This window comes from Nelumbo nucifera, chromosome 1, assembly GCF_055504915.1.
Source record: "Nelumbo nucifera cultivar China Antique chromosome 1, China Antique-T2T, whole genome shotgun sequence".
Lineage (NCBI taxonomy): Eukaryota > Viridiplantae > Streptophyta > Magnoliopsida > Proteales > Nelumbonaceae > Nelumbo > Nelumbo nucifera.
The window spans coordinates 145,857,611-145,927,152 of NC_142649.1; the positions used below are offsets into that span (position 1 = coordinate 145,857,611).

The 69,542-nt window shown below is 35.8% G+C and overlaps 3 protein-coding genes and 1 non-coding gene across 19 annotated transcripts; 2 read left to right on the forward strand and 2 right to left on the reverse strand.

Moving 5' to 3' along the window:
* Positions 1–1,056: 1,056 nt before the first annotated feature.
* On the forward strand, positions 1,057–4,100 carry LOC104588315 (glucan endo-1,3-beta-glucosidase 1-like). Of its 2 annotated transcripts, none has more exons than XM_010246195.3 (4): positions 1,057–1,385; positions 1,470–2,765; positions 3,146–3,173; positions 3,404–4,100. In XM_010246195.3, the coding sequence occupies exons 1-4, from the start codon at positions 1,301–1,303 to the stop codon at positions 3,564–3,566; spliced, it is 1,572 nt and encodes a 523-aa protein (XP_010244497.1). In that variant the 5' UTR covers positions 1,057–1,300; the 3' UTR covers positions 3,567–4,100. The 2 variants fall into 2 exon arrangements, with proteins under 2 accessions (XP_010244497.1, XP_010244498.1); XM_010246196.3 differs by having other exon boundaries at positions 1,473–2,765.
* A 6,423-nt stretch (positions 4,101–10,523) lies between these two features.
* Positions 10,524–14,745, forward strand: LOC104588314 (GDSL esterase/lipase At5g55050-like). Its single transcript, XM_010246194.3, has 5 exons — positions 10,524–11,166; positions 11,744–11,880; positions 12,762–12,998; positions 13,430–13,679; positions 14,337–14,745. Exons 1-5 carry the CDS (start codon positions 10,935–10,937, stop codon positions 14,555–14,557), a joined length of 1,077 nt encoding a protein of 358 aa, XP_010244496.1. The 5' UTR covers positions 10,524–10,934; the 3' UTR covers positions 14,558–14,745.
* On the reverse strand, positions 12,459–12,531 carry TRNAF-GAA (transfer RNA phenylalanine (anticodon GAA)). The gene has a single exon. It is a non-coding gene; the product is annotated as a tRNA-Phe (tRNA).
* Positions 14,746–31,408: 16,663 nt separating the features above from the next.
* MSH5 (MUTS-homolog 5) lies at positions 31,409–69,270 on the reverse strand. 15 transcript variants are annotated; one of them, XM_019196129.2, is made up of 34 exons: positions 69,140–69,270; positions 68,646–68,677; positions 67,299–67,393; positions 66,932–67,012; positions 66,789–66,855; positions 51,561–51,624; positions 50,899–51,053; positions 50,670–50,771; positions 50,568–50,595; positions 50,468–50,499; positions 50,320–50,377; positions 50,016–50,102; positions 49,231–49,287; positions 48,642–48,743; positions 48,505–48,549; positions 46,707–46,784; positions 45,901–45,951; positions 45,728–45,809; positions 44,684–44,757; positions 44,487–44,586; positions 43,485–43,581; positions 43,298–43,387; positions 42,723–42,787; positions 42,595–42,653; positions 41,326–41,402; positions 41,149–41,235; positions 40,784–40,841; positions 40,584–40,667; positions 40,127–40,180; positions 39,946–40,031; positions 39,193–39,224; positions 39,084–39,107; positions 31,846–31,961; positions 31,409–31,750 (listed from the first exon to the last, which is right to left on the reverse strand). In XM_019196129.2, exons 1-34 carry the CDS (start codon positions 69,173–69,175, stop codon positions 31,664–31,666), a joined length of 2,442 nt encoding a protein of 813 aa, XP_019051674.1. In that variant the 5' UTR covers positions 69,176–69,270; the 3' UTR covers positions 31,409–31,663. The 15 variants fall into 15 exon arrangements, 10 of the variants coding, with proteins under 10 accessions (XP_019051674.1, XP_019051673.1, XP_010244492.1 ...); XM_019196128.2 differs by having other exon boundaries at positions 66,789–66,858; XM_010246190.3 differs by having other exon boundaries at positions 40,606–40,667; positions 40,784–40,845; positions 66,789–66,858.
* Positions 69,271–69,542: the final 272 nt, after the last annotated feature.

Below are 69,542 nucleotides of genomic sequence, written 5' to 3' on the forward strand. Positions count from 1 at the left end.
GAGAGGGTACATGCGATTGAGCTCTCTCACTCTCTAAATCTTCAAGAATTCCTAAAAATTCATCGCTGACTTAAGCATTGGAGTACCCACCCCGAGTACAAATAACCCGGGCACTCTAACTCTCTCTTGTAGAACAATACAACTTGGTCAGCCTTAGCTCGGCCACCAACAAGGCAAGTATCCAATTCGACGTCTAAGTCATCAGACACATGAGAAACACCAGATTGCGCATCATCAATGAGCTTATGCCCTTAAACATTTTCCACTTAATTTATGTGACCATATTACTATTTTCATATGGCAAAACAAATAATTCCAAATGAAAGATCAAACTATAAGGGGTGCTATAGTAAAATGTAAATTATAGGATAAGTTTAAGTAAATCTATAAAACTATAGGGGATGTTCTATTAAATGACCAATATATTAAAACTATATGTATGTATGTATTCATTTTTTATTTTGAAACTAACATCCAAGTTTCTACTACAATTAGAGGAGATCTTACCAATCAGCGTGATTGGCAGCTTGCATATATGTATTCATTAATTTAGGGTTATAATTGTTTTTTTTTAAATAATAATTGATTAAGTGGCTCACAATTAAAATAATTGTACCGAGTTTGGGAGAGAGGACCCAAACATTAATAAGTAATTCAAAATAAATACTTATTTTTCAAACTACTTAATACTTATTCGCGCAAGACGCGCGCAACATACCTTAAAGTCAAATGCCAAGTTAAGAGACCAGCCAGTGCTTGCCATTCACCCAACCAATCTTTGCAACTTCAAAGAGCCATGCAATTGACAAAAACAAACTTGAATTTACCAAATCACCCTTAAGTAAGTGGCATGACATGTCATCATTTTTTTTTTCTTTTTGTCGGCCATGTAGGGTAATTTCGTCATTTAAAGAAGCTATCTGTGGAGAAAGAGAGTACAATAATTCACCAGTTCGCGACAGATGAGATAGTAACCAACTGCTAAAATGCGCAGTTTTTTTTTTTTCATCCCCCATCGGATCCCATTTGAATGTCGTCAATTAAAAAACCAAAAATATAATAATAATAATAATAAGAAAGCTGGAATTTCATCGTCTTCCCTTTAACTTCCCCCTTCGTGACTGTAGATCTCGTGGGTGTCCTTCTGTCTTCGGTCTTCCCTCTTTTGTGAGACCAAGAAAGTTTCTTTTCTTTTTCTTTCTTTTTTTTGACAAAAAACGAAGATTTTCGAAGATAATGCAAGGATCAGCAGCTGAACCAGATGAAAATGACGAACGAGTAAAGCTCGAGGCTCTCATTAATGGCGGATTCTAAACTAGATAACCGACCTACCACTCGCATGTCTCTACTCTTGCTTGTTTTGTTTACTGTTTTGATTGCAGTAGGTAAAACAAACTATACTCCCAACTCAGGTAAGATTCATCATCGAAGACAGCAACTTTCTCATTTCTCTTTCTGGGTTTTTGCAGCAGAAGCAGCACTGGTAGCGGAGCTCAAGGAAGATGACGACCAACCTTTTGTTGGAGTAAACATCGGCAGCGACGTCTCCAATTTCTTGTCTCCCACTGATCTGGTTTCGTTTCTTCAATTACAGAAGATCACCCACATCCGCCTCTACGACGCCAACACCGACATTCTTCGAGCTCTCGCTCGCACCAAAATCCGTGTCATCGTCGGCATTCCCAATAATCAGCTCCTTGCTATCGGCTCATCGAATGCCACCGCGGCCGCCTGGGTCGGTCGCAATGTCGCTGCATTCTACCCGGAAACCCTCATTACCGGCATCGCGGTTGGCGATGAGGTCTTGACCACCGTCCCCTCATCGGCTCCTCTTCTTCTCCCTTCAATTCAGTCGCTGTACAGTGCTCTAGTGGCCTCGAATCTCCATGCCCAGATCAAAATTTCGACGCCCCATGCCGCGTCCATCATCCTCGATCCATTTCCCCCATCCCAGGCCTTCTTCAACCAATCTCTCGTTCCATTCATCCTCCCTCTGATTCAATTCTTATCGAAAACGGGTTCTCCTCTCATGATGAACCTCTACCCTTACTATGTGTTCATGCAGAATAAAGGGGTCGTGCCTCTGGATAATTCGCTCTTCAAGCCATTAACTCCTTCCAAAGAAATGGTCGATCCCAACACCTTGCTTCACTACACCAGTGTACTTGATGCCATGATCGACGCTGCGTACTTCTCCATGAAGAATCTCAATATCACAGACGTCGTAGTTCTAGTGACGGAGTCCGGCTGGCCATCGAAAGGGGACTCGAACGAGCCTTACGCTACCATCGACAACGCGGACACGTACAATTCGAATCTGATTAAGCATGTTTTCGACCGGAGCGGAACCCCGTTCCACCCGGAATTCACTTCCAGCGTATATATCTACGAGCTATTTAACGAAGATTTGAGGTCGCCGCCCGTGTCGGAGGGGAGTTGGGGGCTATTCTACGGGAACACAACGCCGGCATACTTGCTACATGTGTCCGGAATTGGAACGTTCTTGGCAAACGACACGACGAACCAGACGTACTGCGTGGCGATGGACGGAGTGGACACGAAGACGTTGCAGGCTGCTCTCGATTGGGCATGTGGGCCGGGAGAGGCGAATTGCTCAGACATTCAGCCAGGGGAGAACTGTTACCAACCCAACAACGTAAAGAGCCATGCTTCCTATGCGTTCGATAGCTACTACCAGAAGGAAGGCAAGGTAGCTGGGTCATGTGATTTTAAGGGAATCGCCACGATCACCACCACAGACCCAAGTAAGTAGCTGCAGTGAAGTACCCTCCCTGGATCTAGTCCAGCAACAATAATTAGAAACTTTTTTCAAGAAGCAGACCAAAATTAGTTCAGTTCAGAATTCAAGGATAATTACTTGAAAATTATTTGTTAATCTGGGATTTGATTGTAAATGGGTCGTACGTATAGAACTAGGTTAGAGCTTGGACCTCAACCAGGTTTGCTAAAAGAAGCAAGAATAATACTGAATTTCTCTGCTAATATGCTTACACTCTGCTATACTTTCTTTTTGTCTTTTTGGTTGCAATTTGCAAAAGGAATCATTTTCTTCGGTTCATTGGCCATTATGGCTTGAAGTGCGGCGCGGTGGAAATTAATTATTGAGGTGTGTTTGTGTTGACAGGTCACGGGAATTGTATTTTTCCTGGAAGGTGAGACATGGCCGGGTTTCTTGTCCTCTCTGACGTCCTTCAACTTAGTACTACTGGGTTTCTTTTCCCAAGACTGGCAGAGATGCCTTTCAGAATTCAGATTTCAAAGATCAGAAGAAAGAAAGAATTTTCGTTAATCGAAACAGAAAGTAGATTAGGAAATGTTTTATGTTAGTAGTAATTGATAATCTCTGCTGATTTTAGTGTTAATGGTGGTTGATTAATTGCAGTAAGAAGAGAAGCAAGAAGACGAAGGCAGCTAGAAGCGAGGCGGACACAAGTGGAGCAGCGGCAGTGGGCACAGTCAGAGCGACTGGAAGGCCCGAGGTTTCACGTGCTTATCTTCTTGTCCTCTTGTTAGCTTCCATCACTTTTGCTATTTATGAATTATGACGCCACAGTGAGGTAAAAACCAAAGATAAAAAAAAGGGAGAGAAGAAGAAAATATCGACGAATTGTTTTTGTTAAATTGAACATCGTGTGACAAGGTATGAAGAGGAGAGGAGCGGAGACTACTCTATACCTTTCCATTGCAAGAATGATTGTTTCGTTTACGAGCACAGAATGATGAATTGATGGATTTGGTGGGTACTGAGTACTGTGGAATGTGGATCCCCTGTTCTGTTCACAGGAAAGCCGGGAAAAGTGGGGGAGCTTTTTCTTTTCTTTTCTTTGGGATTCTTTTTTTCAGTTTGTCACCAAGCAACAAGATGGAGCCATGGGAGGGAAGAAATTGAAAATTCTTTAGACCCTTTTTAGGGGGCCTTTATCTATATAAAAAAGTTGCTTTTGTTTAGAAGCTGGAGAGGCCAATTAGAGATAGAAGAGTTGTTAGATGTTAGAACTTTGATTTCTTTTTACTGGTGGGAATCATTTGATTTTGGTCTGAATAATGAACTATTCATTATCTGTCTTTTAGTTTTCTTACTTTTTCTTCTTTCTGCTTTTATTTTTTATTTTTTCTGGAATATTTTCAAATGATCCATGGAGATAGCATCTTAGATACAGTAAAGAAAAAAAGAAAGAAAGAAAAAGGAAGAAATGATATGGGCCATCCCGGCATCTCTTCCCAACTGGGGTGTAGACTCGCTCCATCGCGTTCCTTCTATTTGTTTGGGGTACTCAGTGGTCGGTCATTATTCATTCTAGTGTGAACGGTGGCCCCATTTACCAACTGGCGAGTGGCGAATTGGAATTTCATGTAAACTGTGATCCTCCATTGAAGATAAGACCTTCTCTGAGGCTCTACCATGTAATAGTAATGGTAAATACATGAACCAGTTCCGGCACACCGCACACATACGGAAATTAAATTGGAGTAATTATCAGTTGTTATTTCTGCATGTGCGGTTCAATGGTCCACCCACCCCGGTTCAAAAAAGCCAACTAATAAAAAGCTTGCATTCTTCTTATAATCTTTCTTTTTTTCTTTAAGTCAGATCGAGGTGGCAAATCGAGAAACCATACCTTGAAACAAGATGAAGGAAAATTGCATTGGTGAGTTGTACCCTAATACCAATGGTCTGATGGTCAAACTTGGTTTTGGTCTGTTTCCAGTTCCAAAACTCCCCACTGTTAGATGGCAACATTTTGCTACGGGTTGACAGTTCCTACCTTGTGAATGTTAGAAGGCACTCACAAAAGGATGAATTTCCTTTTTGGCAACTCAGTAACTGTTAGAGACATCACCTAAGAGCTTCAGCTTTTTTGGTCTAACGGTTCCTTAGATGGGTATGTGAGCAAATAAGAGAGGAAAGCTGTGAGAGGCTGGGAGTATGGGTAACGAAATCCATCCAGAATGACATGAAATTGTTTGTAAATACAACTTTCCAACTGTACCAAATAAATGTTTGTTTGTAAATACAACTTTCCAACTGTACCAACCAACTGCGTAGTATCAATCTTCCAATTTGATAGTGGTTTCAGGCTTTCAGCATTCCAAGAACAATCTCGGTTGTCCATCTAATTAGAAGGGCGCTGGAGCATCAACATCCCTTCTCTCCTTATAGATAGTGAGGAATGGCATTGTGATGAATCAGTTTATTATCTTGAGCTGATCTGGGTTAAATACAGCTATAATCCCAAAGAATGTGAACTGAGGATAATTACAAAAACAAATAAAAGGATAATAAAGATAAAATACATGATAATACATATCTACATATTGAAGTCCTCCATGAATTGTAATGTTGTGTATGGAGTCTGGCTATCATAACACCCCCCGGTCTATGGATTGAATAGGCCAACTTGGAGACAAGAGAATGAAAACGATCATGACCTAACGACTTTGTAAACACGTTAGCAATCTGATATTCGGAAGGAACATAAGATGTTACAATGAGACTAGCTTGGATCTTCTCACGAATGAGATGACAATCAATTTTAATATGCTTGGTCCTCTCGTGGAAGATTGGATTGGCAGCGATGTGAATTGCTGATTGATTGTCACAAAACATGATAGCTTTATGTGGGGATATGCCAAGATCAGTCAACAAGAATTGCAACCAGGTAAATTCGCATGCAGTAGAGGCCATGGCTCAATATTTGGCCTCAGCAGCAGATCTGGACACTATTAAAACAAAGACCAGTTTTTGTAGATCTCGTCTCACAACAGGGCAAGATTAAGAATTATATATATTTATAAACAGAGGAACTGTACACTTGTCAAAAATTAGAGATACAAAAGATGTTAGTTACAAAGATAAGAGTTAGTTCTGTCGGTTAAGAATTAGTTCTATCAGTTGTCCATAAACATTGGTATGCTGTTATCCTATGCTTGACATTTGGCCATTCTTATCTCCATTATCTGCCATATAACGACACTGATCTTTATCATCCCCCGCAAGCTGATCGGGCATGGAAGAACGGTCAGCTTGGAGTGAAGAAAAGTAAAATGAGGTGAAGACAAAGGCTTGGTGAAGATATCAGCGACTTGATCCGTGGAAGTAATAAATTGAACAATGAGAGATTTCTTTGAAACTTGTTCACATACAAAGTGGAAATCAATCTCATTGTGTTTTGTACGCGCATGAAAGACTGGATTAGCTGTAAGATAAGTTGCCCCTAAATTATCACACCATAAAATAGGAGGTTCTCTAGAGGAGACACCGATCTCAAAGAGCAAAGAACAAAGCCATAACAGTTCAGATGTAGCAAGAGCTATACTGCAACATTCACTTTCAATGTTGGATCTAGAAATGGTGCGTTGTTTCTTGGAAGACCAAGAAATCAAATTAGGGCCCATAAACACATAATAACCCCCTTGGGAACGTCTATCGTCTGGACAACCCACCCAATCTGCATTAGAATAAGCATGGAGACGAAAAGAATTAGATGGCCGAATTTGTAAACCAGTAATGCATAGTGTGTTTAAGGTAACACAATATGCGTTTGATAGTAACCCAATGAATAGTAGTGGGCTTGTGAAGAAACTGGCACACTTTGTTTACAGAGAAGGCAATATCGGGCCTAGTGATTGTTAGATATTACACTGCACCAACAGCACTGCGAAAAGTTGAAGGGTCAGCGAATGGATCACCATCAGATTGAGAAAGTCGAGTAGATGATGCCATAAGTGTAGAAATGGGCTTGGTTCCATCCATCTGCACTCGTTGTAGTAAATCCCCAATGTATTTGCGTTGAGACAAAAACAAGCCATCAGAATTTTTCAATGTCTCAATGCCAAGGAAGTAGTGAAGTGGGCCAAGATCTTTCACTACAAAGGCATGGCCCATAGCTGTAACAAGATCCATAACTTGAGAGGAGTTAGAGCCAGTTACGATGATATCATCAACTTATATCAATACGTACAAGACTTGAGAGTTGTTTGTAAGAATAAACAAAGACGTGTCGGCTTTTGAGGCTTGAAAACCAAACTCTAGCAAGAAAGAAGCCAATTTATGGAACCAAGCACGAGGGGCTTGTTTGAGTTGATACAATGACTTACGCAAGTGACAAACATGAAAAGGAAATTCCTGGCTTGAAAATCTCAAAGGTTGTTGCATAAAGATATCCTCATGTAAATCACCATGTAAAAAGGCATTTTGGATATTCAACTGACGGATGATCCAATTATGTGAGATAGTCAAGCTTAGAATAATCCAAATAGTAGTGGGTTTAATGACAAGACAGAAAGTATCAACATATCAAGTCCAGCCTGCTGAGTGTAGCCCTTGGCAACAAGCTTTGCCTTGTAATGTTGAATAGAACCATCTGGGTTTTGTTTCAAACGAAAAACCCACTTACAACCAATTAAGTTCATACCTAGTTGACGAAGAACAAGAGTCCATGTATTATTATGTGCTAATGCATCAAGTTCATCTTGCATAGTTGCGTGCCAATTGGGATCTTGAAGTGCCAAAGTGTGTGATGTGGGTTCGGTCATTTCAAGAGGATAAGAAGTAGCAAGATAAGTCTTGGGCTTGAAGATGCCACTCTTCCCTCGTGTGATCGTTGGATGATCATTATGAACCAAGGGAAATGGAAGGAGTGGAGTTGGTGAGGACGAAGAAGATGAAGATTTGTCACTAATAGCCAATGGTTCAGCAAGTGTTCGATAAGTGGATGATGTAGAAGATGTTGGGGATGGAGGTGATGCAATATTATCAATGGGCTGACGATGAACAATAGGAGGTGGACCAATGGCACACAATGAGATGTCTCAACAACGGAAGATGCCATAGTGATTGAAGAAAAATGAAAAGAAACTTCATCAAATCTAGCATGTCATGAGATGTAAATTCATCAAGTTGGTATGTGCAAACAACGACAGCCCTTTATACTGATCACAGTAACCCACAAAAATACAAGAAGATGACCTAAACTCCAAATTTTTTGCATTGTATAGTCTGAGAAGTGGAAAACGCTCACACCCAAAAACTTGAGAAACTTATAATCAGGAGGTTTCTTGAGTTAGCAAGTAAAGTTAAACCAGTTTCCACCACATGTCGGTGACGCCTCTCAACAGAACCATCCTGTTATTGAGTGTGAGGACAAGAGAGACGATGCATGATACCGTGAGTTTCCAATAAATTTTTGAATGCATAAAACTCTCCACCTCCATCAGATTGAACATGGTTTTTAAACTTGATAAACACACTCAAAGCATATGACTTCTTAACCAAAGGATAAATCCATTGATATTTTCTATATGCATCAACAAATAAAATATAATATTTAGAACCATGAGGAGAGGAGGGACACCAAAGATCAGCATAAACAAGTTCCAAAGGAGAATAATAAGAAGTAACACTAAAAGAAAAGGGAAGCTTATGAGCTTTTCCTAAAGGGCAACTCTTGCAAAATGAAAGTCGTCTATTACTAGTTATTGTTTATACAAGTAGTGAATGTTCAAATTACATTACATGCATATCATTTTTACAAGAAAAATAAAAAGCAATTAATTACTTGAAGCCATCGACTATGTTTGGGTTTCAAGTTTGATCAAACCACTTTGGTTCAAATTGGTTAGACCAACTTGAACTATCTAATTGGATTTATCTTCGAGCTACTCACATCAAGAGTGATTGAAGCATTTGGATTTGATCGGTTGGCTTGGACTGGTCCATATTGGGTTGTGCAAAGGTTTCGGGCTGAGTCAACCGACCCAAACTGGATCAAGGTGGGCAATCCATATTGGTCTGGTTTCAGGTCAGACCGAATTGGTCTATATTGGGTTGTGTAGGGTTCTGAACAAAGCTGATTGGTCCGAACCGGGTCAAGGTAACTAGTCCAAGTGGCCTGGATATGGGGTCGGGCCAGACCAGCTCGGATTTGGACCAACCCAGATCAGGATAGGTTCAAACTGGACCGATTGACCAAAATGGATCAAACCAAGGTAGTCGGGTCTGTTCATATTCAGACTAGGTTGAACTAAGCCGGACCAGTTTGGAGTTAGGTTCGGTGATTTGGATTTATGTCAATTTGGGTGAACTATGTTCATTTGAGTCAAAACTAATTTTAATTAATAATTAATAAAAAATTAATATGTTAATTATAAATTGTTTCATTCAAATGAAAAAAAAGGCTAAAGACACACTTTACCATTAGTGGTTAATCTAATAGTTATCCATAACCCAACCTGACCCAACCCATGATCAACCAATTTCCAACGCTCCAAGTAAATGGACGGACTGAGAGGGTTGAATGGGTTGAATGAAAAATTGCCACTCCCAAACACTAAGTCCCTTAGGCTGTATTTAGTTTGAAGAAAATGTAGGGAAATCTTTACAAACCTTGTATAGATTTCCCTACCTTTTCCTTCAAACCAATTGTACATCCAAATTCGAAGCGGCCGGCCGGTGTTTCCCATCTCTTATTCCGTTGGCAAATGGTGTCTCACATGAGGCCGGCTTGGTCAAATGAATCAACAATCAAGACGTGGGCGAAAGGTCAATGTGGGAGAACCAATTGTGTAAATTCAGAAACTTCGTTGATGGGAGAGGAATTGATGGAAGATTTTGGTCAAGAATTTCAGAGTCGAGGATAATAACATAAGAGACAAGAACGCATGCGAGTCATGCACACTGCACAGAAGGTGACCCCTCCGAAAGCACTGTGGATTGGATCGATCGATAAATGTGAACATATATAAACAAAAGTATTGGAGTTTTGACTAATTTTGATTCCGCCTTGTAAAGTTAAAATAAGTCGAATTTTCGCGAAGCCAATATTTGAGACTCGAGACTTGAGCGTAACTGCGTAAGTTGGGTCGTGAACTCGTGATCGGTTCCTTTGCCTCAACGCCCCACCAAGTCCTATGACACAACTCTACTTCTACATTGTACTGTGGCCTGTGGGAGGGGAGCAGTGAGTGAGTCACCACCCAAACACAGCTCAACTATTTTATTCGCGCGCGGCAAATAACCCTACAAATCCAACTTACAGTGAGCTGTCCAGATTCTTGGGCTCAAGCTTAGAATTGCATATGGTGGGTCTATTCGATTCCCACCACCAGATTTAAGTCTATTCGATTCCTATCGTGAACTTAAGATTCGACATCATTGGCATTCGGCTGTGTGCTCGTACGTGGTCCATCATATTTTACCATATGGGCCGACCCACCACCGGGACCTCTTTGCTTTCGGCAACAATAAAAAGAAGGAATGCACTGAACAAAATTATTAGAGGGTAAATTCCATATACCTTCCTAGCTTATACTATGGTCTATGGGTGGTGTTTTACTTAACCACCTTTACTTCTTTCTTGAACTTTCATAATAAACACCTCCTGTGGCAATTTCATTTAGAAAATGAACGGAAATTGTCTATCATAATAAACACCTCCGTTGGATATTTGGGGCCCCTTTTGTCCAAGGGTTTGTTGTCATGTGAGGCTGAGGACCTCCCATTGGACCCCCCACCAGACTCCGTCAACCTTGGTGGAACAAGGGAGGAGTGTCCAAATTAAGCTGTATATATTCCTCAAGAGGCTCGTTGCTTGGAAGTCTTTGACACAGGATCATTTAATTTCATTCCTGTAAAACCACATGAAGAGTGAAGGTGAATGCTTGCTTTATCGATTAGAGCCCAGACAATTCAAGTGTGAACTATAAAGAGGCTTAGGACTAAATCACTAAAAAAAGGAGGCCCAGTTCTTCTTCCACTATCCAAAGCTTTAGCTCACGCGGCTTCCAAAATAATGTCGCGTCTTTGCTTCCTATAGTCAAAAAAGCACATTCTATCATCGACATTCCTACACTCTTTAAAAACCCATCACCACGTTCGATCTGATCCTCGGTTATATACACACACACACAGAGTAATGGCCAGTTGGATCTCTCTTCTGTATCTTTTCATCTTCAGCTTCATTTACACGGAGACTCAACTTGTCCCGGCCATATTCATGTTTGGAGACTCCCTAGTGGATGTGGGCAACAACAATCACCTCAAGCTTTCACTTGCCAAGGCCGATTTCCCTCACAACGGCGTTGATTTTCCAGGAAAGAAGCCCACCGGCAGGTTCAGTAATGGGAGGAATGCAGCAGACTTTCTGGGTACGTGAAACCACATCAATACAGAGTGTGTAGACAACCTTAATTTACATAAAACATTCATTGCCATGAGGCCCATGATCTTTCTTACCATGAATTTCTATTCTTTTCTATCCATAATCAAACACATCATCCTTATCTCTTCTTTTCAGTTACTCTTTATTTCTTTCACATTACTGAAAAGCGTCTAATCATCAACTTGGATAGTTGGGTGAACTCTTCACGTTCATAGGGAATCTTACCTAACATAATAATTAAGCTAAATCTATTAAGCAAACAGAGCAGATTAGATGGCATATATATGTACGAACTGTAGGCGTGTGTCTTTTCTGAGGAAACCAGACCAGATATTTAATATTTTTGTTTTCTATCCCATTATACAGTCTTGGCGCTCTAAATTGGTAATTGTGTGAGAGCATTAAGATTACTTACTTTAGCTACCCTACCCAGGCAAACAGGAGAGCTCTGCCTCTGCGTCCTATTATTTGAGAAACTCAACTGTAGCTGTAACAATAACCATTGGTATCGCTGTATAGAGTAACAGAGGTAGAAGCTTATCATCTTGATTTTGTTTGGACAGCTGAGAAGCTGGGATTGCAGACATCGCCGCCTTATCTCTCACTGGTATCAGCCACCAATAAGAGCAATGCATTCCTGGGTGGAGCTAGCTTTGCTTCGGGAGGAGCTGGAATTTTGGATGGCACTGATACACTTTTTGTAAGCACTCTGCACTCTTGTCTTTGTGTGTATATGCGTGAGATAGAGAGTTTGGTAGGGTGATCTTCCTTTTGGTTGTGTTGGTAGTGTACTCCTTCTCACCAGCTACAACCACCGTATCTGGTCTGGTCCGCTAAAATGAAAAAAAAAAAAAAAAAAAAAGCTCATTCCATCTTCCGAGCACCTTTACTGAACTGATAGACACGTATTCACGTAACCAGGCTCAAAAATCAGCTAAAAGTGTGAATCACAGCCTTCCTTGTTTATCACGAATCACGACAGGGTTTTCAGAGATGATGCGAATTGGCAAGTGGTCTGTATTTCATCTTACCGGTTATGTTGACCGAGGGGTTAATTTCACATGGGTTTTGGGTCATGTTTATGGATGTAATACATTTGAAGTCTTGGATTCATCACACTTTGTTTTGAATCGCCAGCTGGCAAGATGTTCTGGATCCTCGTTCGACTGGGCCGAGATGATTTTTTTTGGGGTTTGAACAGTTCAGTCCACCCTTAAGGGTGAAGATTGATGTCAAATTCACGGATAAAATGTTATTTATGGGAGATGATCAAAATAATGCGGTGAGCGTGGATCGAACACGCGACCTTCAGATCTTCAGTCTGACGCTCTCCCAACTGAGCTATCCCCGCAGCACAGATTGTTTTAAGTATAAATTATGCCTTTCCCTGACATTGAATCCTGTTTGTTAAAACGGAACGTGCTCTAATCAGTTTCCTTGGTAGCATTGAATAATTTTGTTCTTTATGAACCCTTACTAGCACATGCTTGTTTGGCTACTATTTATGTCTTGTTTTTTTGAATTTCAATGAATTCTAACTGTGGTAGTAGCTTCACTTTCATTGCCAATTGCCACTTTCAGAAACAATCAATCTCGCTCAACAAACAGATCGAGTACTACTCAACGGTATACGGGGATCTGGTGCAGCAGCTAGGAACCGTTGAAGCCCAAACGTATTTTTCAAAATCGTTATACGGCATCGTGATCGGAAGCAATGACATACTGGGTTACTTCGGCTCAGGATCCACCCTCCGTGATAAATACACTCCCCAGCAGTATATAGATCTGATGATATTTACATTAAGAGGACAGTTAAAGGTAGTAAAACACACAAAGGGGCGTTTTTTTTTTAGATTTTGAGAGGGGGAAAGTTGGTCAATAGGATTTTAGTTTTCATTGATCAAGAATCCCGTATTTTTTTTTTTTAGATTTATGTGTGGATTAGGGAAAGTTTATTTATCCATTTCCTAGGTGGGTAATTAACTTTCTCACCGGGGAAAAGTTGCTAACACTTGAATTGGACATACCTATTTACATGAGAAATAAAAGAATATGGATAAATACACTTAATCGGATAAGTTTTTCTAAATACATTTACCTAAATAAATAACTTACAGAAAAATGAACGGGCCTAAGAGGATAGTCGGACCTTGCTCACTCAGTCTCACCAATCAATAATCAAATGACTCAAGTATTCCTGATTAATTCCTCGTCTTATGTTTTGTGTTTGATATTCATTTTCATTGCAGCGACTATACAGCCTGGGTGCGCGTAAGTTGGCCGTGGTTGGAGCCGGGGCCATAGGATGTTGCCCGTCGCAAAGGAACCAGAACCAAACAGGGGAATGCCATGAGCAAGCAAATTACTGGTCTCTTAAGTACAATCAAGGTTTCATATCACTGCTGCAGGAATTGAAGTCTGAACTCAAGGACATGAACTATTCATTTTTTGATACTTACACTCTTCTACTCAACTTCATCCAAAAACCAGCTGCTTATGGTACGTCAAAATGAGTTCTGGATCTACTGCTCACCTATAAGTGGGAATCCATTCCTAGATCCCAATAGCAAAGCACCTTCAACCATGTTAAGTATAGAATGCCATGTAAATAGTATTTACATGATCGAAGGTGCATTCTTATGGGATCAAACAACAGTGGATCCCGCTAATAGGTAATCAGCAATCCGAATGCCATCGATTGTTGAGCAAATCTTTTTTATTTGTCTTTATTTATTTATTATTAATGATTTTTTAGGAGAATGATTGTTCAGTCCACTTCAGAATTTTTAGTCCCATGTACAGATGGAATGAATCATGACTATGAATTGATGTCAAATTTATGAGCAGAATGCGATTTATAAAATGCTACTAATACACTACGAAAGGCTGTAATTTCAGAATTCTGCAGTGGACTGAAGTATGCTTCTCCATATTTTTTTTGGAAGGAGGGGAACTTGGATTGAATTTACATTGACACCCCACAGAGTGTTTCACAACACATCCCAACGATGTATCAAAAACATCTCCTACTGACAAAGTACAAAGATGTTCCCAATAATACACGTTGAAATATTGCATATGGGGCGCCAATGTGAACTCAGATACCGGATAATGCAGTATAAGTTTAACCTTGACTCGTTTCCCGGTGGTATACAGGATTTACCGAGGTTAAAGCGGCTTGTTGTGGGCTTGGAAACCTTAACGCCAAGGTTGCTTGCCTGCCCATTTCAAGCTATTGTCCCAACAGAAGAGATCACGTCTTCTGGGATCTCTACCATCCTACGGAGGCAGCTGCTCGCATTTTTACAGATAATATCTTTGACGGTTCAGAACCAATTGTATTCCCTATCAATGTGAGGCAGCTAGCCGTCATGTAAGGTGAAACAGAGATGCTCAGCAATTTTCTTTGTATCCCTGAAATATACAAGTATTTCCTTTATTGTAATCATCAACCTCCCAGTGCTACCTAGAGAATGATCAGTCATCCACAACAATCAATTTTGAATGGTCAAGTTCTTTAAAGATAACAAATGTTATTAATGGAGGCACTAGAGATTTGAATGCATTCCACATCGTAAGCATTCTGGTCCTATGATCTAAAAGATAAGGACTGCGGAATGGGGATCTGCTAGAAACAAGATGTGCAACACTGGCCATTAATATCCAATCAGAAATAAACACGTCAAAAATTCACGTCAGATCCAATAGCAACTGTCACGTTTTACCAGCCTGTGTTATGATTACACAGAAGTCCCGTTATATACGTATATATATTAAGCAGGACCCGTGCGATGTACAGGATTTGTTAAAGAAATTTAAACAATAAAACACACAAGAGTATACAATGTTTATATTTCTAATTTTTTAAATAATTATTAATTATTTATATTTTATAACATTTTTAATAACTTTTTACAATACAAAAATAACAATAATTTATTTCAATTAAATTTGTTCATCAAACTGATGAAACCAATCAACCCGACAAATTCAACCTGAACCGTTCAGTTTCTAATATTTCTAGTTGAAATTGGATCAATTTCATTGTGGTCATTTGTAAATTGACCAAAATCAAATTACCCAATCACAAATATATATATATATTAATATTTTATATTTTAAATATAATTTTTTAATGCGGGAAGGTGGGGAAATTCCCATATTTCTTAGTCTCAAATATTTTATATTATAAATTTATTTTTTAATAATATTAATGTAATTTTTTAAATTTAAAATTAAGTTTTTGATTTAATCTTTTAAACCAATTGAGCAAACTGAAAATCAACCCAAACCAATACAACTTGATTTACTTAGTTTTCACTAATGGTCAGTAGATTTCAGGTAACCAACTCCCTAACCTGACCATGTCGATTTAGTTGGCCAAATAGCCTATAACCGAACTAAACCAGGCCATGATCAACACTCCTAATTTCATCTAAATTAATATTTTAACCTCTAGTAGATAAAAGTAGTTTAATCTCCAATAATTATTAAAAATTTATAGCAAAAATACACAATTATTGAAAATATATTGATAGTGAAAATAAAATAAATAACTAATAAAAATAAAATAAATACAAAAATACAAACAATACTAAACAATATATTGAGTTTGTCAATAAATATTGTAATCCCAAATAATACTTTAATCTCTAATAAATATCAATGAATAAAGTACAACAAAAATACAATAAGTATAATAAATTAAATTTAAAAAGTTAAATAACATTAGTTTAATATCCAATAATTTCTGTTAAATAGCAAAACAAATATATATTTATACATAATTATTGAAAATATATTTATCATAAAAAACTATAAATAATTGTTGGAAATACAATAAATATTAATTTTAGTATATTAAATATATAATAAATATAGATTAATATCTTAAAATCATTATTAATGAATATTATTTTTTGAAAGTTATTTTTCTATAATTATTAATTGATATAATTGAAATTGGGTATTTAAAATATTATTTAGTTATTTAAATAATATCTTTATTTAATTTTATATTTTTAAATATTTAATGAATTTAATAATCTATAAAACTAGAATTTATTCTATTACTACATAATTTCATTATTAATTTTGTAAAAATATTAAATTATTATTAATTTGAATATTATGTTATGATTTTTTTTATTTTAAGATATTTTTATTTTATTGCATAATTTCGTTATTTTAACTATTTAAAATATAATTATGTTAAATATTTTGTTATTTAAAATATTTAGTTATTTAGATAATTAAATAATATATAAAATATTTAAAAATACTCATTATTTGAATTTAAGATTTAGTTATTGACATATTTAAATAATTAAATATTTTTATATGTAATTATTTAGCTATTTTTAGTATTTTATTATTTAAGATATTTAGTTATTGAAATATTGAAATAATATTTTATTTTTTAATGTTAAATTTCTATTATTTGAATAACATTTAATTTGAATAATCTGGAAAATCATAATTTATATTGTTAGTACATAATTTTATGATGAAATTTTTTAAAATATAAAACTATTAATAGTATGTATATTATTGTTTTTAAAAAACTTTTTAAAGTTTATACTATTATTACATATTCTCATTATTAATTTTGTAAAAATATTAAATTATTATTAATTTGAATATTATGTTATGATTTTTTTTATTTTATTGCATAAATTCGTTATTTTAACTATTTGAAATATAGTTATGTTAAATATTTTGTTATTTAAAATATTTAGTTTTAAATATTTAAATAATATATAAAATATTTAAAAATACTTATTATTTGAATTTAAGATATTTAGTTATTAAAATATTGAAATAATATTTTATTTTTTTAATGTTAAATTTCTATTATTTGAATAACATTTAATTTGAATAATCTGGAAAATCATAATTTATATTGTTTGTACATAGTTTTATGATGAATTTTGTAGAAATATAAAACTTTTAATAATATGAATATTATTAAATCTATTATAATTATTTTTTGTTTTTTAATAATATTTTAAAGTTATTATATATTTTATTAAAATATTTAAATAATTCTTAATTTTTTTTAATTTAAACTCTCTTTAGATAGATATAGATAAAAAGTGGTAAAGAGGATAAATAGGAATTAGAGATAATTTAGAGAGAAATTCTCTAGTAAGTAGTAAATTAGAGATAAGTTAGGAGATAAGCAGGAGGTGGAGATGATTTAGGAGAAAGTGGGGATGGTAGTTTAGGATAAATTTTAGGAGAGGAGATTGTTGGGAACATGTGGGTGAGAGAGATTTTAGATAATTTTTTATGGGGAAGGAGAGCATCTCATTGGTTCTTTAAAAAATGACATGAAATAAAAAAAATAAAAAAATTTCTTCACTACCATGATATATATATATATATATATATATCATGCTTCTGCTTGTTTGATTACCCCAACCCTGCATTCTCTTTGACTCTTTCTCCTCCCCTTATCCCACCACTCTCAAACTGTTGAGTCTTAAGTCTTAGTGTCTTTCCATTCCACTTCACACTAAGGAATGTGTCTTTATGGAAAGCTAGATATGATGGTCGTGGATAGAAGCAGGAATCATGTAATTGATAAAAATCGGCTTTCTTTGAATGAACGTATATGTAAATAGAGTTTTAGAGAGCGTAAGATTCTAAGGGGACGTTCTATTTTTGGATTTTGAGAGGGGGGAAAGTTTGTCAATGGGATTTTGATTCTCATTGACCAAGAATCCCATGTTCCTTTTTGATATTTATGTGGGGATCAGGGAAAGTTTATTTTTCGGGTAAGTGATACCCATCTCCTAGGTGGATAAATAATTTTCCCACTTGGGGTAAAATTGCCAACACTTGAATGAGACAAAAATGCTCCTTTTAATAATGGATTTTTATGGCTAAAATGGTCATTGCCTTATTTACATGGGAAATAAAAGAACATGGGTAAATGCACTTATCCGAGTAAGTCTTTCTTGGGAAACACTTACCTGGATAAATACCATGGTTTTCAAAACCGGACCGGACCAAAAAACCAGAAACTGGTCACTTGACTAGTTTTGTTTTTTCCCAAAACTGTTGATTTTGGTCAGCAAACCGCTGAACCTGCTGGTTAACCGTTCGAACGGTTTTGATCATTTTTCAATTTTTTTAATTTTTTTGTCAAAACATGCCGATTTGATCACCGGTTCGGTTTTAAAAACAATGATAAATACATTTACCTGAGTAAGTAACTTAGAAAAAAACGAACGGGGCCTAAGAGGTATGTTTAGATAACGTCCGATTTTCCTTGTTTTTTTCCTTTCCAACACCTTTTGTTCTATGATTCCAACTGTTTCGTTTAGTTTTCTATTGTTTTTGTTCGATTCAAGAGGTATCTATAGTGTTGCTTTTGTAGAATTCATTGCAATCTTTCATTCTTAGACTAACATTTTCATTCCCAGACTTCATTCTCAAACTAATGTTTCATGCTTGAATAGGGGAGCATGTTGCGGTACTTAAATCTTTGTCTCAAATTCTCTGATTTTTCTTTGCTAACCAATAAGTGGACTTTCTGTCGGTTTTTGGGCGTCAGTCATTTTGACTCTCCGTCAGTTTTTAGAAAATCAGATTCTCACTTCCCGTGCGTTTTTTCAATCAGACACATGTATGTGTATGGATCCGGTTCAAAACCAGATTACGAGCCAAAACAAGCAAGGATTAAGGTATCAATACGATACTTCCATACAGAGTGTATCGTATCTATATTCATGATCATGGATACAGTATACGTTACGACTGGATATGTATCTTATGAGTCATGTTTGACAAAATTGGTGGATACAGTCTGATACACTCCGATATTGAAGTGTATCCGTGTCTAGTTTGACAAAATTATACATTGAGTACTTTTGGATTGTTTTTCATCTTTAATACAAGTTAAAAAATAGTATTATGAAAACTGAAATAAATAATTTAAGATTTAATTTTTCCAAAAAATTAATAAAAACTAAAAATTATAAAAATAATATATTTCATCTACCTTAGATGATTTATATACTTTATTTTACACATAATTATATGTTAAAAATGAAAACATAGTTATTATTTGAAAACATAGAGTTATTATATAAAAATACTATATAAATAAAATTTCCTAGCAAAATTAATGAAAAACGGAAAATTATAATTATAAAAACTGAAACAAATAATTTAAGATTTAATTTTCCTAAAAGATTTAATAAAAACTTAAAATCAAATATAATTTATTTTATCTACCTTAAATGATTTCTTTGTTTTATTTTACAATTATGTGTAATATAAAAACATTATATGTTAAAAATAAAAACACATTTATTATTTAACAAATAGTTATTATTTAAATAATATACTAAATTAATAAATATACCCAAAAATTAATAAAAATTAAAAATTATAATTATAAAATTGAAAGCGTGATAATTATTGTACAATGTTTGAATGTTTTAGAGTCCCGGAATTGTTTATTGTAATATTTCTCTTCATATAGCCTATTGAAGTATGCATTTCTCATGTGCTTATATCTTATTCATAGATAATTCAGCTTTTGGTTTAGTATGATTAATGTATTTATGTGATTTATATGCACTTCACTAATGTATCCAAGTATTTTTATGTCTTTCATTCCTATCTATGCTTTCAAAGTACATCCATATCCGTATCCATATCCAATTTACCCAAATACAATATCCGATACCATATTATAATCATTGAAAACAAGTACGATCACCAATATTCTAAAGTAGAAAAGAATATAGTAAACTAGGCTCAGATTAGTATTATAGAAAAGATAGAAGTCGGCAACCCATAACCAGAAGAGAATCCACAAGGAAAATATCAGTAGATGAATCCCATTTCGTACCCAGTCCAATAAGGAACAATGTCACACAATCCAAAATCCAAAACAGTAATTTCCGACATGTTTTTGGGGTGAATGGGATAAAAACAATCACCGAAGAACCCACCCCAAGTTCGGTTTTTGTCACTTGTGTCGATTGTCGAATGAGACTGTTCATTATGTTCGGGTTAAGGAGATGAAGTAAATGGGTCGGATATCCACCCATTAATAACAATTAATAAAGTTTAAACCGGTCTAGACCAGTTTCAAGTATTAAACCGGCCCGGTTTCGTCTTCAAAAAATGGTCTAGATTAATGTATTTAATTAAGTAACGTAATTAATTAAGTTAATTAATAGTTAATGTAATTCATAATTATTAATTAACGTAATTAATTGATTAAATATTATTTAGTTCTTTAACGTAAATAATTAATAATTACGACTAAATAATTATTAATTGCGTTAACTAAGTAATTAACTAAACAGGTCCTAAACCAAATAAATTAATTAATAACTAAATAATTGCTTAGTTATTATTATTGTTAGGTAATTAATAACTACACAACTAAATAATTAATTAATAACTAAATAACTAAAAAAATAATAGTTACTTTGATTAAAAACTAAATAATTATTAATTCATAACTAAGTAAAAATTTATGGTTAATTACCATTAATATTGAAAATTATCAAGTATCAACAATAAATTTTTAAAAAATAATTAAAATTATCATAAATTTAATAGTAATTATTTAAACTTAACCAAAAAGGTTTATGGTTAATTTACTCTTATTTAACAGTGATTTTCTGAATTACTTATGTAAATAGTTCTCATTTCTTTATTATTGGAAATTATCCAAAAATTACTTTAATTACATATCTTTTACTGTTATTTAGAATAATATTTATTCATTTTTTCTTTATTTATCACTAATTATTGATGATCAATGGAAAACATCAATAGTTAACTATTACTTTCCTTTAATTATTTAAAAGTAAATTATTAGGAATTATTGAAAATTACCAGATATTATAAGTAAATTATTGGTATTATAGTAATTAATTATTGCTAAAAGTTTTTTTTTCATTACGATTAATTAATTATTGCTTTCACTATTAATAAATTAGCAATAATAAAATAGCAACAAATATTGCTTTTTTCTTTGACTTATTTAACATGGAATTCATATTAGTAATTATTATGAATTCCCAAAAATTAGTAATTATAGGACTTAATAAATCAAAAGGAGTTTATTGGAAACTATTAATAAATTATTTATTTCTTTAACTATTAATAAATTAGAAATAATAAAACAACAATAATTATTGCTTTTTCTTTGACTTATTTAACATTGAGTTCATATTAGTAATTATTATGAACTCCCAAAAATTAGTAATTATTGAACTTAATAAAATTCCTCCAAAAAATATAACACTTAATAGAAGGGAATAGAATAAATATAAGTAGTAATTCAAATAATATTTTTTATCAAATCTAATGTTATTTTCCTTGAATTATTTACCAATAAATTATCAGTTACTAATGATAATTACCAAAAAATAATAGTAATTTTTTTCTATTATCAATAATTAACAGACATATTAAATAATTTAATTTTATTTTCCTTAAATTATTTATTGGTAAATTATCAGTAATTAATAAAAATTATCAATAAATCATCAATGCATTGTTAATATTTAGCAGTAATTATCAAAAATTAAGTGTAGCTATTCAAAATTACCAGAAACTACCACTACTTTCAATTTACCAGGAAAATAAAAAATTACTAGAAATTACCAGTAATTTTCAATTTATCGGGAAAATAACAAAAATTACTAGAAGTTGCCAGAAATTGTTAGAAACTAGAAAAAATTTATCAGAAATTATCAGTAATTACCATAAACTATTTGTCATTTTTAGTGGTTATTATTTTATTTTTATTTTTCTTGAACTATTTGTTGGTAGATTATCATTAATTATTTAAAATTACCAGAAATTATCAACAAATTGTTAATATTATCAGTAATTACTAAAAGTGTAGCTATTCAAAATCACCAAACTTTCAAATTATTGGGAATAAAACAAAAATACTAGAAATTACAAGTAATTTTTAATTTATTGAAAAAACAACAAAAATTATTAGAAATTACCAAAAATTACCAACAATTGTTAGTAGATTTAACAAAATGCCAGTAACTTTAATTTATTGGGAATATAACAGAAATTACTAGAAATTGTCTATAATTAGCATAAATCATCTGTAATTATAAGTTATTAATTTTTAGTAAATTATCAAAAATTACCATAGTTTACATGAAGTAATCAAAAGTTACTAGAAATGATCAGAAATTAGCAAAAATTATCACAAAGTATCGGTAATAACCATAAATTATTTGTCATTTTTAATAGTTTTTATTTTATTTTTTTCTTGAATTATTTATTGGTAAATTATCTATAATTATTGAAAATTACCAAAAATTATCAATAAATTGTTAATATTATCAGTAATTACAAGAAATAAAGTGTAGCTATCTAAAATTACCACTATCAATTTATTGAGAAAATAACAAAATTAGTAGAAATTACCTATAATTTTCAATTTATCAGGAAAATAACAAAAAGTACTAGAAATTACCAAAAATTGCCAATAGTTATTAGTAAATATAACAATTTATCAATAATAATAATTTACCAAGAAATTAACAAAAATTAATAAAAATTGTCTGTAATGGTAGCTTGATATAGAAAATTTTCAAATTCATTTTTTTTCGAATAGCAATGTTTATTACGACTTACATTAATTTGGAATTTGAATTACATTATGGTTCACTTACATTAATTTATGATTTTTTACATTTTTGGGGGTGGGGCAAGAATGATGTAAAGTTTTTATTTTCTTTTGATCCTTTAGTCCTCAATCGAACATTGAAGTGCAAAGTTATGGCCTCCGAAAGTCAGGTGGTTTTTTACCAAGTCAATAGGCTTTTACCGAAGGGTAGGTTTCAATAGAACTAGACCCAAATCAAGGTTGGTGATGGTTCGAACAATTCAACCAGTCGGGTTTGGCGGGTTGAAAACATTGATATCAGTTTGGGTTGGTTTTCAGTTTGGATGGTCGATTCAAAAGATTTAAACTTAAAAAATTAAATTACATTTAAAAATACAATGATATTATTAAAATAATAATTTTAAAATTTTAATTTTGCAATATAATATATTTTAGACTAAAAAATATGGGAATTTTCCCACTTTCCTATATTAAAAAAATTATATTTGAAATATAAAATATTAAATATATATTTATAACTAAGTCGATTCAATTTTGGTTGGTTCACAAATGGCCAAATTGAAAATAACCTAACTGGTCAGGTTAATTGCTGAACCGAAGCCGACCGGAAATACTAGAAAGTGACCAACTCGGGTCAACTTGTGTCAATTTGGTCAATTTCATCAGTTTGATGAACATCCCTAGATGAAGTTAATTATTGTTATTTTTGTATTGCAAAAAATATTAAAAATAGTATATAAAATATAAATAATTATTAATTATTTAAAAATTAAATTATAAAACAATTGTCTACCTAAGTATTTCTATTATTTAACTTTCGCTTAAAAAGTTATGTGCATCGCACGGGTCCCCGCTAGTGTGTGTGTGTGTGTGTGTGTGTATATATAACAAAATGGTCCACGTCAACAAGCCTCTCCTTGCTCCAAACCCCCATTCCTAATTTCCTTTTTTTTTGAATTTTTTTTTTAATTCCACATAATTACCCATTAAATCAATAAGGAAATAATATAGGCTTAACTATTTCTAACAACCATAAAGAAAGAGGGATTTGCTTTTCTAATGTTTAACCAAGTGGCACCACTTTCTCCTAAATTGTCTCTAATTCCTATTTATCTCCTGAATTATCTCTAACTCCTATTTACCTCTTAAATTATCTCTAATTTAGTAGAGAGATTTAGGGGTACCCACAGTGAGTCTAAGTGTCTAGTGAGATAGAGACTGAGAAATGAGAGATTGAGATTTGATAGGAGACACCAGACGTCGGTCTGAGAGAGAGTGAAGGCTAAATTTGAGAGGAGTTGCCAGACATCGGTCGGGGGCTTGCCTGTCAGTAGGTCTAGCCCGCTGGGGAAGAAGAAGAAGAGTATGAGAGAGAGAACACGGAACAGAGAGTGAGGTGAGACCGACATGGTTGGAGTGTCGAACGTTGGTAACTCAATTGTCGGAGGTCGTCGGTGATTCGGTCGAAGGGCGGAGTGCCGGAGGCCGTCGGTCTGTTGGGGAAGAAGAGAACTGAGAGTCTGAGAGAGTGAGAGTTAGAGAGAGAGCCGAGAGAGGGAAAGGCGCGGCGGGCAGAGGTAAGAGGTATTAGGGTTTAGGGATTTGATTTTAATTTTTAAAAATATTATATACATTATATAATATATATTAGTATATATCGATCGGTTCGGTTAACCGCCAGTTATTTTAATAGGTTAATCAAAACTGAACCGATCGGTTCGGTTAACCATTTTTTGGTTCGGTTTCGGTCGGGTTTTTTGGTCGGTTCGGTTTTCCAGTTCTTTTTGCTCACCCCTAGAGAGATTCTCTCCAAAACTATCCTTATTTCCTATTTATCCTCTCCCCCACTTTTTATCTACACCTATCTAAAGAAAGTTTCAATTACAAAAAATTTCAAAATTATTTAAATATTAAAACAAAATTATTTACTAACTTCAAAATATTTATTCAAAAATACAAAAATTAAATATAATAGATTTACTAAAATTTATATTATTAATAATTCTATATTTTTACAAAATTCATCACGAAATTATGTAGTAACAATATAAATTATAATTTTATGAATTATTCAATTTAAATGTTATTCAAATAATAAGAATTCAACATTAAAAATAAAACATTATTTAAATATTTCAATAACTAAATATCTTAAATAAAAAAACATTAAAAATATTTAAATAATTACATCACAAAATATTTGATATTATGTAATAAATTTAAAATAATGAAAAAGTTTAAATATTTTAAATATTATTTAAATATTTAAATAACGAAATATTTAACATGACTAAATTTTAAATAGTTAAAATATTGAAATTATGTAATAAATTTAAAAAATTTCTTAGAAGTAGGATATAATTAGAATAGATATCATAATATTTATATTAATAAAAATTTAATATTTTACATAATTAATAACGAATTATGTAATAATAGTACTAATTAAAATTTTACGGATTACTAAATTCAATAAATAATTAATATTTTAAAAGTTTAAATAACAGTATTATTGAAATAACTAAATAATATTGTAAATAACAAATTTAGTTTATATCAACTAATAATTATAGAAAATAACTTTAAAAAAATAATATTTATTAGTAGTAATTTTATAATAATATTTTATATACATTATATATTTTATATATACTAAAATTAATATTTATTGTATTTTAGTAATTATTTATTGTATTTTTTGATAAACATATTTTAAATAATTATTTATAAATCTATTTTGTTTTGTTATTTAACACAAAATTGTCAATAATTATAGAAGATCAAACAAATATTATTTAACTTTTGAAATTTAATTTATTGTAATTTTGTTATAAATTTATTTTTTGTAATTTTCTATTTTTTATAATTTATTGATTAATATTTATTAGAGATTAAACTATTATTTGAGATTACACTATTTATTGACTAATTTAATATGTTTTTAGTATTTATTGTACTTATGTAATTATTGTATTTTTATTAGATATCTATTATATTTTCATTATAAATTTATTTTTAATAATTGTGTAATTTTGCTATATATTTTCAATAATTATTGGAGATTAAACTATTATTATTTATTAGAGATTAGACTATTAATTTAGCTGAAATTAGGAGTGTTTGAGGATTGATTCAGTTCGATTGCAGGCTGGGTCAGGTCGGGAGTTTGTCACCTGAAACCGACTGACCATTAGTGAAAACCCACTAACTTGGATTGTATCAATTTAGGTCTATTTTTAGTTTTGTTTGTTTGTTCAAAAGATTAAAGCTTAAAAATTAAATTTAAATTTAATAAATTACAATGGTATTATTAAAAAATTAAATTTATGATATAAAATATTTTAGACTAAGAAATATGGGAATTTTCCCACTTTATCGTATTAAAAGTGATATTTAAAATATAAAATATTAATATATATCTTTGGTCGGATTAGTTCAGTTTTGGTCGATTTACAAATGGCCAAACCGAAACTGAGCTAACTTGGTCGAGTTGACCAATAAAGAAATAACATAGGCTTAACTATTTCTAACTACCATAAAGAAATAGGGATTCGTTTTTCTAATGTTTAGCCAAGTTGCACCACTTTCCCCCACTTTCTCTTAAATTGTCTCTAATCCCTATTTATCTCCTAAATTATCCCTAACTCCTATTTATCTCTTAAGTTATCTCTAATTTAGTACAGAGATTCCCTCCTAAACTTTCTCAAATTCCTATTTATCCTCTCCCCCACTTTTTATCCACATCCATCTAAAGAATGTTTCAATTAAAAATTTTCAAAATTATTTAAATATTATAATGGAATTATATACTAACTTTAAAATATTTATTCAAAACACAAAAATTAATTATAATAGATTAAATAATATTCATATTATTAATAATTCTATATTTTTACAAAATTCATCATGAAATTATGTAGTAATAATATAAATTATAATTTTACGAATTATTCAATTTAAATGTTATTCAAATAATAAAATTTAACATTGAAAAATAACATTATTTAAATATTTTAATAACTATATATCTTAAATAACAAACATTAAAAATAGCTAAATAATTATATAACAAAATATTTTAAATTACGTAATAACATTAAAATAAATAAAATTCAAATAATGAAAAATTTTAAATATTTTACATATCTATATCTATATATATACTAAAGTAGAGCTTGCCACGTCAACAATCCTCTCCTTGTTTGGTTACTAGACCTGTTCACAGGCCTGGTCGGGCCGGGCTTTGCCTCTTTATCAACAGAAAAATGTCCAAGTCTGAGCCTGGGCCCGGCCCAACCTTCGGCCTAGATCTTGAGCCCGAGCCCTACCCTTATATAAGGCCCAAAGCTTGAGCTACACATAACATGTCCTATTTTTTGTGTAACTTAATAAACTAATATTATATTAATTTGATAATAAATTAATAAATTAGTTCATATTTCTTGAGTAGTAAATTAATATTTGATAATAACTTTATAAATAAATAGATATTATATATATTTATTATATATAAATAATGCATATTTCTATTATATGTAATAGCATCAAGCCAGGCTTATTTGAAAAAGCCCGAGCCCAATCCGAAAAATTGTCAAGTCCAATCTTTAAAGCCTGAGCCTAAGCCCACGGGCCTAAAATTTTGTCCAATCTTGAAAAATATTAGGCCAGGTAGGGTCGGCCTGTTAGGCTACCCAACCCATGAACAAGTATATCGGTTACCCAAACCAAGCAATTCTAGAGGGGGTGCAAGATTCCCTCTAGAAGCCCATGTAGTTGCTACCTAGCATGGCAATCTCCCCTTTTTGCCCCATTAAAATAGGAAGAAAACCCATTAACTTAGGAAATCTTTTCATATAATCTCTCTCTTAAAATATGTCTCTCTCTCTCCAATCTTTTCCTATAATCTCTCCCAACCCACACAAATGGAAACTTGCCTAAAGCCCATCCATGTAGGAACGTGGCAGCCTTCTCTTCTTCATTATAGTCCCTCTCTCTCTCTCTCTCTCTTTCTCTCTCTCTCTCTATCAAATCAGCCCCCCACAAGATTGCCCCCCACAACGTCCCACAACACACTCCTGGCATGTATTGGGAACATCTCCCGATGATGATACTAGAAATGATGATGTCATCATCGGGAGATGTTCACAATACACGGCGGGAATGTGTTGTGGGATGTTATGGGGGGCAATCTGGTGGGGGGCTAATTTGAACTCCTCTCTCTCTCTCATGTTCCCAAAACACTTAGCCAACCCCCCTCCAAAAATTTCTCCTAAACTATCTCCCACCTAAAATTCCTCCTAAAACAACTCTTAATTTATATTACATGCCCAATAAACCAACAAAAAACCAAAAAAAACGTGGTTAAATTAATTTGTGTAATATTTTTGATATTTTCAATAATTATTGATATTATTGAATATTATTTAGTAAATATCAACACCTAATCTATACTTTTTGTAATTTTGGTAAATTGGAAACTTTAATTGCTAAAAATTACTGCTTTTGGTAATTTAATTTCAGAAATTTTTGAAAATTTGATAATTAATTAAAATATTAATAAATACAAATTTATTAATTAAAAATTATTGGCAATTTTTCATTGAAAATTTTATTTTAATAAATATAAATTTATTTTTTACATTTTCAGTAATTTTTGTCAATTTATTATATTTAATGATATTATCAAATAAAAATTAAAAATTTTCAGTAATTTATTTTTTAGTGGAAAATTAATTTCAATAAGTATAAATCTATTTTTTATATTTTCATTAATTTTGATATTTATTACAATTTTGGTAATTTAATTACTAAAAATTACTGATTTTGGTAATTTAATTTAGTGAAAGTGAAATAATAAAACTTCCAATTGTTCAAGTAAATAATTGGAAAATTTTAATAATTTCCATAATTATTTGATACTACATTTATAATTACCATAATTATTGGAACTATATTTATGGGTTTGGGGGATGAACCCGAGTAGGTATGGAAATTGGTGGATTCAAAGCGGGGAACATACCCCTGTCCCGATACTGAGTTTTAAGTTAATTCCTGTCTTTGACCTCGATCCCTATTGGGAAAAAATTTAGCTTGCATCCCTGATCCCCGATGGAGATGGGTTCCCCATCTGGGACCTGAATCCCCACATTTTTTAATTAAAAGTTTATTTCCAGAAACGTATTTATTAAATAAAGGAAAATTAATATGCAAATAATATTTTAAGTATATTTCATATATATATAATATAAATAATATTATATATTTAATATAATATTTACACATCTATCTATCTATTTATCTAAAGCAAGGTGGTCCACGTCGCCATCCCTCTCCTTGCTCCAAACCCCCTATGCTGCTCTCTCCTTTATTCTCTCTTCCTTCCCTTTCCTACCACTCCCAAACTACCAAGTCATCAATTTTTTAAATTTCCTTACGAAAAAACATTCCTAAAATCTCTCTCTTTATCCCCTCTCTTCTAAAATCTCTCTCTTTATTCCCTCTCTCCTAAAATCTATCCACACTCCTAATTTATTGTCCTTAAAACTTTCATTTCCCCACCCTTGTTCTCTCTCCCTTTCTAACCCAACTTTCCAATTATTTAAAAAACATCATCTTCTAATTCCTAAACCCTCCCCTCATTCTTTAAATATTGCTCATAACTAATTTTTTTACACTCCTAATTAATCCCCACATCCCTACTAACTAAGACACAACTCCCTCCCTCCCTCTCTCTCTCTCTCTCTCTCTCTCTCCCCACACTACTTGATCGGGTATGGTTTGGTTTTCATTAATCCAACCCAGTTACGACCCATTTACTTTGGATGCTATATTAAAAATTGTTATAATTAATAATTTCATTTTATTTTATTATAACTCATGCCAAAATGAATTAATTATTTTCGTGGTTAATTAAAAATTCCAAAACAATATTACTATTTCTAATAATTAATAATTTTTAGGATTAATTGCTAATATTTTCAACAATTTACTAATAGTTTACCAACATTAATTAATTATTTTCATGATTAATTACAAAATACCAAAATTCACTTAAAATCTATTATTTATATCCATGCTTTATTAAGAATTACCAAAATATATTACTTTTTTTAGTAATTAATTAGTGATATATTACCAAAATTAAGTAATTACCAATAATAATTAATTATTTTATTAATATTATAATTTAAAAATTAATAATTGTTTTCATGAATAATTAAATTAATTATTTTTATTACTATTTTAATATTGGGATTAATTAAAAACTCCCAATATTCAATTAAAAATATATTATTTATATATTCATCATTAATTTAGAATTACCAAAGTTTAATACCAAAATATTACCAACAAATTAATTAATTACCAATAATAATTAATTTATTTATTAAGATTAAATTTTAAAATTTAATAATTATTTACATGAATAATTAAATTAGTTATTTTATTACTTTTTAAATAATTCATAATATTAGTTTTATTAATAATATTACTATATTAACAACAGTAATAGTTTTTTATAAAATAAGAATTATAAGATTTATTAATTCATAATTAAGAATTATTAACAATAAATATAAATTTATTCATAATTTCTTAAATATTAATTATAAAATTTAAAAAGAATTATTAACTATTTTCGTGAATAATTAAAAATACCTTAAAATATTATTGTTTTTAGTAATTAGTATTATTGTTAATAACTATAAATTAAAATTAGTGCTATTAATTACTAACGGGGACCCATAAGATGCATGAGTTTTGTTAAAAAAGTGAAGAAAAAGGAGCTAGGGTTGTAGCTTGGGTTGGATGGAACTAACCCAAGCCCGACCCAGCTCAACCAAAGCTTTTGCACAAGTTGGACTAGAGTTTTTGAACTTTAAGCTGGCGGCTGGGTTTAGGCCAAAAAAAACCTCAAGGTTAGAACTCATGTTGGGCTTGGGTTGAGACCTCAGGTAGTTCAAGCTCGATCCAACCCATTTGAGCTCATGCCAACATTTTATGATAGACTGGGCTACATAGCTTAATACACCCAAGCCCAAGTCTAGCTCAAGATGTTAGGTTAAGCTCGAGTTGGGCATAAGTTGTTAAACATGGGCTTAACCTTGGATTGTTAAACTCAGGTTTGGGTTAGTAAATTACCAGTAATTATTGTCATTCTATTTTTGTTATATATCAGTAAATTATCAGTAATTATTGAAAATTACCAATAATTTTTCTCTTACCAACCTAGCCTTAACCTGAACTTTAACCCAACATCTTGGGTTGGGCTTAGGATTGGATGTGTTGAGCTTTGTGGCCCAATTTCTAGGTAGAATATATTGATAATATGTAGATATATGTATCACAAAATGTTGGGTGGGTTCAAATTGATCAAATCGGGCTCAGGCTACCCGTGCCCTCAACCCAAGCTCAACCTAAATTGAGGTTAGACTTCAGTTTTTTGGCATAAGTCCCGCTTGAAGTTTGAAAACTCAAGCCCAACCTATGCAAAATCTTTGGTTGAGTTGGGTCAGGCCCGGGTTAGGCCAATTGAATCTACACCTTAACTCCTTTTGCCTAAAGTTAATCTGTCAAGTGTCTGGAGGATCCTCAATAAAATTTTCAGACTCAAAAGCTGAGCCAGGAGGGCAGTAGCTCTCATTTAAGTCGTAAGTTCTATGTATCCATTTTGGTGAACCTAGTACAGTTCCAACAGTTCACCAACCTTACAGACCAATGTAGTAAACTGAATCCCAGCTAGGATAAAATGAAGTGAAAAGGCCAAGCTGTTCATGCATAGAATTTTGATGATGCCATTTCCATGCATGCTATAACAAAATAGGAAAAGCAAAAAATAACCTTGGTGCTTTTAGGTTTCAGAAGGAAATATATCTTGGAAGAAGAGGTTGAGATCACCCTTAAGAGCATCAAAGGCCAACAATTTATCCACCGCATCCTGCATCCAGTTTAGAGAACTAGTCTAAAGTTCCATAAAAAAGAAAATAGAGGAGTGATACATTATGGTTGAATTTTAATATCAAAGGGCATCACCTTGTATTGCTGATCTCTAGCTGCTATTTTCTCGCTGCATAGTCGTTCAATGTTCTTGTTAGCCCCAGAGGCCTCCAACACAAAGACTGCTCTCTTGATAACATCCTCTGGCAAACCTGCATGAATGATGTGATGATAATCGATCCTCCAGTCCTCCATACTGGTACAGGAGCTTTCAGTCTATAATATAGATAGACCTTTATGTTCAGAAAATAGCCCATGTAACTTCAGGGTTCATATATTTGTCCCTCAGTATTTTACAAGACTGATCAGACTGGAAACTGCAATTATATTTTTGGAACTACCTAGCAACCAATGTAGGGCATTGTTGTAGAGAGTTTTGAAGCTACCAAAGAATTGCTCAGATCTTCAAGAAAATAGTTTTTGGTGTTTATGGAGTGTTACTACTAACAGTCTTTTAGTAGTTGGTACTTGGTTTAATATTTGCTGTTTGAGCTTGAGTTGTTTGTATTTCTAATTTAGAATTGTAGTTTATTTAGAAATAGATTTCTAAATTATTTTTGGAGTTTACTAATTGCTTATTACTTTGTTTCTGATTTTGTGTAACTAGGAGTCTAAAGTAGAGTTAAACTTGCTGTGAAAGTACATCTTAGATTACAGATTATTGTTGAGTCTTATTCCAGCCCTAATAGAAGTATGATAGAGTTCAACCTATATAGACAACTTAAGAGATCTCAAGTAGTCCATTTTTGGAAATGGCTTATTGAGTAATTGGAGTGTTATGAAATTTAACAAAAAAGTTTTTTAAATCATGACTTCTGAAATTTCTATTCTTAGTTGTCTCTATATTTGCTTCTCTTAGCACTGCTAAAGTGACATGAATAGTACCCACTATTCAAGAAAATACTTATTTGAGGTTCGATTTGCTTCTGTATGATTAAAATCTACTACATTCTGGCTTAGTTAGCTACCTTTGTCAACATACAGAGCTAGGGAGAGACCAGGAACAAAATGGCTAGAGCCTTATAATTACAACTTCAATACCATGTACTGCACACTCGGGGGTTGCAACTGTTTGCTGGAACACAGCAGCCGAAGAAGAAGAAGAAGAGAAGAAGATTTGAGAATGGCGGCTTACTCACTTCAGCCAGCCCTACAATCTTATATAGATGTTTACAAAATAATATTACATGAATGGACTGGAATGCCCCTGATTAGTGATGGGACACCTAGACAAATAAAACACTAAAACAAGTTTAGGCCCAACAACTAAGGACTTAAGACACAAATATGACTAACATAAACACTAAACCAGCCGAACCAACACTCCCCCTCAAGCTAAGCATGGATGTCAGTCATGTTTAGCTTGCCAAGTAAGTCTAAGAATTTTGTTGAAGCTAGTCCTTTTGTTAGCACATCTGCAATCTGCACCTCGGGAGTATAAGGAATGCAGAGTTCCCCTGAGACTATTCTTTCTCTAACTAAGTGTCGGCCAATCTCAATGCGCTTCGTCCTATCATGTTGCACTGGGTTATTTGCAATGTTGATGGCAGCCTTGTTGCCACAGTACAGCCTGAGAGGACACTCGACCTTTATCCCGAGTTCACCAAGAAGGGTCCTAAGCCACAGTAGTTCAGCAACACCATGAGCCATAGCTCGATATTCAGCCTTTGCACTTGATCTAGCAACCACATTCTGCTTTTTACTTCGCCATGTAACCAGATTCCCTCCAACAAACATGCAATACCCAGAAGTAGACTTCCTGTCTCCAACAGAACCAGCCCAATCTGCATCAGTATACGTTTCAATTTCAATTTTATTGTGTTTTTTGAACAGAATTCCTTTTCCTGGGCAAGTCTTCAAGTACCTAAGAATCCTTTCCGCTGCTCTCATATGAGGATGCTTTGGAGAGTGCATGAACTGGCTGACAACATGTACAACATAAGCAATATCTGGTCGAGTGAGAGACAAATATATCAACTTCCCTACCAGTTTTTGGTATCTCTCTTTATCAAGGTAGTCCTCTCCTACTGATTCCTATAGACCATGGTTCTGTTCTATTGGAGTATCTGCTGGTCTACACCCCACCATACCTATCTCCTCTAGAAGATCAAGGACATACTTCCGTTGACATATATAGATGCCCTCTTGTGACCTAGCAACTTCAATTCCAAGGAAATATCTCAGATGGCCCAAGTCTTTGATCTCAAACTCAGAAGCCAAGAACTCCTTTAATCTTTTTATCTCTTCCAAATCATCCCCTGTAATCACCATATCATCCACATAGACGATGAGTGCCGTAAGTCTGCTATTCTGTTTCCTTATGAACAAGGTATGATCTGCACCACTTTGAGTGTATCCCACTCTCTTCATGGCCCCACAAAGCTTCTCAAACCAAGCCCGAGGAGACTGCTTAAGACCATATAATGCTTTCCTCAGTTTACACACTTTCCCATCAAATCCATAACCTGGTGGAGGATCCATGAATGAATACCTCTTCACGTAGATCGCCATTTAGGAAAGCATTCTTCACATCCAACTGATGTAGCTCCCATGAGAACTTTGTAGCTAATGACAATAAAACCCGGATTGTGTTGAGCTTCGCGACTGGAGCAAAGGTCTCTTTGTAGTCAATCCCTTCCTTTTGAGTAAACCCCTTTTCCACAAGTCTGGCCTTGTATCTTTCAATGGACCCATATCCTCCCTATGCTTTACAGTGAACACCCACTTGCATCCCACAGTGCACTTCCCTTCTGGTAGATCCACTAATTCCCAAGTCCTTGCTTTCATTAAGGCTTTCATTTCTTCATTCATAGCCTCTCTCCATCTTGGGTCAGACACTGCCTCTGAGTACCTAGTAGGGACATGCACGAAGGAGAGAGCAGACACAAAGGAATAATAACGAGGAGATAAACGTGAGTAAGAAACAAATTCAGCAATGGGGTGTCGGATAGTACAAGAACGGGTAGACTTACGAAGAGCAATAGGGAGATTCAAATCAGAAGTATGAGTGATAAGATTACCTGGAGTTGCTGAGACAGATTGATCCGAGTCTGATTGATTGCTGCCATGAGTTAGAGGGTCCTTTTTCCTTTTGTTGTAGGTGATTCTTATATCTTTTTGTTGCCTACTGGTGTCCTCAGTTACATCTGCAGCATCAAGAGTGGTAACAGGTGCAATGGGAGCCTCACTAGGTTCACCCAGGATGCTACAACTAGGAGGATCAGGAGGAGAAGATGGAAGGACCGAGGCCGAAAGAGGCACAAAAAAGGAGGGGGAAGAAGAATCCTCTTCCATCCCACTAGTCTCCTCCTGAAGAGGATTCTGGGAAGAATGAAAATAGGATTGAGACTCAAAAAATACCACGTCCTTTGTGACGTATTTCTTCTTGGTGACGGGATCATAACACTTGTAACCCTTCTATGTAGAAAAGTACCATAGAAAGATTCCTTTCATAGCCCTAGGATCCAACTTGGTCTTCTTTGGATCCTTTACATGTATAAAACATACACAACCAAAGACTCTAGGTGGAAGAGGAAAGTTTGGAAGATTAGGACAAAGGACAGAGAAAGGAGTTTTCATACCCAACACCTTGGATGGCATCCGATTTATCAAATATGATGCGGTAAGGACTGCTTGAGACCAATAGTGCTTGGGAACCTTGTGCTGAAATAGTAAAGCTCGAGCGGTCTCCAATAAGTGTCTATTTTTGTTCTCAGCAACCCCATTCTGTTGAGGGGTACTAGCACAAGATGACTAGTGTAGCATGCCAGCATCCTCCATGAACAGGTTCAAGGATCTTTCAAAATATTCAGCAGCATTGTCTGAACGGAATTGCTTAACCTTCTTGTCAAACTGAGTTTCAATCATTTTACAATATGCCATGGTTATCCGTGGCACTTCATCATGTCCTTTTAACAAGTAGATCCATGTGCATCGTGAGTAATGATCAATAAAACTGATAAAGTAACGAAAGCCATCTACGGAAACAAGAGGTGAAGGGCCCCAAACATCAGAATGGACCAAATCAAAAGGAGCTTGAATTTCATTACTAGAAATTGGATAAAGAGTTCTACATTGTTTTGACAACTGACACACTTCACAAATTAAATTTTGACTTGAAATACCCTTGAATAATTCAAGAAACAACCCTTGCAATGATGAAAAAGGTAAATGACCTAGCCTAGCATGCCACAAGTGTAACCTAGCTATTGACTCCTCATTATTCTAACTACTGGCAGTAGTTGATTGTAAGGCCGAACTGATGTCTGCATCAAAATAGTAGAGATCTCCACACTCATGACCGCTCCCAATCGTTCTCTTCGTCAATCTGTCCTAAAAGACACAACGAGTAGGAAAGAAAATTATGCTACAGTTTAAATTCTTGGTAAGCTTCGAAACAGATAAGAGATTGGAAGTAAGATTGGGAACATGTAGAACAGATTTAAGAGAGAGGTCCTTGCTTAGGTCAACCCCCCCCCCCCCTTCCCAGAGATGGTGGAGAGATAACCATCAACAACTCTCATCTTATCTTGGCCAGACATCAATTGGTAAGAAGAAAATAAAGAGGACATGTGTGTCATGTGGTCAGTTGCACCGGAATCAATAATCCAAGAAGTAGAGTCTATAGAACTAGTTGCACTATAAGCAGAGACAATACCTGATCTGGCAAGAGAGGTGGAAGCAAGGGAATTAGTCCTTAGACGGGTTAAGGCCCAGCTAAGGACCTCTACCTCATCAGCAGTGAAATCCAAGGACCTAGATGTGGAGGAATTAGCAATTTGTCCCATGGGAGAAGATGCAACTGTAGATGTGTTCTTCGAGCTATCACCACTGTGACTAGTAACAAGGTTCCCACTTGCTGTTTGATTCTTCTGGGGCTTCTTGTCTTTCCTTAACGTAGGTGGTTTCAGATGAGGATAAAGAACCCAACAAGTCTCTTTTACATGCCTTTCACCTCCACAATGAGTGCACTTAAGATGCCTCTTGTCTGAATGCTTGCTCCCCTTTTGGTTTGAAGAAATCAGGGCTGAATGTTCAACAGGCTGTTCAACTGGCTGTATTTGAGTGTCAACTTGCATCTCTTTCCTCCTAACCTCTTCATTCCTTACTAGATAATAGACATGGTGTAAATCTGGCATTTCATCCCTTCCCAAAATTTCAGACCTTATGCTCTCATACATTGGGTCTAAACCAGCGAAGAACATAAAGGCTCTACCCTCTTCAATTTGTTTATCATGCCTCTCCTTGTCTTTTGCATTCTCCCAATCGAGAATAAGATGATGATCAAGTTCTTCCCATAGTCCTTCTAGGGTTGCAAAATACGTTGCAACTGTCATATCTCCTTGTCTCAATGTAGCAATGTCTTGGTTTAGCTTATAAATTCTGGCATTGTTCTTTCTCTATCCATAAGTTTTAGACACTTTCTCCCAAATCTTAGCAGCAGTGGGAAAGTGTTGAACAGTCCTGGACACTCTTAGAGTCATCAAAGCAAGCAGCCAGGACATAACAGTAGCATTTTCCTTACGCCGTACTGCGTACTCCACACTACCCACTTCAGGTTCCTTCTTCTGTCCATCAAAATAACCCGTAAGTTCCCGGGAAGTAATAAAGAGCATGGCTGAAACAGACCATTCTCTGAAGTTATATTCATCCAACAATACACTGGTGATCTGCAAGCTGTGCAGATTTGGATTTTCCAGATTAGGAGACCTCCCACCAGTTCTATTATCCCTAGAAGACACTTCTCCCAATATTGAAGACATCTCCTTCCTCTTACAGTGATCACAATTGAAAACTCAGTACAAAGAACACTATTTCAGACATACCGAGGCTGTTACAAGTCTGAGAACCCCTCGTAACAGGTCTGAAACCAAGAACAATCCACCTCTGTACTGTGCTGAACTCTTCTGGACTAGGCTGGGATTTGACTTCTGCTGCTGAAGACTGTGATCACCCTTACGACCTTACGATCTGTACTTGGACTGTCGAAGTCAGCCCTTCCACCTAGATCTGTTCCACACAGATCTCTCTTACAGCCGAATGGCTACTACCTGCTGCAAGGTGTCTAGTAGGACATCAACTTCTAGAACAAACTCCCCTTGGGCCCTACAACCAAGGGAAACCCTAGATACAGACCTTGCTGTGTTCTACGGTCAGCCCTAGGGTTTCTTCACAGTGGCCAAGATAGGAGAGAGAGAGGAAAAAAAAAGGAATAGAGAAGAGCAGAAAAGTGGCGGCTGTAACCAGACAGACGGATTAGTGCTTTGATACCATGTTTGCTGGAACACAGCAGCCGAAGAAGAAGAAGAAGAAGAAGAAGAAGAAGAAGAAGAAGAAGAAGAAGAAGAGAAGAAGATTTGATAATGGCGGCTTACTCACTTCAGCCAGCCCTACAATCTTATATAGATGTTTACAAAATAATGTTACATGAATGGACTAGAATGCCCCTGATTAGTGATGGGACACCTAGACAAATAAAACATTAAAACAAGTTTAGGCCCAACAACTAAGGACTTAAGACACAAATATGACTAACATAAACACTAAACCAGCCGAACCAACAGCAACTTTTGAGCAGTGGCTACCATCCCAAGTTTCAAAAACTGAACCACATATTGAACTATTGGCATTAAATTCTCAGTTCCTGGTTCAGCAGTTTGATGTAGGGCTGTAACCGATTCATATTTGGATTGGATCCAGCCACATCCGAATCTGATCCAATTATTGGAACCTAAAATCCAAGTCTGACAATATCAGTTTCGGATCGGATTTGGATTTCATCTGAATCTGCCTTGTTGTGTTTAAAATAAAGAAATATCAATTTTTTTTAAATAATTACTTTTTAATTTATACATATAGTAAAATTTAATAAATATAAAAATATTAAATTTAATCAGCTCGAGTCTTAATTGGATCAGGTGGGGTCAAATCTGTGTTTGATTCGATATACCAGGTTCTAAGATCAATCCTGAGATGTTGGACCGGATTTCAGGGTGGATTATATCATACTTGCTTTCCATCCATTTATTATGCTCTTGAAATTCATACTTTTATAATTAGATAAAACATATCGAAACTTGAATGAAACCTTACGGCATGAAACCTTACGTGCATAGAAAATGTCATCAAACAAGAAACTTGAATGAAACCTTACGTGCATAGAAATTACGGCATGAAAACAAAGAATTTATCAACTGTTACAAGATATACCACAGTTAACAAGGTCAAAGAAATATAATCATGAATTATTAACTCTATTTGAATTTGAGACGCACCAGCAAGTAGGGCACAGTGCAAACCTGCAAGAAGTAATCAAATTACGTTAACTCAATTGTAAATTTAAATTGGGATATTAAGCCCAATTGACTGATAATATAGACCCACCATAGCTCAGAAGTGCATGTCCAGGAACAAGCCTGCATGACAAGAATATTGAGGTACTGAGGTCCCATCCAATAAGATTCCATGAGTATAGAAATATAAATGACATTCTACCAGAAGTATAGTTCTTAAGGAGAGTGAATTAGTTGAATTGATAGCTGTTTTACTGGCTATGAGACCAATAATTTTTCTCCACATCAGCCATAAATGCAAGTGAGATATTGAGTAATTGTGGGCCATTGGGTCATATGCACTTTATGGCTGGTGTGGGGCAAAATGATTGATCCCACAGCCAGTAAAACAGCTATCAAATTCAGCTAATCCTTCCTCCTTCAAACAAGGGAGTTACTTGGTATCCAACCTATCCCACCTAGGATTACTTATCTGAAGTTGGCAGAACATTTAATCACTGAATTACATTATTTTTCATAGTAAAAGAAAAATTCATTAAAAGAAAAAGGAGGAATAAGCATACTTGAATTACATTATTTAAGGCTCTAGGATATTTTAGTCATATGTTATGGCATTCAGTAAAACTGACTTATCAGCTTGCTTAATGATCATTTGCACAGGAAACATCAAATGGTCAGTCACACAATCACATCATTTTTTTGCATTCCCTGGTGAGGCTCATTGGCTAGTGTAACCAACTCCCTCAATGTAGTTCTAGGTTAACCATAGAACTCCCAGTGATCCAAATAATGGGTATCATTGATCTCTCATTGTTAATAAATCTAAGAGGCACTGTGCAAGTACCGATATAGGAATACAATGTCTTCAACATCTGAACAGTTGGCATCAGGTCTCAGGACACTCATTGTATAGACCTTGACATTTTCAGTCTGCAAAAGTCAATTCATAAACTAGTCAGTTTCTCAATATATATTACAGAAGATTTTTGAACAGTGGATGTAATAGATATTAAAATGAAGCAAACCTTCAGCAAACAACTCTCACTAAATATCTCAGTCAAGTGTGTGCAGACAAGAACCTACAAATCAGTTGAATAGACTCCATATGACAAGTTTCTCACACTGATATATCAGATTTACATGTAGGTTTTAAGACCACAAAGAACACCCAGATGAAAAGGAAACATTATTCTAGAAGGTTGTATTATTGTAATACATCACATTGCTTTCCCATAATAGATGAGACTTAGGTATATCTGCTGCAGATAGTTGACAAATTAATAGGTATATCATTTATCTAAATATTACATTTGAGAAATTTTATCATTTTTCTCAATGAAATAGAATGGCAAAAGAAAAAAAAAACTGCAAACTTGAGGGTAGTTAAAGAATTCTTTAAAAATAAGTTTCTTTGGTATGTGAAGTGGCTAGAAAACGGACTCCCCATCTACAAACCATCAGTTATTGCATAACATTAATTACCATGTAATTACTCAAACCAAACCTTTGGAGGGCTATTACAAGTAGCAAAATGATTAATAGTTCCACTGAGGAGGCCGATGCCATCTGAAATAAACAATGAAACGGATCACCAAGTATAGAAATTAAAATATGGTTAAAAAAAGTGAAAGATAGTCTGACAAGCCAAGAAACAGAAAACTGCTAGTGTTTGAGTGTCAAACCTTCTGTAAGTGTTCCTTTACCAAATTCATCCAATAAACACAATGACAGTGATGTTGCCTGCCTATAAGTAACTTTAACCATCAATATATTATGATAAACAAAAGTGGGAATTGGTTTAGGTGTGACGGCAGTTTTGGCAGAGGAAACATCAACCAACTACAAACTTACTAAAATTCCGTTGTAGCTTTTCACTGGGATCCAAACATCCTCAATGTTGAACATGCAGATTTAATAATCAAAGTGGAGATTGTGTACAGATGCACAGTTCAAACACCATGGATTGTGGATTTGTAGTATTTGAGATCACAAGAGCATTTTATAAGGTAGTGAACAATATAAGATATTCAGCCTCTTTAGCAAATACCTAAGCATTATTCCCACTTGATGTAGATCAATCATAAATGTTGATTGCTCAGCAGTCATGAGCTTGCTTCCCATTGCACAAAATATCCTATTTTAAGGAAATTTTGATTAGTCATGTAACTACTCTTTTAATGAATGTCATATATGAACAATCTGGGCAAATATGCAAGTCACTAACCTATCAGTCAAACCCACTGTAGCAGCTTCTGCTGGAACAAAACTTCCAATGTGAGAAAGGAAAATAATCAAAGCTACCTGAAACATTTCCTTCAATGTATTAATTCTTCTTATTCCTGATAAAAGGTAACTATTATATTCAAAAGAATAAGAGAAATACAAAGAGGATATACAACAAAGGAGGGCTTTGATACACACACAAAAAAAAGCCCACTCAAGACATTTAAGCTGTTAGCACTAGACAAAAAATTCTCTCCGGACCCAATTTAGCTAAGAAATTAGCTATTTGGTTCAGATTTCTTGGAATCCATCTAAAGCATCAGCCAAGGGAAACTGAAAGATCATGAATTTCATGCAGGAAATGAGACAGCCTCCATGGAGCTGTTCCAAAATTGATTGCCCAGTCAACCACAATCAGAGTACCCTCCACAAGCAAGGAGCCAGAGACAAGGTCTTTACCAAATCTGAGACCCTCTATAAGGGCTTGAACTTCAGCTTCAGATGCATCCGTTGCGGACCTTGCAGTGACAGGACCACTAAAAGCCCAAATCAGAAATCCATCAGCTCTCAAGATACCCCCCCCCCCCCCAAGTTCCAGCCTTCTCCAGTATTTCTCAAATTACAAGAAGAAAGTAGTAGAAGGTATTATGGCTAAGGAGAGAGTGGGTTGAAGAGCAAGGGGGAGGATTTTAGGAATTCCCTAAGATTTCTACCAAGGCCACCATAGATAATCCCAGAGGAACTCTTATCTGACAGCATCCATGAGTTAACCAAAGAAAGGATATGCCTTCTCAGTTATGACAATAACTGCTTTTATTTTAAAAAATTCTTCTATCAATGTATTAATGTATTTAACATGAAATGACCGAAATATAATGTTTTTAACTCAAAAAAGTTGGTTAAAGTTTCCAACTTCATAAATAAATATTAAACATATATTGCTATCCCATAAATGACCTGGAGTATGTCCAATGTCCTATAGATACTGTACTTTATACAATGAGAGATACCGTAACACATTAAAAGGTCTTTTACACATGGTAAGAATGCACAAGAAATTTTATTTTTGTAGCAGTTAAAGAAAAAAATCAAAAGAAAAAAACAATGGTTACGCTAAATGCTTACAAACAAGGTTATAACTTCTTGAAAGCATTGCAACTTAGTAGTCTGATATGGAGATCCAGAGAAACACCCATGTAGAGTAATTATACTTATACATTAAAATGGTACTAAACTACATGACAATGGAAGAAAGAATGTTACTTATTACCTGTTTTATGTAGATACTTTTCCCTGAATAGTTAGGACCAGTGATGATGTTGATCCTCCCTGACACAAAACAATTACAAATTTTAGCAATAAAAATAATCATGCATTAACAGATAAAACATCAATTACCATCATCAAGTATCTTTGTATCATTTGGAATAAATGTGTCTACTGTCATTTCCTGCAAAACATGCCTGGTGCCCATATGACCCACTTGTTACTATCATATCATAGAGTGGTGTCAAAGAAGTAAGAAGTTAAACGTCTAAACATAATATTCTATATATGTCTGATTATGGTGCCGTTTGGCAAGTTTTTGAGAAAGATCTTCCAGCAGCCCAGATGGCCAAAAGACGTATTGAGCTTTTAGGGTCTTGTCGTTAAAGACAAAGACTGTTTGGCACACGGCTCAGTCTACCGGGATTTTAAAAATGTGTTTAGAGGCTATCACACAGAAATACCGGAAAGCTTCATTTGACGCTTCCCAAAATTTGGCATTTTCGGTCTTTTCAGATCTTTCCGCACACACATCTTCTGGTCTTTCCAGATTTTGGTTACCAAATGGAAAAAGACCAATTTTTGGTCCGAGCTTGCCGAAGCCCAGAAGACCGCACAGAAAGACTTGCCAAACACTGCCTATGTATATATGTATGCAGGTACATATGTATGTATTTATGTATTCTGAATTGTTAAACACCTCTAACCTTCCATTTTGTATGTCAAGCAAGTTTTCTGTGGTCAAAATAGGCCTCACATAATTGTTCTGACGAGCAACCAATGCCAGAGACAACAGACTAATGTAACAATGGAATACATAATAGTTAGAAACAAAAATACTGCAAGAGAATCAGAAGTAATTAAATATTCCAAATCTGTAATAATGCCTCTTACCAGTCAAGTTCAGCTGTAAAATTTACTGCCTTGATAAGATGTAGTGAGAATAAAAGAATATGGGACACCAAATCCCTTGTGATTGCTCTCTCCATATCTGTATTAAAGAACTCAGTTAGGAGAAGAATTAAGTTAGAGGATATTTCAATTAAATTAGCAATTAATTTCTCTTATAGATAATATGCTTCTACTTTAGTTACTTTACCAATATATTCTTGAGTTTTAAGATGACAAGTTCTAAATATAAATGATTTTAATAATACAAATATAGTTAACCAAGTCTATATGTATGTCACAAATTATACTTCCTCTTAGATTTCCTAAGAAACATCAGAAATAGAACTCCTAGAATTAAGAGATATTTTCCACCAGTATCTTTAGAATCTTTTTCCGTTGCACCCATAAGAAGAAGTGATCTGTTGCAAGTTGAAGGGGCCAGAAGGGCTAGGGGTATACCAAAAAGGACATGGGTTGAAGTGGCAAGAAATGATTTAAGTGCTCATAATTAACAATGCCAATGACACTAAAGAGAACAGAATGGCAAAATAGGATTCATGTAGCTGTGTTTTCACTTAAACCTCTTAGATTAATAGAGAAAACAAGAAAAAGAAGAAAGAAATATGCTTTGGTTAGGGAGATAGAGAAGAGAAAGAAGAAGAGAAAATGGAGGGAAGGAAAAAAGGGTTCAAACGGTGAGAGTCCATTGAGCTCTCAACCACTCGACCTATCTTTTAATTACTTATAAGAGAAAAGGAGAAATTACATATATGCCCCTGTCAACAAATTAAAGAAGACAAAAAGGACTATTCTAATTTCTACCCTTTTTACAAGATATACTTTAACAGTAGCCAACCCCATATAGTTGGGTGTTGGGACAAGGCTTAGATGATGATGATGATGATAATTTTTAGAATTTTCCCCTTCTTTTTCACTTTTACAAGCGATATTTTCAGCATTCTTATCAGGAGCAGCATACTATGAAGAATGATTTAACACACATACCTAGAATTTTATGATAAACATCTCCTAGAAGGTTGTCCAACTCCCGTGTCTTGGAAGTGTGATAAAAGAATTTCTTCACTTCTCCATCCCCATCTGCAAACTAGTTTGATATTTGCAATTCATGTAAAAAAGCAAATATATGCTAAGTACTGAATGGTTTGTCTTGATTCAAGTAGAACAAACTATTTGGCACTTACTGCAAATTCAAAATCCCGAAGCTTCTCAAGTGTGCCTTCATCAAGTTTATCTTCAAAAATGCACATCAAATATCCTATGAATGACAAATAAAGTGAGAAAGTTAATAGAACTAGAACATAAATTTGTGAATGTAATCTAGAACCATTAAACAAGGAAACACTTAAGTACATAGAGATTCAACAACAAAATCTCTACACGGTAGGAGATTGTACAAAATCAGAAAAAGAAAACCCCCTTCAAATGCATACAAAAAAGCCAATAAGATCAAAGGTGAGTTTCCCTAGACTGAATCAAATATGGGGGTATCCCTCAATTCCTTCAACACCCCTACCCACAAGAGAACAGTTGCTGCAGCCTCCCAAACAACATCCTCAATCTAAGCCTACTTTATTCTCAAATATTCTGTTATTTCTCTCCTTCCATATAGTCCAGAAAATTGCATGAAGTATGGATCTTCAAAACCAAACCCCCCTTTCTGTTTAGTCCTCTGAGATGCCACCCAGAAAGTGTATCATAGGTGGTATAACGAAAACAACTCAGATTAAAAAACTCAAGGAAAAATCCCAGATATTAAGAGTGAAATTACAATGGATAAATAGGTGGTCTACCACTGCTAAATCTTATTGGCACAAGAGGTGTTCTGGAGAGGAAATTCTCAAGCCTCTCTTGCCCAGATTATCCTTAGTTTAACATTTCCATACCTTGTTTTCTTGGAAATTTTTAGAGTTATTATGACTTTGACCGTAGTGGGTAGCATAATGTAATAACATTTTAACCATGTTACATATCCTTTTGCCACCTTTAGATGTCCTAGATCCAAGCATCATGATTAAGAGATTTCGACTAATAAGGTTCAATTTGTATTCAATCCCTGTGGGTGTTTACTAAATATGGCCATTTTATTATTGTGTTAAAAATAAACTAGAGTCCTGCAAACTATAAAGCACTAGACATTCCAATAAGTAGTGTACTTCACCTACATTTAAATTGCAACATCTCCCAAACATTGTAGGCATAGAATTGGTTAAAGAATGTAGACAAACCTATTTGGTGTATATAAATTATACAAGGAGCAAGCTTATCTCCAGATAAATGAGGTAGTCGTGCAATTTCAAGTGAAGAAACCTGCAAGGGATTGATATAATCTTACATAAACTTATAAATTTCATTTCATTCAATTGTTCAATTTTGATGTATGAAAACACAAAGCAAGTACCTCTTCTAGAAACTCTGGTAATTCTTCATATATCTTTCTCAACTCATCCAACTAGATGTCAAAAGAAAAAAGTATGCTTCTTTTAGAGTAGGCCATAAAATGTGCAATTCTGCTAGCAAAAGTAGGCTACATGAATAAACCCCATGATCATTTAACCGAACACTTCTATACTCAAGTCAGCCTTAATCCCAACTATTTGGGGTTGGCTACACAAATTCTGTTCCACCATTGTTCTCTATCAAGGGATAATAGTAGCATCATATGTGTATGTGCATGCATACGCAAACAACTAGTTAGCTATACGTATTTATGTAGACAACAAGCATGCAAAAGAATCTTAATATTCATACAAATAATACTGGGTGTTAATACATGATATAAACACCAGATCTAAGAAGCAATATAACCATGCTTCTTCCCACACTTGAACATCACAATTTAAGCAGATAATTTAAAATGGAAACAAGCCATTCATACTGATGATTCTGTACAATAAAAACTGAGAAAGAACCATATGGGAAAAAATGAAAATATTAATAGATACAGCTCATAGATATAATATGATCCAAGGATAAAATAGAAGGGTGAAAAGCTCCCCATCTTTATACCATAAAAAGAAAGAGGTAATTCACATTCTATCCATTGGGTAAAGAACAAAAATGGGCAATAAATAATAAAATGCTCAAATGACAGACAGAAGAAAATTTGAGAAAGGAGGTATCCAGATGCATAACATAAATATAGAAACTAATGGAGAAAGACTAAAATCTAAATAGATGAAACAAACCACTAATAGGAAGTCTAACCTCATCACAAAATCCCTCTTTCACCATTGTTGCATACCCTTTTTCCTTAGTTCTATTAACATCAATAACTCCCATTACCTACAAATAACAAGTTTCACTAATCAAAAAAAAAAAAAACATAACTTTCAAAGTTTGAAAGAACAACAGTTTAGGCATTCAAAGATACTTAATTGATAAACTGGGCATAGATAACAGCTAAGTGAAATGCCACTTTCAACCACATATCATTTCAATAATAAAAAGAAGTCCATTAAAAAAAACAAACGCTAGAATCACTGGATTGGCCACCACAGAGACCTTAAATAACAACAGAAGACATAACACCCCATAATGCCCTGTTTTGTAGACAAACCACGTTCACATTTCATCCTCTTGTGATTTTAGGATTCTATTATAGACAAAAACTATCATGTTAGCAATACTTTAAAAAAATCATGGAATTTTGAGGGTCAATGACAACTCATTGACTCAAAACATTGGTGGAATATTATAGATGATAGCTTAATAAAAAGGAAACTTGGTACCAGCAAGGACAGAGCTAATCAGAAAACTTTTTTCCTTTATGCATTTATCAAAAAAAATTTCCTTTATGGAGTAGCCTTTCAAACGAAAAAGGCCATTATCCAATATTGGTCCTAACTTTCTGGGGTCTTAGGAGGGGTGGACTGGAGAATATGGACCTAACCTCTGGCAATTTTTGAACAAAGCGTTTGCTCTCAGACTTGAATATAAAGACAAGAAGAAACTAAGGAGATTTGTAGTGGAAATGTTAGCATATCATCATGTATATAGATGAGATAATTCCAGGAAAAGAAACCAAACTAAATAGACTAGATACTAACTCACAGAGAAGTGCTGATGGTAGAAGGAAACCACCCCAACAGGACTTCATGAGTCAAAAATCTTAAAACAGGAGGTTTCTGTTCCGGTATGGTTACTACCCAGTGTGACAGGATGGAAGTTAGGTGAATGATCTCTTAGTTATTGCACAAGATGGATGCTTGTTTTATCCAGAATTTAATTTTTCTTAAACTCCTAACTTTACTCCAGGTGGAGGAGTGTTAGCCATAGTTTGATGGATTAGCTTATCTGATTGGAAAGTTGAACCCACTGCAGGGTACTCCTGCATTGCTTTGCAAGTGTAGCTTAAAAAAAAGAACTAATAAGATACAATTAATACCCAGGACTAAAACAAACAGCAAGGACACTGTCACAGATAAAATAAGTTGGGTGCATTAAATATAGAGAGATACTGCACTTTCCTTTTTACAAGATGTATTAATGGAAACTTGGGGAGAAGACTTTCCTATGTACAGTATCACATTTCCCACTATAGATCTTGTCAAAGTATCACAAATCCACCAATATCAATCTGATAATTGATGAAAAAGGTATTATGACACAAAATGGGAAAGTCTTTCAATGGACCATTTAATTTCACCAAGGATTATAAAAATGAAACTGCCAAGATTATGTAAGATGTCATAATCCATAGCTGTAGTTAATAGCCTATGTTGAGACATAGTTATGTATATTTTCTTGCTGACAACAAAGTGAGAAACAACATTCTTATATTTCAGAGGAAACAGTTCAAACTAAAAACAGATTTACAAAAAACAATGTTTCACCAAACTTCATAAGTTCAAACTAAAAACAGATTTACAAAAAACAATGTTTCACCAAACTTCATAAGTATCTTGAACATAGTAAGGGGCTAGACAAAATATTTTAAATTCCAGCCATTATAAACTGCTGGGAGCATAGAGGTGATAACATTTTTGAACAACACAAGGCTAACCAGTTCATAGACATAAGCCAGCTCGGTTGTAATGCAAGAACCAGCCTGCAGCAAAAGAGAGCATATAAATGTAGGTATTATATTTATTGAATATCAAATGAGAAACTATAAGCATATGAGTTAAGTTTGCTCAGTACCTTCTCAACAATGTCCACATTCAAATATTTTGCATGCTCTCTTAGATTTTCGGAAACTCCAACTTCAAATATGTTGTTCATGTGCAAGAGTGAACAAATGCTCTGCAAAAATAAAAAGTATTACAGGATGTTGGATTAATGAACCTCTAATAGTAGCTTGATTCTAGAACCTGTAAAAGCACATCATTGTGAAGGAAAGGAAGGTTGAGAGGATCATGATTCCCAATTTAATAATTCTTCTGGTGATCATGATTAGGTACAGTTGAGGTATTGAAACAATTTCAATTGCCATGTAAAAATCAAGTTGTTCCTGTAGACATGAGCACATAGAAGATATCTTTCCAAGCAAGTTATTCCATGTTATATATAAACCTAATAAAGAATGTTGTGTACAACGGATAGGTTACTTTCAACAATAGGCATCTTATTGTTACTGGAAGTTCTTCAACATAGTATCAGTGATTCTCCAATAAATGAAACCAGTAAGTTCGAAATTTCAAATATCTATGAAGTCTTAGGAAGGAGGGAAAAGGAAGTAACAAATGAAAGCGCATTCATAAAAAATAGAAAAGGGTAAAGGTATATCTACCTTTGAAAAGGCTGTCCAGTCAACATTTGTACAAATGGAACTTGGAGAGTTGAATTTCTTCAATGACCCCAACAAAAGAAAAAAAGAAAAGCATTAAACATTTTATGTTGAAAAGAAATCCCAAGTGCAAAAGGGTCAACACCATACATGAAAAGCATATAACCTTATGTACTTCCTTGTATCAAGTGATGTTGATAGAACATGAGAAGATTAAGTTTTAAATTGGAGAAATGGATTCCAATGTGGAATGGGAATGAATAGTCATAGGAGATGATGTTGAAGAAAATATCTCTGTTTGCTAAGAAACAAACAATTGTAACATGGTAGAAATATCAACTGTGAAAAATGTAACCTAGTAGTAAATCGTAGCCAATAGCACATGCCACATCAATGAAACAACATCACTTGTGCAGGTCTGAGGTGATTTCATATTTTCAAAACATTTGGTTTAAATACTCATTCTGGTCAATAAAGTAATTAATGCTCATAGCCAAAGACCTAACCTTATTTCTATCTTCCAATATGACCACAAAGTGCTAATAACTGAATCATGCAAGGTTTGCTTGCTGATGAGGATCATCAATATCAAATCCACTAATTAGGTAGAATATTCATCATCAATTTCATCCTTAAGCATCTGATTGCAAATATATTTACTGAATAAATATTGACTAGTTCGCTCAAAATAGTAAAATATTAGATCTTGAAACCTTTATTGTTAAAATAAAAGGGAGACAGGGAAGATAAAATGGAAAGCAAATGAAAGGAAAGAAAAGAAAATGCACCTTCAGTATGTAGGGAACATCTTTTACTGACTTCAATGTTTCACGCAAAGTAGCCATCAGTTCTTCAGAACAAAGAAAGAATGATATCTAATTCCATGTTAGGGAAAACAAGTTTTTGCCAAAGTAGACTTATGAAAGGAAACAGATTTTTTTTTTCCTTTTTAATTCTGATAGGTTCAGAAAATCCATCATCCAAATCATATGCCAACCATTTGAAGTTAGTCAAACAAATCTTAATCCAACACTCCAATATAAGCATTCAAGTTAAGAATTATCTAAATGCAGTTTGAAGGGGAAAGAATACAGTATTGAGACGACTGTTCAAATTTTCAAGGTCCAGTATAGGCCTCAAGAACCAACTTCTGGGGACAAAGCAAATTAATTCTGTAAATCCCCAAGTAAACTGACAATGTCAAAAATATAGGACCACAACTTTCTTATTATGAGTTTACCTCAAGAGACGTCTACCCATTGGAGTGATACACTGAAGAAAAGAAGACCAATTTAGTAGAAATACATTGCAAGCCTAAAATCCAAATGGATCTTCCTTACCTTGTTCAACATCCCAAACACAGAGAACCTGCATATTGAGTATATCAGTGCACACCCTTAGGACCATGGTAAAAAACTTCAAAATATGTTGTCAGTCTTTACCCTTCTTTTGCTCTCCCGATGCCCATATGGCTTGGATGTTTGTCTATTTGGAAAATCTGTAATGCCTCATAAGCTGCTGAATCCAGTTTGAGGAATTTGTGTCTGTGTTGGATGTAAGGTTGTTTCTTGAAGTTCATTTTACATTATATGGATATATTAAAGGAATTTGAACTTATAAAATTAGAACAATAGCAACTATATATGAAGTATGAGGTAAGATGGAGGATAAAATGAAATTTCTGTTACACAATCTATAGTAATTGAGGAATTCCCAGAATCCTTCTGTTCAAGGGTATCTACAAGCCTCTCATTCTCTAGTATAGCAAGAAGGGCCCCACTTGCACGAACTTGGACATCACTTCCAATATCCATCATAGAGTTCAGCTGCAATAGGGAAAAGGACATAAATGCTTAAAGTAAACATTGAGAATGTTGAGATAAACAAGTCCATACCAGTTGCATCAAAACAGTAATTAACACAAGTGGGCTTGCTAAATCAGCTAGTGCCATAGTTTAAGAAAAGATGTGATGTGCACAGATGGATGTAAACATCAAGGAGTTTACCTAATTTTAAGAGAAGAAAGAGGATAAGATAAAAACAAAAAGATAATAATATACTAGGCGAATAAGAAATGTAGGAAAATGTAGAGTCGTATCGTATCAATGGATTTTTGTATTTCATCCCTACCCTAGAAGCATCTATAACATAAATCTCATAATTATTGTATTTATAACAATAAATCTGTAATTCTAATCATAATAACAAGATCCACAAAAATAGATAATGAATAGACTTTTCATTCTTTTTAACAAGTTCTCAGCAATGTCTACCAAAAGAATAATAATTAATAATACATATGCAGCTCAATTATAATCAGGTCAAGCACTCACGTAGCAAATTCTTTCCTTGATGCTAAGCCCATCATCCATCCCTGTGACTTGAAGATATACCAATCTGCAATAGTTGAAAAAGGAAAGAGAGAAAGAGATGGAGGGGGGAGATGAAACCCTAGTTAACCAAAAGTATAGGACCCAACTATTTCTGAGAAAAGATTCAGATAACTAGTTTGTTGCATAGAAATACCAAGAGTTAGCAAGGAAGGAGGTTTCTAAATTAAGTATAGCAAATGATGATTCTTAAACTTCATGCCCTCTATGTGTGTTCGGGGGCAACACATAACATGCTAAATAACCAAACTGGACTTGGGGACCTGGAAGACTTAGCATACATTGTCAAGTCCCAGAAGATTGAAACAACCTTGCTTGAAATCTGACTAAAATGTAAGACAACCAAACCTTCCCTGGCTCCTTGTTAAGTTGGGTAAATTTGTTTTCAAGTATTCAACAATAAAAATTATCTAAAGGTATTTGTGTTCCTTCCTGAGAGAGACGAGAGAGAGAAGAGAAGAAAGAGGAGAAGAGAAGAGAGAGTCGACTGAGACTCAAAAACTCTAGGCTGGTCGTTCCCAGCTTCTTATTTATATTCACTTAATGTAATAAGAAGTGAAGTTACAAGAATGTCCCTGGCAGTTCCTAATAACAAACAACTAACAAGAAAAAAAAAAGAAGCTAGCTGTCAGCACCTAGATAGACTAGGCTGACAACATACTAACAGCATACGAACACAGAACCAAACAACATACTAACAGCATACTAACACAGAACCAATAAATAAGATTCACAACACTCCCCCTCAAGTTGGGTTGTATATGTCTATCATGCCCAACTTGTCACACAACTCATTGTGCCGCGAGTATGAAAGTCCTTTTGTGAGGACATCAGTAAGTTGTTCCTTGGAGTTGACATAAGGGATGCAAATTTCCTTTCTTTCCAATTTTTCCCTTATGAAGTGTTTGTCCACTTCAATGTGCTTGGTCCTCTCATGTAGGACAGGATTGTTGGCAATGTTAATGGCTGCTTTGTTGTCACAATAAAGAGACATAGGATTGTGAATAACAATTCCAAACTCCCCTAGAAGATTTTTAAGCCAAAGAACTTCAGCCACCCCATGTGCCATAGCCCTATACTCCGCTTCAGCACTTGACCTTGCTACCACACTTTGTTTCTTGCTTTTCCAGGTCACTAGGTTTCCTCCCACAAATGTACAATACCCACTTATACCCACTTGTGGACTTTCTATCATCCACCGCACCTGCCCAATCAGCATCTGTAAAGACTTCCACCTTTAGATGATTATGCTTATTGAATAGTAGACCTGTTCCTGGATACTTTTTTAAGTATCTAAGAACTCTCTCTGTTGCCTCCAAGTGAGGTTTCTTAGGAGAGTGCATGAATTGGCTCAGGACCCCAACTGAATAGGAAATGTCTGGACGAGTAATGGACAAATAAATCAACTTCCCCACTAACCTTTGGAATTGTTTTACATCTTTCAGAGGTTCACCATCACAGTTACCCAATTTATGATCAACATCCATAGGAGTATTTGCTGGCCTTGCACCTAACTTGCCTGTGTCTTGTAACAAATCAAGAGTGTACTTCCTTTGAGAAATGAAAATACCCTTTTTTGAGTGGGCAACTTCAAATTTAGACGCAAGGAATTGTTTCAATTGTTGTATTTCTGAACTCCAATTTCCTGTAATGATGATATCATCCACATACACTATCAAAACAACAACTGTTCCTGACATCTCTTCACAAAGAGTGTGTAATCAGACTGACATTGCTTGAACCCTACTTGCTGAACCGCCATATGAAACTTACTGAACCAAGCCCTAGGAGATTGTTTCAATCCATAGAGAGACTTTCTTAGCTTACACACCTTCTTTTCACTTCCCTTGGCACAGAATCCCAGGGGGTTGAACCATGTATACCTCCTCCTCTAGGTCACCATTTAAAAAGGCATTCTTAATGTCTAGTTGATGCAATTCCCAGTCAAGATTAGCAGCTAATGATAGAAGAACTCGAATTGAGTTCATCTTAGCTACTGGAGCAAATGTCTCATCGTAGTCAACTCCGTACACTTGAGTGTACCCCTTGGCTACCAATCTTGCTTTATATCTTTCAACTGTCCCATCTGCCTTGCGTTTAACTGTAAACACCCACTTACACCCCACTGGGTCTTTCCCCCTTGGAAGATCTACCAATTTCCAAGTTTGATTTTTATAGAGGGCATTAATCTCCTCCTTCATAGCATCTATCCATTCAGGGTATTTTAAGGCTTCTGCAACATTTTTGGGTACAAGGATGCAATCAACTGCAGATAGGAAGGCTCGGTATGAGGGGGAAATGTGATCATAGGAGACATACTAGGTGATGGGATGTTTGGTAGTGCATGACTTGACTCCCTTTCTTTGAGCAATAGGAATGTCAAGGTCATCCACAGTAGGAGCAGGGGTGTCAATAGGTGTAGCAGGGCTTAGATTTACCTCATGGGAGTCTGACGGTGTCAGATGCTCAGTGGTTGGTAGCTCCACATCAATGTCACATTGTTGATCTCTACGGCGTGTACGTTGGAAGACATGAAAGGGGGCCAGGTAAGAAATAGAAGGAAACGAGACTTGGCGGACCTAAACCTGCTTCTCCTCTTCCACACTACTCTCCCCCTGAGAGTAGGGAAGAACGGTTCAGACTCAAAGAAGGACACATCCATAGAGACACAGAATTTATGACTAACGGGATCAAAGCACCGATACCCCTTTTGAGAGGAGGGATACCCCTGAAAGATACAAGGAATGGACCGAGGGTCTAACTTACCCCGAGACAGAGACAAATCATGGACAAAGGCACGACTACCAAAGACTCTCATGGGAATGGAAAATAAAGGGGGCTGAGGGAACAACAACTGATGAGGGGCCATGTAGTTCAGCACTCTAAAGGGCATGCGATTGATGACATAAGTAGCTGCAAGTATAGCATCCATCCAAAACCTCTTTGAAACATTCATATGTAACATCATCCCTCGAGCTACCTCAAGAAGTTGTCTATTTTTTCTTTCGGCAACACCATTTTGTTGTGGTGTTCTTGCGCACGAGCTCCTATGAATAGATCCATGGGAGGCAAAGAACTCATTCAGCTCACTATGGAAATATTCCTTAGCATTATCTGATTGGAAGATCTGTATTTCGATATGGAACTGCGTAAACACCATCCTCTGGAAGTCTTTCACAATCTTTGGAACTTCATCTCTGCTACACATCAGGAATACCCATGTATATCGGGAGAAATCATCGATCAAAGTGATAAAATACTTATACCCGCCCTCAGAGGTTATAGTGGTAGGCCCCCATACATCAGAATACACAATATGAAAAGGAAATTTGGATCTTTTATTACTTGAATTGCTCAACTGACATGTTTGACACTGAAAATCTGACACTGAACATAACTTAAATAAAAACGGAAACAAAGACTTCACTATTTCAAAGGAAACATGACCTAATCAACTATGCCACAAAAAATTTGACTCTTATTTGACTGACTACATGACTCCGAGGACGACACCAAGAGACCAGCTTTGTTGTCGAGAATATAGAGACCATCCATTAGGCTTCCTCTACCAATCGTCCTCCCAGAAGTTAGATCCTGAAAAACACATGAACCAGGAAAAAATGTTACACTATAGTTTAAAGAGTTTGTGATACTACTGATTGAAAGCAAATTTATAGGAAGTTGGGAGACATGCAATACACTATTTAGGTTAAGGCCATGGGGAAGGGATATTAATCCTTGGCTTGCAATGGAGGAGAATGATCCATCTGCAAGCCTCACTTTATCCCTTCCTGACAAAAGACTATAAGTCTGAAACAAATTTGGCTTACCGGTCATGTGGTTAGAGGCCCTTGAGTCAATGATCCAAGGGGAATCAATGGTAGTAGTGACATGGAATGCAGAAGCTGCATTACCTGATGTAAATGCAAATGAAGTAGGAGTACCAGTGACTGAACTATCCATCTGTCGCAAAGCCCTACCATATGACTCTAAGTGATCTCTGAAGGAATTCATGATATCTTCCTTGCGGTCAGAATTAGTAAAGTGGTCCTGGGTAGTACTAGCAACCTGAGTATCTTGGGTTACCACATGTGCTGCATTATGTGCTGCATTCATCTTCTTCTGACCTTGCACTTTACCTTGTCCTTGGTTCTTCACTGCCCACTTGGGCTTCCTGTGAATTTCCCAACATGTGTCATGTGTATGTCGCGAGCGCCGACAGTGGGTACCAAACAACTTGTCTTTATCATCAGCCTTCTTGGAATCACTTTTCTTCCCCATATTGTTATTACTCATTGTAGCCAATGCTACCTGTTGCTCCCCCTCAGTTGTAACCATCACACTCCACTTACTTTCTTCAGATTGAACAAGGGCATATACCTCTTGAACCGATGGCAACTCTTTGCTTCCTAAGATCTGAACTCTCAAGGGTTCATAGGCAGGGTTCAATCCCAACAAGAAGGCAAACACACGCTGCTAAGAAACCAGCTTCCTGTAGGCCTTAGCATCATCGTCATGTTTCCACTCTATAGCCTGATAATGATCCAATTCTTTCCATACGGAAGTAAGGGCTGAATAATAGGCAGACAAACTACGATTTCCCTGTTTACAGGTTGAGGATTCAGTTTGCAACTAGTTAATCTTGGCATAATGCCTTTGCTCAGAATAGGTGGTTTTGGCCTATTCCCAAATCTCACTCGCGGTGTCTGCCCACATAAAGTTCTTCTTCACATCGGGTTCCATGGCTGCAAGGAGCCAAGACACCACCGTACTTTTTTCTTGGTCCCACCTATCATGTTCAGCTGTCTCACACTTGGGTTCTTTCACTCTGCCATTTATGTAACCAGCTTTTCCCCTTGCTATTACATAAAGTTTCACACTTTTAGCCCACTCCAGGTAGTTCAGGCCATTTAAAGGGGTAATTGGCATGGGAAATATCATGTTTTCACCCCCATACCAGCTATACTACGAGTTGGTGTAACTCCACATGATGTTGAATCATAGTTTGCCATTGGAAAAAAAAGGGTCACAAATATACCAGAGCAGATTCCACACAAACAGAATGCTAAACTCCCAAGAATTTTCACTTCCGGAAGGAGAAAGATGCTGCTGAAATCAGTTCAGCAATAGTTCGGCCATTAGAATAGCCCAGAAATTAGTCCAGCAACTAGTCTACTAACAGGCTACTGAAGAAGTCTACTAACAGCAAGAGTTCGGCCACAAGCAGTCATTAAAAAAAAGAAACTACTAACAGTTCGACCACAGTACATGAGAAAAAAAAAGCATACCCCTGTCCAGCGCCTGTACGAAGGTGTAAACCTCAAAACCAAGGCCTTCTCAGCCCTTCACAGCATAGACCATAGAGAAAAAAAGGGGACACATACCCCTGTCCACCACCTGTAATAAGGTGCAAACCCAGAAAAATATTTTTCACTGCATCGAACTAAGAGAAGAGAGTCATTCCAGCATCGCCCTCCTTCTGTTAGGGTTTCCTTGGTGTTACAACCAAGGAGGAACCCAAAAAACAACAGCTGCAGGAACTCTGAACAGTCTGATAGAATTCTTGGTTTTCCACGTCCAAGAGATCAAGAGAACAGAAAAAAAAAAAAAAAAAACTGAGACTCAGATGAGAAAAAACAATTTTCGAGCCCAGAATTATTGCTCTGATACCATGTGTTCCTTCCTGAGAGAGACGAGAGAGAGAGAAGAGAAGAGAGAGTCAATTGAGAGTCAAAAACTCTAGGCTGGTCGTTCCCAGCTTCTTATTTATATTCACTTAATGTAATAAGAACTGAAGTTACAAGAATGCCCCTGGCAGTTCCTAATAACAAACAACTAACAAGAAAAAAAAAGAAGCTAGCTGTCAGCACCTAGATAGACTAGGCTGACAACATACTAACACAGAACCAAACAACATACTAACAGCATACTAACACAACCAATTAATAAGATTCACAACAGTATTCAATGATATAAAAAGTCACAGGTCCACCCCAAAGTAAAGCTTGATGGATTAAATGATTGTTGTCCAAAATTTCAATCATGAATCACCAATTGAAATACAAGATAACTCTTGGAAGTCTCTAAAAGCAGAGGCCTTTATGCAAGGCCAAGTGACCAAATAAATTTAAAATTTATATGGCTCCAAAATTTTAAGAAAACTTGGACAGGCCAATCTGCATTAGCATCCAAAGGAAACCAAATAGATATTGTAGATAGAAAATAAGTAGAAAAATAAAATCATAAGGAATTTAGTAATAATCCTTGTTAGTGGTGTTAGTAAAGGGGTATTTCAGTCTTTGTACTTGTTGAGTGTGCTGATGTGTACTGTTATGTTAGTTCGAGTGCCTCTTACTTAAAGAAGGGCACTCAAGTCTTTTTCAATAAGTCAATAATATAATAATAGGTCTGGCCGAATCAAGGGATGCACTTTTTTCCCTAATTCGAACCAGCCTTTCTCTCTTTTCTCTCTTCTCTCTTTTCTTCTCTCCTCTCCTACTTCTTGCTGTCTACTTTACTCTACAGTCAACGAACAAGACAGAATTCTATGGCAGGTCAAACTTCAACATGGTATCAGAGCAAACATCCATTTAAGGTTTTTCTCAGAGCTCAGTCGAACCAACACCAGGAGAAACGGTCAGCTGACCCGATGCCTTCTACTCCCTCAGATGGTCCAGGCAAGGAGATGGTGAGTGTTCCTCGTGATGAGTATGAGAGGTTTGTTCAATCCAAGTCGCAGCAGAACACAGCTTCCTTTGCACACTCAGGTATGGCTTGTTTGGCATCCACACCCAACCCCTGGATTATTGACTCTGGAGCCTCCGATCACATGACGGGAACTCCAGGTGTGTTTTCATCTCTCACTCATTGCTCAACATCACAATCTGTTACCCTTGCTAATGGCTCCACGTCATCTATCTGTGGTGTTGGTAATGTTGACCTAGACCCTGTATCCCTATCCTCTGTTTTATATGTACCTAAGCTTCCATTTAATCTTATGTCTGTTAGTAAGCTGACCAAGTCACTTAAGTGCTCCATCACTTTTTACCCTTCTATGTGTGTTTTTCAGGATCTCAAGACGGGGATGAAGATTGGTGGAGGGCATGAAGCCGATGGACTGTATTATCTTGATGGTGGTGGACGAACGTCAACGGCTCTTCAGTCATCCATTTCTCCTCTCCAGTGGCACTGTAGATTTGGTCATCCTTCGCTGAAAGTGTTGCAGTCCTTAGTCCCTTCATTGAGTCAACTTTCTGTTTTAGATTGTGAGTCTTGTCAATTTGGGAAACACCATCGTGTTCCCTTTCGTTCTAGGGTCGATAACCGTGTGTCGAGTCTTTTTTCTTTAATTCATTCAGATGTTTGGGGTCCTTATAAAGTGATGTCATATAATGGATACCGATATTTTGTTATTTTTGTTGATGACTGTTCAAGAATGACGTGGCTCTATTTAATGAAAGAAAGAAGTGAATTATTTTCCATCTTCCAGAAATTTTATGCTGAGATCCGCAATCAATTTGGTGTTCACATCAAAATTTTCCGTTCTGATAATGGTCGTGAATACTTGTCTTCATCTTTTCGAGAATACTTGGACCAACATGGCATTATACACCAAACTTCATGTACCTATACTCCGCAACAAAATGGGGTTGCTGAGAGAAAGAACCGCCATCTTGTAGAAACGGCACGCTCCCTCATGCACCACATGAATGTTCCCAAAACTTTTTGGAGCGATGCAATGCTCACCTCTTGTTTCTTAATTAATCGGATGCCCACGTCTATCCTTGATGGTCGTTCTCCTTTTAGTGTCTTATTCCCCAACATGTCTCCGTTTCCGCTTTCTCCTCGGGTATTTGGGTGTGTCTGCTTCGTTCATAATCTGAGTCCCGGGACTGACAAGTTAGATGCACGTTCCATGAAGTGTATCTTCCTTGGTTATTCCCGAACTCAGAAAGGGTACAAGTGTTATCATCCTAGTTCTCGTCGTTCCTTGGTATGTGCTGATGTTACATTCTTTGAGTCTACTCCGTTCTTCGTGGGGTCCGGTGCTGCTGCTTCCCCCACATCACCACCTCCTCTTCCTCTTCCTGTGGCTGATCCACCTCCTTTGGTTCCAGTCATGCCTACGTCCTTGCCTCCGGTGCCACCATTGGTTGACCGTCCACCCATCCGTCACGTGTATACACATCGCCCACGTGTACCGGCTGCAGCTCCTCCAGCTTCATCACCGTCGACAGATCCAGCTCCAGCTTCGACACCAGCCTCCGACCTAGATCTTCCTATTGCCTTACGGAAAGGTAAGCGTACTTGCACCCTTCACCCTATTTCCAATTTTGTTTCACTTACCCACCTCTCCGCTTCCCATCGCCAGTTCATATCTTTGTTATCCTCCGTGGTTGTTCCTAAGGATGTCCAGGAAGCCCTTACCTCTCCAGAGTGGTGCCGTGCTATGGAAGAAGAGAGGAGTTGCAGACTGAGCTGCAACCTAGCTCTGTCTTGCAGACTGAGCTCAGAGCTCAGAGCTCTGATACCAGCAAGAGAGGGTAAGGGGAGAGGGTCAAGAGAGGAGTTGCAGAGTCGGCTGTCGAACAAACATCTTAGGTTTTTCTCAGTTCTCAGTCGAACGAACTTCCACCATCAAAGATCCATTTAAGGTTTTCTTTGTTCCAGTCATCCGATCAAGTGCAAGGTCAAAAGTTGTTAGGGTTTCAAGCCACTCGCCATCCAAATTTTTCGCAGTTCTAAGGGGAGCGCAAGTCTCTGTTAGATCCGCTATTGAAGCAACCAAGAGATCTTGGATAGGTAAATCTCTGTTAGTTCCGCCATCAATTTTTTCGCAGTTCTAAGGGGAGCGCAAGTCTCTGTTAGTTCTGCCATTGAAGCAACCAAGAGATTTTGGATAGGTAAATCTCTGTTAGTTCCGCCATCAGTTTTTTCGCAGTTCTTTAAAGCTTTGCTAGTCTTGACATTGAAGCATGTTAGTTCCGCCATTGAAGCAAGACATGTGAACTCATATGCTTTCACTAGTGAAGCTTAAAAAAAGCTAAGACAAAGGCTATATCATTGTCTTATATGCTCTAGAAAAATAAGACATGTGAAATGTGTCTGCAACAGGGAAATCAGAGCCTTGAGGAGTACTATGCCAATGTGAGGAATATCCGTAATGAGTTAAATGTCTATCATCCTCTCACTTCAGATGTCAAAGTTCAACAGCAACAGCGAGAGCAGCTTGATGTAACACGGTTTCTGGTGGGGCTGAAGTCTGAGTATGAACCAGTACGAGCCCAGATACTAGGGGGATCTGCTCTTCCATCTTTAGAGGAGGTGTTTGCTCGTCTTCGGAGGGCTTCCATTGGATCTATGGACTCTAATGTCTCCGATAAATCAGCATTTGCAGTGTCAAGAGGCCGAGGTGGCAGAAGTGGGACTCGAGGAACCCAGCCTGGCAGGAGTGGTAGTGGTGGATCTACACATATCCGTGGTGGTGGTCGTACTGGAGGCAGAGATTCAGGGGGAGCTCGTGGTAGAGGACGTGGCTCGGGTCCACGGAAGTGTACTCACTGTGGTTTGGATGGACATACCATTAACTACTGCTATGACTTACATGGTCCTCCCTCGACGTGGGCCAACCATGCCATGACTAGTGACACCAGTTTCAGCCCTACACAGGAGAAACGGTCAGCTGACCCGATGCCTTCTACTCCCTCAGATGGTCCAGGCAAGGAGATGGTGAGTGTTCCTCGTGATGAGTATGAGAGGTTTGTTCAATCCAAGTCGCAGCAGAACACAGCTTCCTTTGCACACTCAGGTATGGCTTGTTTGGCATCCACACCCAACCCCTGGATTATTGACTCTGGAGCCTCCGATCACATGACGGGAACTCCAGGTGTGTTTTCATCTCTCACTCATTGCTCAACATCACAATCTGTTACCCTTGCTAATGGCTCCACGTCATCTATCTGTGGTGTTGGTAATGTTGACCTAGACCCTGTATCCCTATCCTCTGTTTTATATGTACCTAAGCTTCCATTTAATCTTATGTCTGTTAGTAAGCTGACCAAGTCACTTAAGTGCTCCATCACTTTTTACCCTTCTATGTGTGTTTTTCAGGATCTCAAGACGGGGATGAAGATTGGTGGAGGGCATGAAGCCGGTGGACTGTATTATCTTGATGGTGGTGGACGAACGTCAACGGCTCTTCAGTCATCCATTTCTCCTCTCCAGTGGCACTGTAGATTTGGTCATCCTTCGCTGAAAGTGTTGCAGTCCTTAGTCCCTTCATTGAGTCAACTTTCTGTTTTAGATTGTGAGTCTTGTCAATTTGGGAAACACCATCGTGTTCCCTTTCGTTCTAGGGTCGATAACCGTGTGTCGAGTCTTTTTTCTTTAATTCATTCAGATGTTTGGGGTCCTTATAAAGTGATGTCATATAATGGATACCGATATTTTGTTATTTTTGTTGATGACTGTTCAAGAATGACGTGGCTCTATTTAATGAAAGAAAGAAGTGAATTATTTTCCATCTTCCAGAAATTTTATGCTGAGATCCGCAATCAATTTGGTGTTCACATCAAAATTTTCCGTTCTGATAATGGTCGTGAATACTTGTCTTCATCTTTTCGAGAATACTTGGACCAACATGGCATTATACACCAAACTTCATGTACCTATACTCCGCAACAAAATGGGGTTGCTGAGAGAAAGAACCGCCATCTTGTAGAAACGGCACGCTCCCTCATGCACCACATGAATGTTCCCAAAACTTTTTGGAGCGATGCAATGCTCACCTCTTGTTTCTTAATTAATCGGATGCCCACGTCTATCCTTGATGGTCGTTCTCCTTTTAGTGTCTTATTCCCCAACATGTCTCCGTTTCCGCTTTCTCCTCGGGTATTTGGGTGTGTCTGCTTCGTTCATAATCTGAGTCCCGGGACTGACAAGTTAGATGCACGTTCCATGAAGTGTATCTTCCTTGGTTATTCCCGAACTCAGAAAGGGTACAAGTGTTATCATCCTAGTTCTCGTCGTTCCTTGGTATGTGCTGATGTTACATTCTTTGAGTCTACTCCGTTCTTCGTGGGGTCCGGTGCTGCTGCTTCCCCCACATCACCACCTCCTCTTCCTCTTCCTGTGGCTGATCCACCTCCTTTGGTTCCAGTCATGCCTACGTCCTTGCCTCCGGTGCCACCATTGGTTGACCGTCCACCCATCCGTCACGTGTATACACATCGCCCACGTGTACCGGCTGCAGCTCCTCCAGCTTCATCACCGTCGACAGATCCAGCTCCAGCTTCGACACCAGCCTCCGACCTAGATCTTCCTATTGCCTTACGGAAAGGTAAGCGTACTTGCACCCTTCACCCTATTTCCAATTTTGTTTCACTTACCCACCTCTCCGCTTCCCATCGCCAGTTCATATCTTTGTTATCCTCCGTGGTTGTTCCTAAGGATGTCCAGGAAGCCCTTACCTCTCCAGAGTGGTGCCGTGCTATGGAAGAAGAGCTCTCTGCTTTGCATCATAATCACACTTGGGATCTCACCGCTCTTCCTCCTGGGAAGCAGGCTGTCGGTTGTAAGTGGGTGTATAGTGTTAAGTACTTGCCAGATGGTCGTGTTGAGCGCCTGAAGGCGCGGCTGGTTGCCAAAGGGTACTCCCAAACCTATGGCATTGACTACACGGAGACGTTCTCCCCGGTTGCTAAGATAGGGTCAGTTCGTGTCGTCATCTCTCTTGCAGCTATGTCTGGTTGGCCTCTCCATCAGCTCGATATCAAAAATGCCTTTTTGCATGGGGATTTGCTCGAGGAGGTCTACATGGAGCAACCACCTGGGTTTGTTGCTCAGGGGGAGGATGGTAAGGTATGTAGACTTAAGAAGGCTATTTATGGACTTAAACAGTCCCCTCGAGCATGGTTTGGTAGGTTCAGTGAGGTGGTCAAGAAGTTTGGTCTGAAACAGTGCCAAGTTGATCACTCTGTCTTCAGTCTTGACTCTTCGGCAGGTAAAATAATATTGGTGGTGTATGTGGATGATATCGTTGTGACTGGGAATGATAAAATGGGCATTGACAGATTGAAGGCATTCCTACAGGAACACTTTCAGACAAAGGACCTTGGCAAGTTGAAATACTTTTTGGGCATAGAGGTAGCAAGATCTAAGCATGGCATTAATTTGTGCCAGAGGAAATATGTGCTTGATTTACTGGAAGAAACAGGATTGTTGGGTACTAAACCGGCTGAGACACCTATGGAAACAAATACGAGGCTGAGCAGTGATATAGGTGAAGTGTTTGAAGAGCCTGGCAGATACCGACGACTTGTAGGCAAACTAAACTATCTAACCATTACTCGGCCAGATATTTCATTTGCGGTTAGTGTGGTGAGTCAGTTCATGCAGAAACCTTTGGTCCCACATTGGAATGCAGTGCTAAGGATTGTGAGGTATCTGAAAGGAGCTCCTGGTCGTGGTTTGCTGTACAGAAGTGGTGGAAAACTGGTAGTAGAAGGATACACCGATGCTGATTGGGCAGGTTCTATGTCTGATAGACGATCTACCACAGGCTATTGCACCTTTCTGGGGGGTAACCTGGTAACATGGAAAAGTAAGAAGCAAACAGTTGTGGCAAGAAGCAGTGCAGAAGCGGAATATAGGGCCATGGCACATACTGCTTGTGAACTAGTGTGGCTGAGGAACCTTCTACAGGAGATAGGATATGACATCAGTACTCCAATGAAGCTCTACTGTGACAATCAGGCAGCGGTTCATATCTCTTCCAATCCAGTGTTTCATGAAAGAACCAAGCACATCGAAGTTGACTGTCATTTTGTGAGAGAGAAGGTGCTGAATGGGGTGATAGAAACTGCATATGTTAGTACGGGAAACCAGTGGGCAGACTTGTTTACAAAAGGCTTGAGTCGGGGGAGAGTGGACTACATATGTAACAAGCTGGGATTATATGATATATACTCACCAGCTTGAGGGGGAGTGTTAGTGGTGTTAGTAAAGGGGTATTTCAGTCTTTGTACTTGTTGAGTGTGCTGATGTGTACTGTTATGTTAGTTCGAGTGCCTCTTACTTAAAGAAGGGCACTCAAGTCTTTTTCAATAAGTCAATAATATAATAATAGGTCTGGCCGAATCAAGGGATGCACTTTTTTCCCTAATTCGAACCAGCCTTTCTCTCTTTTCTCTCTTCTCTCTTTTCTTCTCTCCTCTCCTACTTCTTGCTGTCTACTTTACTCTACAGTCAACGAACAAGACAGAATTCTATGGCAGGTCAAACTTCAACAATCCTTAAGTTTACTGAAAGAGAAAACTAAGTTTTGCAAACTTGTTTACCTGCTCATTTAAAATTAATAATATATATTTTTTAATTGGATCATCTTTACTTGTGAAAATTATATTTCAAGATAGGACATCCATGTAATTTAGCTTATTTAATTTTAAATTCAGTTCTAATATAAATAATTATGCAGGCTTATCCACCAAGCCATTCAGGAAGTATTAGAAAAGCAAGCAACAAATGGACTCTGCTCATGAATAAATGACCCGTCAATTTCAAATACATGGTAGCATTGTTATAATAAATTAATTAACAAAGTCTTATCCCAACCATTCAGGGTTGGCTACATAAATCCCACCATTTCCACTCTAACTTGGAAGTACATTTTTTCCAAGGCAAGTTACTAAATTTCTTTTCACTACCTTTGTCTATACTTCTACTTCTTAATTGGCAACAAATAATTTCTCCTCCCTCATGGTGGAATCTGGTCTTTCTTGTACATGACACCATGACTAAACCATTTTAGTTGACTCTTCTTCGCCATGTTACCTATTGGAACTACCTCTGCATCCATTTCTAGCTTATATAAATTTCGTTGGTTGCAAGAGATTTTATGAACAAGAACACTTCTATCACTCATTTATTTATATCATTGCCATATATAGTTTGAATATGCTGAAATACACATAAAAACATGCATATACTGACAGATCATACAATTACAACATCCACAATCTTGCAGAGGTTATTTTAGGCTATCAGGGCATGACTCCAATGTGAGTGTCAATATTTTGTCACAGGAATTGCTGCATGAGTCCCAGGGTAGTTACCTTATTTTTTTGGTTCACTTGGTTCAAGTTCAAGCTCGAAGGTTCATGATTTCACAACCCTAAGAAAACCAGATTCACCAGTGGTAGGATTATATTTAGTTTTTTTTTTCTCTTTGTTCTTCAATTTGCAGTCCATAGAATTATTTTTTATGGGTGTTTTACAAAATATAATTTTTTTTTGGTATTTATAGGTATGGTGCATGTGTATTCATTGTACAGGATTTGCACATAAGAACAGGAATTTATATATAATAGAAAAACTTCTTTAAATCTGAGACAAATGCACAATGCAATGTAAAGGGAAGATCTTTTAGTTCCCACTTTTAGTTTCTCTTTTCAGAATTAAATTTCTTCCATTATACTTCTTTCCATTATACTTCTTTACCCAAATTTTATGTTTTCTTCTATCATCCAAATTAATGCTAACTGAGTTGTGAATTGATACCATTTGCAATTTGGAAATGTTACAATCCACCCCTCCCAAGATCTCAGACAGCTGCCACCAAATTGGTTAGTGGTCCTTAATGATGCAAGCAATTTAGATAACTATAGTCCCACATATAAGCACGTTTTAGCATAAGATCCAATGTATCAACTGTCCAGCATTAAGCTATTAAGAGAAGCATTATTTATAGAAGGCAATGGAATATTAGAAAATGGTATTTCAGAAACATTTTTGAATACGTGAAATTATTAATTATTAAAAACAAGTTTGGATTTCATAAGTTAAACGATACAACACTGCAAAGAAGATGCATGAACTCTTTTATAAAGCCTCTGCAAACAAAACCAAGACCAAGTATTACTATTATAGTAATAACAAGAAGGTTACTTGGGTGAAGCAACTTCTTTCTAACCCACTCTATGGATGTTCTCCTGTTATTGCTGCCTGAGATATAATATGTAAGATCAACTGAAGTCTATTTCTATGAAGGATGTCCACATAAAATCCTATCAAGAGAGCTCCAGGTGATTGTAATGTCATAAATGTATCAAGTATAGAGCTTGACAAAGAAGAATATAAAAAGCATCATCTGAGTATGGTACTCATGTTTTGTACCTGTGCCATGCTTGTTCATAGCTGAATATGGAGCTTTTCATGAGCTTCACCACAGGACCTTGAATTCCTTCTATGTCATTTCTCAAAGTCAGCAACAGACAAGTTGAATTTGGTCATATTCAATCAAGTTTTTAGTAATATACCACTTCTTTGTAAAGCAGCAAGGAAGGATTCTTCAGCTTTAGTGCTTGTATAAATGATCGAGGGTTTGGCTTGATATTTTACTGAACAATATAAAATAAACTAATGAACATGAAAGACACATATGGTTCTAGAAAGAATCCACTGACATGAAAAAAATCAAATCTAACTGAAGGCTTTCCTTGAGTTAAAAATCAAGACTTCCTAATTATCAAGAATAGATGTTACAGGATAATTGAATTTTAGGGGTTGGTTGATCAGAAAGAGAAAGAGGGAGGGAGGCAGGAGAGGGAACCATGACATAAAATAGATGATTTAAGGGGTTGGATCCACTTGGATAATCTAGCAACCAAGAAGCGAAGCACCTACCAATGTCAATTAAGGGAAAATCTGCACTGCCATCCTCCCACAGTTCCAGGACGTACAGTTGTTGGATACTAGAATCATAGTAAGAAACTCCAATTCTGGCAGTAAGAAGTTGCAAATTCATTAGTGCCAAAAAAAGCACCTGCTGGAATTCAACCAATATAGTTACCAACATCTGAGCCAAATTCATCTTAACCTTTCATCACTATATTGCTAAGGCCAGCAATTTGGTTCATATTGGTTAGATTTTTTTTCTTTTTGAACTAGGTTTTCAGTAATGAATTTGGATCAATCATTGCCGATAGTGAAGGCATCTCATTGTATCTTTTTGTCATATATAAAATACAGAATCTGTAGGTAGCCTTAAATCCTTATATGTTATTCACTGCCCCAAATCTTTGTCTACTGATTATGTTTGTTTCCAATTTTCTATTCCTACTCCATTGTCAAGACAAACCTTTTGTGATGGTTACTATTGTGATTATTTATTCTTTTCTTAGTTCTGAGCCTGACTAATTTATTTTCTTTTTACTTAGCTTTGAAAGAAAGGAGTAAGAAATCTATTTACAATTGAGAATAAATATCATTTCACTAGGGTAATGACTTTCTTCATCTCACACTCCTTGGTAATACCATTCTCTGTTCTAAGTAATTGGTGGAAAGACGCCTTCATAATCACAATTCATGTAACTCCTCAAAAACAACCATATATGAAAGAATCAGAAATAGGTTCGGCAGCCATATTCGATCAAACCAAACCTGCAGATTTTATTAAAACGATTCTGATATCCTCCATACGATAAGGTGCCATCCCATGAATATACACCAAATACTAGATCATTTGGAGTCATTATATCATTCAGATTCCTTGCACAGTTGGAAGGAATATGAGCTATGGACCACAGGAAAAGCATTGCTAAATCAAGTCGTATCAACCCCAAGGTCTGGATTAGATGCCGTGTAAGGGAGATTTCTCCAAACCACTTTACAGCAATTCATTTCTCAAACAAACTTCAAGTTTCCAAGAATGAGTTCAATTTTTACATAGGTCTCCATCTATACATAGGAAATCAATATGCAGAATCAATCGAGTTCTACAATATTAAGAATCCATTTTCAAGTATGCTCCTTTTAGGTTAATGATATCGGATGGATCTTAGTGAAAATCTTAATATATCAGAGACAACTTACAAGGCTTACTCACAAAAGAAGAAAAGCTTGTTTTCCCGTTATCAGAACCCTCATTACAATTAAGCGGAGGAGAAAACAAAAGAAGACTTATGTAGAGCGCTGATTTCCCTATAACACCTCTGTATCGTGATTAGTTGTGATAAATTAATAGTTACTAACCGTTGGCCTTGCATGATGCATGCCATGTAAACCTGCAATGTAAATCAACGAACAAATAAATGAATTAACCAATAGAATGAGCAAAAGCTTATTTATACATGGATAAATAAATGCATTTAGATCATGTAGGAATATGAATATGTTCTTCTTTATCTGTGAACGCATGTATAATTTATCCTGTTTAATCGGAATTAGAGAAGATACAAACCAGATAGACATAGTTTCTGCATTGTGATCCTTAATTTCAATCACATTGGACTTCTTTCAGAGAAGCAGGGAATAGAATATTAAAAAAAAAAAAAGCACTAGTAAGAAAAACGACCAAACTTGCAGTAAGCACTTAGAATTAAGAATATGTTCGTCTTTATCGGCGAAGGTGATCGAATTTCGGATGAGCTTTCCACTATTCGAACGAAATAGCTTTGTATCGTAAGTATAATCAGATAAGGAAGCCAAGTCCTATACAGAGATCAGAACTAAGGTAAGAAACTCACCTCCGGCTCGACTTCTGTTTCGTCCACTTCCTCCATAATGTTTGAATCGCGCGCAAAGGCTACAGCTGAGAGCTGACCAAGTGACCAGCTTTCAAGGCGACGGGAGTGTGTATAGAGCGCACCCTGTACTATGTGTAAATGTGCACGTCAAAACAATTTTGATGATCATGTTTCTCAATTTTTTATATTTTTAAATCTATAAAAAATATTTTTTATTTGTTTAATGATGGATATAGAGATATGCTTAAATGTTTTCTATAAATTTTTTTTTTGTATTTTTTATACTTATTGGAAATTAATATGATAATACTCTAAATATAAAATTTAATAACAGGGAATTAAATGGAAAAATATAATAGTGTAAATTATATTTTGTGCCCTCATAATTAGAAAGGGATAAATG

Bases quoted from the DNA above. Each gene is read 5' to 3' on its own strand.
- LOC104588315 (XM_010246195.3), top strand. From the start codon at position 1,301: ATGGCGGATTCTAAACTAGATAACCGACCTACCACTCGCATGTCTCTA. The intron at 1,386-1,469 runs GTAAAACAAACT...GGGTTTTTGCAG, and splicing joins TACTGTTTTGATTGCAGTAG to CAGAAGCAGCACTGGTAGCG. The intron at 3,174-3,403 runs GTGAGACATGGC...GATTAATTGCAG, and splicing joins AATTGTATTTTTCCTGGAAG to TAAGAAGAGAAGCAAGAAGA.
- LOC104588314 (XM_010246194.3), top strand. From the start codon at position 10,935: ATGGCCAGTTGGATCTCTCTTCTGTATCTTTTCATCTTCAGCTTCATT. The intron at 12,999-13,429 runs GTAGTAAAACAC...TTTTCATTGCAG, and splicing joins CATTAAGAGGACAGTTAAAG to CGACTATACAGCCTGGGTGC. The intron at 13,680-14,336 runs GTACGTCAAAAT...GGTGGTATACAG, and splicing joins CCAAAAACCAGCTGCTTATG to GATTTACCGAGGTTAAAGCG.
- MSH5 (XM_019196128.2), bottom strand. From the start codon at position 69,175: ATGGAGGAAGTGGACGAAACAGAAGTCGAGCCGGAG. The intron at 51,054-51,560 runs GTGAGTGCTTGA...TCCCTATTGCAG, and splicing joins TCAAGGAAAGAATTTGCTAC to CTGAACTCTATGATGGATAT. The intron at 31,962-39,083 runs GTGCGTCTCAAA...TCATTCATGCAG, and splicing joins GCACTGTGCCCTACTTGCTG to GTTTGCCAGAGGATGTTATC.